We start from the raw sequence: 72,089 nt of genomic DNA on the forward strand, positions 1-72,089 counted from the left end.
ATTGACCCACTACTACTGTTTACTTGGTGCGTCTACGTCATCTCAATGAGTCTACATTTAAACATAACGTAACCTATAACCTGACGCATCACATTAATCATTACTGCCCCACAGTGGCAAGAAGTGACATCAACACATATGGCTTCTAGCCTCCCACACACACACTAAAACTTAAACAAAATAATATAAAAATGAAATAGAAATGTTTTTATAAAACAAACTAAATAAAAATGAGTGAATCTGATCTGAAAATGAATTACCAAACTGAATTTCAAATAAAAATCTTTATTTTTCAAATAAAAATCTTAAAACAAATATAAATAAAATATAAATATAAAAACACAACTACAATAACCTTGGTAGTGACACTTCTTAAAAATACATGAAGATTTACCAACTTGATCAATAATTTTCTCCAAAATATTTGCAAACATGTTGTAGAGGGTACAATCCCATGACCTGGTGATATTTGTAGGGGTGTGGGTTAAGACACATTCATTATTTTAATGTGTGTCTTTCGGTAGTGACATCAAAAGGTGGGACAGCATTTTTTGGAGATAGATGTTTAAAAATAAACAACATGACTAGTTAACTATGTTTCAGCCTAATAATAACAACTGAAGATAACAACTGAAGAATATTGTTAAAACAATCACAAAATCATGAATTGCTTTATATTCAAACATTAAGTTTATGAGTTAGGGTTTGGGACAGCCACAACTCAATAGAAATAGGTGTATAATTTAACAATATGTTTGTTATTGCCTTGGATTTAATTAGAACATATCTAATATAGAACATATCTAATATAAATAAATGGCCTATGTTTGGATACTTAATTATTATTTTTTATCGTTTTTTGGGGGTGGAACTGCAATTTATACCACTTCTGTAGAATCACCCATATACCTTCCCAGAAAGACAAAACAACGACAACTGCGTAGTTGAGATCACTTGTGTTTTTATTTAGAGCCTTACAAAGTTAATTCTACACACATGGCTCTCTTTCTCAAGCAGATTATAAAAGCTCTATGATCACTGCTTGTCGAAGCGTGCGGTGGCAAATAACTCCATCTCCGTGACTCCAAACACTCAAGCAGCCAAATCCAGGGTAGTCTGTGTGTATCTTTGCATTTGTTGCAGCTAAAGAGAGAGGATTTATCCAGCACGGGAGAGTCAGAACCATCCAGTATGATATCTGAGGTCTTTTAAGTACAGCTTTTAAAGCCTCTCAAAAATAAAATCACTTGAGCTCAGTACAGATGTCTAGGGTAGACAGGTGGCTACGGCTTCCATTTGTCCTTCTGGACCTTCTGATCTCAGACAGAGATTGAAACTAAAATGAAAACAAGTATGTGGTGAGTGAACTACGCAATATTGTCGAAGAGAGAAAGACAGCAATGGAGAGAAAAAAATTACTTTGGATTGGATATTTTACTGCATCATCTATTAAGTCTATGATGAGTGAGCCTGCTGAGGCCTCCCTGTCCCCAGTGTGTGGGCCCCGGGCCAGGTGAGGCCTGTTTGACTGTCTAAAAGGCTCCTGCTGGCAGCCTGGGGCTGTGGCTACGCTGGTTAGCCTCAACACCATTCTCCAGCAAGGACAGGGACTCCAGAGAACGAGTGCTCTCAGTGTCTGGACACATGTGGCGCAGCCCTGGGGGCGGGAAGTCCTCGCTCCCCTCCTGGCCCTCCCCGCTGGCTGCCGCTAAGGCCGCTGCCGCCGCACACTCCTCCTTAAACAGGCGGTCATGCTCCCGCTTGAGATCCTGGTAGCTCTTAGAGAACATGTGGAAGATAGAGGTGGCAGGGAAGGCCATGATTAGGATGCCACTCAGAATGCTGCTCAGCGCCACCACCTGGCCCGGGATGCTACGTGGCACCATGTCTCCGTAGCCCACCGTCGTCATGGAGATGATGGCCCACCAATAGGAGGCAGGGATACTGCTGAAGTCCTCGACTCCGGTCAGCTCACTCTCAGCCAGGTGGACCAGCGGGGAGAAGAGGGTGACGGCCACACACAGAAAGAGCAGCAGCAGGCCAAACTCTCTGGTGCTCCTCCTCACCGTTAGGCCCAGAGTCTGCAGGCCCAGAGAGTGACGGGCCAGCCTCATCACATACAGGATCCTTAGGGCCCTCAGGATCCGCAGCACCAGGCCTAGCTTGTCCAGGTAGCTTGTCCCTCCGGCCTTCTCATGGTCCATGGCCGGGTCATCCTCATCCACCACCAGGGACACATAGTAGGGCAGGATGGCCATGGCGTCAATGACGTTGAGGGGCCCACGTATGAATTCCAGCTTGCTGCGAGCCTGGATGAAGCGCAGGATCCACTCAAGGGAGAACCAGGCCACACACACTGTCTCCACAATGAACATATTGCGACACTTCTGAGAACACTCACCCTGTGACACAGAGAGAGAGAGAGAGAAAGAGAGAGTTTGGGGGGAAGGGGGGGAAGGGGGGGATGAGAGAGAGAGGAGAGGGGACGGAGAGGGAGAATTAGAAAAACAGAGAGAGGAGTAGGTAGAAAGTGGTCAAGAGGAAGAAAGAGAGAAGGACACACAAGGGGAGGGACAGATATCAGTGGGTTAGATAACCATCTAGTAATTAATATATCAGCTTACACCTACTCTACATGCTACACTGATAGATAAGTGGGAAGCAATCAATTCATTAGGCAAGGTCAAAGATTAATTCGACACACTCTGAACACAAACACAAAAGACAAACAGGCCAGAATTCCCTTTAACTGCCTTGAGAGGGGCAGGTAATTAAACACTCATAGTCCAGTAAAAATACTATCCCCAGCCAGCGACACCGATCTCTCGCAGATCACAGACACAGACACACAGACACAGACACACTCCTCTGTTCCTCTCTCCTATCAGCCCCTGATCTCATCCCTTACTCCCTCCCTAGCTGTCTTCCATTCCTCTTCCTCTTTCCCTCTCTCTCCCACCGTCCCACACTCACACACACACACACACACTTTCCTTGTCTCATCCCTCACACAAACACCTTCTCTGTCTCATTTATCACCCCCCTCCCCAACATTCTCCTTCTCACACCTCTTGCCCTAATTTCTCTCTCTCTCTCAATTCAATTTCAATTTAAGGGGGCTTTATTGGTATGGAAAACATATGTTAACATTGCCAAAGCAAGTGAAATAGATAATAAACCAAAATAAAATAAACAAAAAAAATAACAGTAAACATTACACACACAAAAGTTCAAAAAGAATAAAGACATTTCAAATGTTATATTATGTGCAAATAGTTAAAGTACAAAAGGGAAAATAAATAAACATAAATATGGGTTGTATTTACAATGGTGTTTGTTCTTCACTGGTTGCGATTTTCTTGTGGCAACAGGTCACAAATCTTGCTGCTGTGATGGCACACTGTGGTATTTCATCCAATAGATATGGGAGTTTATCAAAATTGGGTTTGTTTTCGAATTCTTTGTGGGTCTGTGTAATCTTAGGGAAATATGTGTATCTAATTAAGTATTCTGCCTCTGTGCACTCTCTGTTTAGGGCCAAATAGCATTCTAGTTTGCTCTGTTTTTTTGTTAATTCTTTACAATGTGTCAAGTAATTATGCTTTTGTTTTCTCATGATTTGGTTGTGTCTAATTGTGTTGCTGTCCTGGGGCTCTGTGGGGTCTGTTTGTGTTTGTGAACAGAGCCCCAGGACCAGCGTGCTTAGGGGGCTCTTCTCCAGGTTCATCTCTCTGTAGGTGATGGCTTTGTTAAGGAAGGTTTCGGAATCGCTTCCTTTTAGGTTGTTGTAGAATTTAAGGGCTCTTTTCTGGATTTGATAATTAGCCGGTATCGGCCTAATTCTGCTCTGCATGCATTATTTGGTGTTTTACGTTGTACACACATTTTGCTGAATTCTTCCTGCAGAGTATCAATTTGGTGTTTGTCCCATTTTGTAAATTCTTGGTTGGTGAGCGGACCCCAGACCTCACAACAATAAAGGGAAATGGGTTCTATAACTGATTCAAGTATTCTTTGCCAGATCCTAATTGGTATGTTGAATTTTATGTTAGTTTTGATGGCATAGGCCTTTCTTGCCTTGTCTCTCAGATCGTTCACAGCTTTGTGGAAGTTACCTGTGGCGCTGATGTTTAGGGCGAAGTATATATATAGTTTCTCTCTCTCTCTCTGTCTCAGAGCGGAGGTCTAGGGGCTCTACTCAATGTATTTATTTATTTTTCATTTAACCTCTATTTAACTAGGCAAGTCAGTTAAGAACAAATTCTTATTTACAATGACGGCCTAGGAACAGTGGGTTAACTGCCTTGTTCAGGGGCAGAATGACAGATTTTTACCTTGTCAGCTCGGGGATTCAATCTAGCAACCTTTCGGTTACTGGCCCAACTCTCTAACCACTAGGCTACCTGCCGCCCACGCTGAAGCGTTACAGATTGTGCAATATCAATTTAAAGGTAATTTCCGATTGAGCTGACATATGCAGCGTTTGCCGTAAATGCAGTCTCCGCTAACATGGGAACATTGCCTTTAAATTTCAATCACGTTGTGATACGGCGCTAAAAAGGTCATATTGTATATTTGCATGTTTCCAATTTATGATGCATTTCTGTTGTATGTGTGTTTGCCATTAAAACCCTTTCAGGCCTGTGTACCCCCTCTACGGGCCAATGGAGAATACAATTAAAAGGCATGCATGCTCCAAGGCCTACTGGGAGGGACTGGAATGGTGTAAAGTCAAGTGTAAAGTCAGTGTTATCTTCCTGTGTGTCTCCTGCCTTCCTTAGTCAGGGCAGTGGTGGTAGAGTCAGGGCTGCTCTAACCCATGGCCTGCTGTAGGGTTATTGGCCTCTGTGTAGAGATGTTAGTCACTGTCCCTCCAGCTGTCACAGGCTATCATGCATTTGGCCACTGGAGGGGAGATTTGTCCTTCTCTCTGTAGGACTTTACCTTTCCTCCACGACAGGGATCTGGGAATATTTCATACACTATAGGGACCTGGGAATCTTTCCTCCGCTACAGGGATCTGGGAATCTTTCCTCCACTACAGCGATCTGGGAATCTTTCCTCCGCTACAGGGATCTGGGAATATTTCCTCCACTACAGGGATCTGGGAATAATACCTACACGATAGGGACCTGGGAATCTTTTCCCACACTACTTGGATCTGGGGAATCTTTCCTCTAGTACAGGGATCTGGGAATATTTCCTACACTACAGGGATCTGGGAATATTTTCTACACTACAGAGATCTGGGAATATTTCCTCTAGTATGGGGATCTGGGAATATTTCCTACACTACAGGGATCTGGCAATATTTTCTACACTACAGAGATCTGGGAATATTTCCTCTAGTACAGGGATCTGGGAATCTTTCTTCACTAATGGAACTTTAACCTTTACTCTTCCTTTCCCTTATTCAGTCCATCTCTTGCCCATTTCTTAACCCTCTCGGACTTGTCTACCTTATAATGTCAAATCAAATCACATTTTATTTGTCACGTTTTGCTAACAACAGGTGAAGACTAACAGTGAAATGCTGACTTATGGTCTCTTCCATAAGTAAGCATAAGTAAGAATAAATACACAATGAGTAACGATAACTTGGCTATATACAGTACACAGGGTACCAGTAGCAAGTTGATTTGCAGGGGTATGAGGTAAATGAGGTAGATATGTACATATAGGTAGGGGTAAAGGGGTAGGGGTAAAGGTACAGTAGGGGTAAAGTGATAAGGTATAGGTAGGGGTAGAGTGGTAGGGGTAAAGGTACAGTAGGGGTAAAGTGATAAAGTATAGGTAGGGGTAAAGTGATAAGTGATAGGTTGAGGTAAAGTGATAAGGCGACAGGATAGATAATAAGCAGTAGCAACAGCGTTTGTGATGAGTCAAAAGAGTTAGTGCAAAGGGGGGTCAATGCAGATAGTCTTGGTAGCTATTTGGTGAACTATTTAGCAGTCTTATGGCTTGGGGATACTTTTGGTACCAGAAATGGTGCATCGGTACCACTTGCCATGCGGTAGAAAAGAGAACAGTCCATGACCTGGGTGGCTGGAGTCTTTGACAATTTCTAGGGCCTTCCTCTGACCCCCTGGTATAGAAGTCCTGGGTGGCAGGTACAGTAGCTCGGCCCCAGTGATGTACCGGGCCGTATACATTACCCTCTGTAGCACCTTGCGGTCGGATGCCAAGCAGTTGCCATACCAAGCAGGGATGCAGCCAGTCAAGATGCTCTCAATGGTGCAGCTGTAGAACTTTTTGAGGATCTGATGACCTCTACCTCTATCCATTTAGAGAGCTGACCTGAGCTGAGAGGTAAATCTGCCTTGCACTCTGGGACATTGAGCACATTAAGGCAGAGTGCCACTCTCCCACTCATCTGTATAATGGTTCATTTCTCACAGCTAATGCACTCCCTCTGACCTTATCTTACTGACTTGTTCTGTACCAAATGTCAATGACGTTTCATTTCAACAGCAGCAGTCAATTCAACGCGGCTGCTGCCAAAGTGCCTCTGACTGGAAAACACATCATCATGATCACTATTGAAAAATTCCAAAGTCGGAATGTGACAAGTAGAGTGACGGAATAGAATAATAGAAAATAGTAAATGAGAGTAACATACTGTACAACCAACAGCTGCAACTGAATAATATTGCCTGCCATGTACGACACCTTACTTATCTACCCTCAGAAAGGGTTAGCAACATTCTCAGAGATGCTTCTAACAGAATAGCAGTGGAGTTATCACTCAATGGCACCCCAATTACTAGAGTGAAATTTGTCTACACATTTGCAAGGCTTTGGTTCAAAACCTAAACAATTATTAAGCTGAATAATTAAAATCAGCTGCCATTCACTTTTGAAACATCTGACGGTAAGAGAGAGGGAGAGAATTCTGACCATGTTCAATGCATGTTTTTAAGCCATTAATGAAGGGATACTTCGGGATATTGGTAATGAAGCCCTTCATCTACTTCCCCAAAGTCAGATGAACTCATGGATACAATTTAGCATGCTAGCAGTTACCATAGACATCCAGTCATTGCGCTAAAGCTAGCTAGCAATTGCGCTAAAGCTAGTTAGCAACTTCCTTCAAACTGCACGCAGAGACATTAAAATGGTATCCACGAGTTAACTCTCAGGAAGTAGATACAGGTCTTCATTGCCACAATCCTGAGGTATCCTGTTAAGCAAAAGAGAGATGATGAATTAGATCCTTTGTTTACATGGCTATAGAGAATACGGTATAGAGTGAGGAGAATAAAATAGGATAATAAACTGAGATGTTCTCTCCTCTGCTTGGTGGACTCTTCCTTAAACATAGCATGTAGCCCAAGCATAAACAGACACTGTTCTGCTCAGACACCACCTCTCCTATCATGCCTTCACAGCATATATCTACAGTGCCTTCAGAAAGTATTCACACGACTTGACCTTTTCCAAAATGTTGTTGTATAACAGAATTTATTTTAAATTGATTAAATTGAGATTGTATCACTGATCTACACACAATACCCCATAATGTCAAAGTGGAATTATATTTTTAGAAATGTTTAAAAATTAATAAAAAATTACAAGATGAAATGTCTTGGGTCAATAAGTATTCAACCGTTTTGTTATGGCGAGCCTAAATAAGTTCAGGAGTAAAAATGTGCTTAACCAGTCACAAAATAAGTTACATGGACTGTGTGGTTTGCAAAGAATGGTTTGCAAAGAAGGCAAGAGGTTCGCAAAAGCAGACATTAAATATCCCTTTGAGCATGTTGCAGTTATTAGTGTTATTAATTACACTTTGGATCATGTAGGCTGTCATTGTAAATAATAATATGTTCTCAACTGACCTAAATAAAAGTTAAATAAAATAAAATAAATGTATCAATACACCCAGTCACTACAAAGATACAGGCACCCTTTCTGACTCAGTTGCCAGAGAGAAAGGAAACCGCTCAGGGATTTCACCATGAACCCAATGGTTATTTTAATACAGTTACAGAGTTTCATGTCTGTGATAGGAGATAACGGACGATGGATCAACAACATTGTAGTTACTCCACAATACTAATAAAATATTCCAAAATATGCATCCTGCTTGCAATAAGGCACTAAAGTAATACTGCAAAAAATGTGGCAAAAAAACCCAAACTTTTTGTCCTGAATACAAAGCGTTATGTTTGGGGCATCACTGAGTACACATCACTGAGTACCACATATTTTCAAGCATTTTCCTTGCCCTAGTCAGGATAAAAAGAAACGGAATAGCCAAGCACTGGGAGACAAATTCACCTTTCAGCAGGAAAATAACCTAAAACACAAGGACAAATATACACTGGAGTTGCTTACTAAGATGACATTGATTGTAACTGGGTGGCCTAGTTACAGCTTGAAAATCTATGGCAAGACTTGAAAATGGCTGTCTAGCGATGATCAACAACCAACTTGACAGAGATGGAATAATGTTTTAAAGAATAATGTGCAAATATTGTACAATCCAGGTGTGCACAGCTTTTAGAGACTTACTCAGAAAGACTCACAGCTGTAATCACTGCCAAAGGTGATTCTAAAATTTACAGTATTGACTCAATACTTATCTTATTAAGATATATTAGTGTTTTATTTTCCATTCGTTTTTTTATTTATTTGTAGACTTGAACTTCCACTTTGACATTTTGTGTAGATCGTTGACATTTAAAAAAAAAATTAAATCAATTTGAATTGACTTTGTAACACAACAATGTGGAAAAAGTCAAGGGGTGAGAATACTTTCTGAAGGCACTGCTTTAGGGCTCTATTCAATCTGTATCGCTGAAGTTCAGATTGAATAAAGCCCCTAGTGTTTATAGTCTCTGGTACGTGCCTTAGCTGATTCAGTTCTAGGTGCTGAGATTAGTGTTTATAGCGTTGTGTGAAACTATGCACATTTCGCTGTGAAGGACCAACTCTTCACACAGAGGCAATAACAATAGAGCTCTAAAAACAGTCAAGTGTCCTTTTCACAGTCAAGACTCCCACAGACTCATTAGCCTGGGAAAGAGAAGCTTAAGTACTGTAATAGTGAAAACTCCTTTTGTGGTATTGATCTTGTGATTGCCCATGTAGTAGATTTACTGTATGATTTTGTCCTTCTCTCTCGCTCTGTCACTTGTCTTCAGGTACTTCAGACGTGCTGCAGCTCTAACAAGGATATGGATCCGGATGAACTCCATTACTATCAAATCAAATGAAATTGAATTGGTCACACACATATTTAGCAGATGTTATTCCGGGTGTAGTGAAATGCTTGTGTTCCTAGCTCCAACAGTGTAGTAATATCTAGCAGTTCACAACAATACACACTAATCTAAAAGTAAAATAATGGAATTAAGAAATATATAAATATTAGATTGAGCAATGTCGGAGTGGCATTAACTAAAATACAGTAGAATAGAATACAGTATATACATATTAGATGAGTAAACCAGTATGTACACATTATATAAACATTATTAAAGTGGCTATTGTTCCATTATTCAAGTGGCCAGTGATTCCAAGTCTATGTACAGTATATAGGGCAGGAGCAAAATGTTGTTTTGTCTGCTATTATAACTGTATGTGTCTATGGCTGCGTACATACAGTATGTGAATGTGAGTTCATTATGTGGATAGATTGTCAAAGAGCTGTGTGTGTGTGTGTGTGTTTGCGCGAGCGCACATGCGAGTGTGTGTGTGCGGATGCGTTCGTGCATTTATTTCTGTGTGCATTTCTGTGTGCGTTTCTATGCAGAGAGACACTGAGGAACAAGAGGTAGCTCCTCTTATTGAAGTTAGACTGCAATATAAATAAGTGAAGCCAGTAAAAAGGGCCAGCAGCACAGAGGATAGATCACAAACCAGGAGCTGCTGCTCTGTCTTAGAAGGTCTATAATTTGGCTTTTCCCTCTACTGTCTTTCACTAGCCTCCATCTTCCTGCCTCTGCGACTTTACCTCTTCCTTTCCCGCATTACTATATCTCTCTCTCATTCTTTCTCCCTGTCTCTCTTTACATTCCTTCTCATATCAGCAGTGAGCTGCCAGGCTGCCAGGCCTGGATCATCTCTATAACTACCCCACTGGATCATCATGCTGGATCATCTCTATAACTACCCCACTCTCCAGCTGCCTCTGGGCCTCCGGCACAGCAAAGGACACATTTTTGAGAGGAGCGGGAGAAAACCAGAAAGATTCAGTTCAAAACTATATTCAGTTCATCCATCATGTTTACCTTCAACAGGACTTTCATCATACTGTGCACCAATGGACACATATTTCACTGTGACCTTGTGCTCACTTTTCAAGCTCTGAAGCACAAAGGGGAGCGGGGGTTTGGATGCCCTAATGTCTCATCATGTCCCCACTCGTCTGTTCACTTCCTGGGGTAGCATAACACACAGGGAAAACTACAGCCAGATGCCAAACTGTTACATGACCACTAACTCACTTGTGACCACTAACTCACTCAGATTCAAACATAACTCACATACTGAGAGATAGGCACACACACACACACACACACACACACACACACACACACACAAATAGTCCCAAATCTTTAATCTTTATAATCCAGTCTTGACGCAGGGTACACTAGATGAGGCAGACAAACACACTAATGCCTCTACTTTCCTGATACTGTAGTGTAGACTTTGAGGTGCCAGCTACATATGGGTGGTGTTAACCTGGAGCGGAGCTTATAGTAACCCAGCCTAACAGGCATTTATCTCAATATCTCTGGTTGGGCAGGCTGGCTCCCACAGGAGAGAACAGCTTTCACACTAACAGCCCTTTGTGTCTTAATGGAGGAGAAAAATGGTGCGCTCAGGGTGAGAAGAAGGATGAGTGAATGGATAAAGATGAGGTGACATGGAAAGCATGTGGTCCCGTCACACATCATAACTCTCTATTTCTGCCATGGCATGCAGCAGTAGTAACAGCAGTAGCAACAGCAGTAGCAGGCGCCTTATCTGACTGAACCATCTGTTCTCTTTTTTATGTACCTTAAATAGAAACACACTTCTAGAACGGAGTTATGTCTTTTAACACAAAAAACAAACACTCATAGGCTCAACAGGCACATAGATTTTTTTCTTCAACACACGCACACAGACACACACTTACACATACTCGCGCATACTCTCTGTCCCCACTGGGGCATTGGGGTGCCCTGCTCGCAGAGAGATGAGGCACTTGGTTGCGGTCTAGCTCCCGGCATAATGGGATTCTGATGTGCTGCTCTGGTTCGCTGGGGACAGCAGCACTGCAGGGGGCTTCCTGAGTGCTGTTGACTATGGTCCGGGGGAGAGATGGAGACACATGGGGAACAACTCTCTCACAGTCTCCCCTACAGGTCTCACTGAACACAGAGGAACAACATCTGTCTGGGCCGGGCTTGGGCGTCCACATGACCAGGGAAGCCTTCAAACCACAGTACATCCACTATTAATTCTACTGTAGTGTCCATCTGTGTATGACAGCTTGTCTGCAAAAATATGTGATGTGCTGTATATTAACAGATTAAAGTAAACTCATACTACTTTTATGCTCTATCTAAACGCAACTTGACAACCATACAGCACATTAACACACTGAATGTATGACCAGATAGGCAGTAATATCCATAATAGTCCTTCCTTATAGAAATAAGTCATCCCACAACTTCAGCTCTGTCTATCTCCACGGTACCTCATTCCTCCATACCTCTATGACACTTCACAGCTCTATAGAGAGCTAAATCCCCTGTTCCAGCTCCATCTCAGCTCTGAAGCCCAGACATGCAGACACTGACCAGGCCTGAGTGCCTCGGTGTGTGTGTGTGTGTGTGTGTGTGTGTGTGTGTGTGTGTGTGTGTGTGTGTGTGTGTGTGTGTGTGTGTGTGTGTGACTCATAAGAGAGACTCATAAACACCTCTGTAGAAGAGAGGTATATTGGGTCAGCCACAGATATGTTTACTTTATCCTGTCTCAACAGTCCCATCCACCAGTCTAGTCTGCTTGACTCCCACATCCCAGCCCGGCACATAGCTCCAAACGCTTAATAAATGGGTTATAACACCACCCTGTCTGATCATGAAAATAGCTCCTAACGCTTAATAAATGGGTTATAACACCACCCTGTCTGATCATGAAAACAGCTACAAACACTTTATAAATTGGTTGTAACACCACCCTGTCTGATCATGAAAATAGCTCCTAACACTTAATACATGGGTTGTAACACCACCCTGTCTGATCATGAAAATAGCTCCTAACACTTAATACATGGGTTGTAACACCACCCTGTCTGATCATGAAAATAGCTCCTAACATTTAATACATGGGTTGTAACACCATCCTGTCTGATCATGAAAATAGCTCCTAACATTTAATACATGGGTTGTAACACCATCCTGTCTGATCATGAAAATAGCTCCTAACACTTAATAAATGGGTTATAACACCATCCCTGTCTCTCACACTCAAGTCTATAACTTAATCAGAGGGTGACTGTGAGAGTGCTCTAATGCAGGTGATAGTAGGCTGTTTCTGACTAGAGACAGTCTTTAACATTTCATCAGCTCTGCAGGAAGGGAGAGATGCAGGGCTGGTTTACACTGGCCTCCTGATTAATGCCCTGGGAGTGATGCTGCCCTGAGACGGAGGCTATTAAACAGCACATAGAATCCACTCAAATATACTGCAAAAAATCTAATAAGAACATAAAACCACCATTCAATTACTCCCCCAGTCTGAGTCTCTGAATTAAAAGAGGAGCATATTTGAAAAACTTTTCTTGGCGCCACAGGGCAGCACAGTTAGAAGACATGAATCAGAGAGAAATATTGTACTGTACACACGCTGTGTTGCAAAAGTAAATGTTTTCCTCTGCAATGTCTGAAAACCCCATCTTCTGACAGAATAAACAACGTGTTTCAGAAAAAGCCAATAGCTGTCTGACATATGAAAGAAGCTTTTTACATAGCTTGTTATGATAATTCAAAACATTCCAACATAATCTGACAGTGTGGGAGTGAATCAACATTTGCGTTGAGGGGGTCAGAGTATGGTAAAGCATTCTTGCCCTGTGGGTGTTGTTGGGGTTTAGCTTTTTTTATTTATCTGCTGTGGCCTCCCTCAGAGTTTACACAGCCACACCCTTACTCTCTTTACATTTATTATTTAGTCATTTAGCAGACGCTCTTATCCAGAGCGACTTACAGTAGTGAATGCATACATTCCATACATATATATATATTTTTTTCCTGTGCTGGCCCCCCGTGGGAATCGAACCCACAACCCTGGTGTTGCAAACACCATGCTCTACCAACTGAGCTACAGGGAAGGCTACAGGGAAGGCTACAGGGAAGGCTTTACTCTCGATACATTTATACACTACGCATTTGTATTTCATAACTACATCAGGAATTGCTCGCCTTATCCTTAGTCTTACTATATTGCCTGAGGTACCAACAGATCAAAATGAAATGATATGTTGGAACATACTCTCTAAGAGAAACTGTAAGGATTTACTAACAGCAAAAAGCTATTCTGCAATGTATGCCTCCAAACCATTTACTGTGCATGTAATTACTGTATATATAGTTACTGCACATTTAGTTACTGTACATATAGTTACTGTATATATACTTACTGCACATCGTTAATGTACATATAGTTACTGTACATGTAGTTACTGTGCATTTAGTTACTGTACATATAGTTAATGTACATGTGGTTACTGTACATATAGTTACTGTACAAATAGTTACTGCACATATAGTTACTGTACATGTAGTTACTGTACAAATAGTTACTGCACATGTAGTTACTGCGCATATCGTTACTGTACAAATATTTAATGTACATGTAGTTACTGTACATAGTGTTACTGTACATATAGTTACTGGACATATAGTTAATGTACATATAGTTCCTGTACATATACAGTGCCTTCAGAAAGTACTCACACCCCTTTACTTTTTTCACATTTTGTTGTGTTACAGCCTGAATTAAACATTTATTAAATTGAGATTGTGTCTCACTGATCTACACACAATACCCCATAATTGTCACGCCCTGGCCATAGAGAGGTTTTTGTTCTCTATTTTGGTTAGGCCAGGGTGTGACTAGAGTGGGCATTCTATGTTCCGTTTTCTATGTTTTGTGTATTTCTTTGTTTTGGCCGGGTATAGCTCTCAATCGGGGACAGCTGTCTATCGTTGTCTCTGATTGGGAGCCATACTTAGGCAGCCTGTTTTCCTTTGGGTTTTGTGGGTGGTTACTTTCTGTTTAGTTGATGGTCCTGACAGAACTGTTTGGCTGTCGTTCGTTTTCTCGTTTTGTTTAAACTGTTCTATTAAAATTATATGATGAGCACTCAACACGCTGCGCCTTGGTCTACTCCTTGCAACAGCCGTTACAATAATGTCAAAGTGGAATTTTGTTTTTAGAATTTTAAAAGCTGAAATGTCTTGAGTCAATAAGTATTCAACCCCTTTGACATGGCAAGCCTAAACAAGTTCAGGAGTAAAAATGTGCAGTTAGAGGTCGTTTTGAGCGGCAATGATAAATTGCGTTAGCGCAATGACTGGAAGTAATTTGGTAACACAACGTGCCATTGGAACACAGGAGTAGTGGTTGCTGATAATGGGCCTCTGTACACCTATGTAGATATCCCATACAAAATCTTCCATTTACAGCTACAATTGTAATTGGCAACATTCTGTAATTGGCAACTGTATTTCTGATCAATTTGATGTTATTTTAATGGACAAAAAATGTGCTTTTCTTTAAAAAACAAGGACATTTCTAAGTGACCCCAAACTCTTGAACGGTAGTGTATATAAAATCACAGTGGTTTTTTATTCATCGTGAAAGTTGTCATCAAGTTCGATTAATTAAATACTGGAAGGTGGAAAAAAGTGTACAATAGGGGTTGAACAATATTCCTGTAAATCTACCCTAATTGTCACTAACCATGGAACTGTATGACAACAACAGTTCAGTTGTCATGAACCACGCGCCAGGCTCCAGGTTTAACCTGCTAAGTGTGGTCTGAGTTCCATAACGATTCAAATAGGGTACGTGTCCCCAATTATTGCACAATTTTAGCCTAATAAGATCCACTAATGCTAACGACCCTCAGGAACAACTTACATGGCGTGACAGAGGAAAGAAAGGTAAATGGAATGGAATGATGCAAAATGTAAGCTACAAATTTAAGAACACTAACACTAAAGTGACAGTTATAAATGTATGTGGGTATTACTCACGAAGGCTCGCGATAGTGACTAATATTTAACATGATAGAAATTGTAAAACAAAACAGAGAAAAGCCCGGGCATTGGCTATAATTAAAACATTCTAAAGCGCATACATCAATTCGGCAGGTTCAGTCCTACAGAAGCCTATAACTATGGTGTCCAAATTTCATCCACGCAAATGATGAGGGCACACAATTAAAATCCGGAATAATGGCACAGCTATATGTATCCTATTTCCCTATGGAAAAGTGCTGCAATACATGTCATGTTGATATGATATTTTCAGTTTGCTTCCATATGGCTCGTTTCACATTCTTCTCCAGGGATCATAAGGAAAAAATAATCTAAAACAATTGCTATGTGTATTTACAATCCCAATCTCCAAAAGGATTACTCATTTACCTAGCTCTTATCAATAGCTCTCATCCATTTATTAATTACACTGCATGGAGAATGCTGTTATTTCTATCGGAAAAAAGAAAAATGATTTTTCCACTTGGAACCGGCAGGCTTGCTTAACCTTATTCATGGTTTTCTTGCACGTAAAGTTGGGGGAATTATGAGGGAATTAAGTCAAGGTCAGAATACAGCTTATCTGTAGACACACCTCCGCCACACATTCAACTCTTAGATCTCCACCTCGAAAGAATAGCGGGTGAATAGCATGCTATTCTCAAGCTTAAATTCAAGGTCAGGTCAAGGTCAGAGAAAAGAGAAAGGTGTATAAAAATGGAATTACATTCCTTTTACGCTCTATTAACTCGGGTCGGAATCAGGGCCTTAAGCAATACTGCAAATGGTGACTTTAAAACAGTTACAGAGAATAATGGCTGTGATAAGAGAAAACTGAGGATGGATCAACAACATTGTAGTTACTCCACATTACTAACCTAAATTACAGAGTGAAAAGAAGGAAGCCTGTACAGAATAAAAATGTTTATTTACACATATCCTGTTTGCAATAAGTCAGTAAAGTAAAACTGCAAAAATGTGGCAAAGAAATTAACTTTATGTCCTGAATAGAAAGCTTTATGTTTGGGGCAAACACAACACATCACTTAGTACCAGTCTTCATATTTTCCAGCATGGTGGTGGCTGCATCATGTTATGGGTATGCTTGCCATTGGCAGGGACTAGGGGGTGTTTTAGGATAAAAAGAAATGGAATACAGCTATAAGCACAGGCAAAACCCTAGAGGAAAACCTGGTTCAGTCTGCTTTCCAACAGACAATAACCTAAAACACAAGGCCAAATATACCTTGGAGTTGCTTACCAAGGTGACATTGAATGCTCTTGAGTGGCTTAGTTACAGTTTTGACTTAAATCTGCTTGAAAATATATGGCGAGTCTTGAAAATAGCTGTTTAGCAATGATCAAAAATCAAGTTGACAGAGCTTAAAGGATTTTTTAAAAGAATAAGGGGCAACTACTATACTGGAAAAATCCAAGACGGCGTAGCAGTGGGATGTCTGTTTTGATTGTCTTGTCCTGTCCGTGTATATATCGCTTTTTCTTCAAATATATTTTTAATCTCAATTTCCATCTACGGACTGAACATACTCTCCTGCAACCCGTGGTACGGATCTGCTATTTTTTATACTTTAGAACCGGAACCCCCATCAGCAGCTAGTCAGCTAACTAGCTAGTCAGCTAACTAGCTACTAGTCAGTTAGCCACTGCTAGCGGTCATCATCGTTAACTCGGACATCTGACAGGCTCAGCCCGGTCAATTCCTGCCAGTCTGCACAGCGCGATATCAACCTAGAGCATATCGGACTGCTTTTCTCTACCACATCTCAGGATTCCTACCGCAAGCTCTGAACCTTTACTCCGGATCATTGCAGCTAGCTAGCTGCTATCTGAGTGGCTACTACTGGCTAACGTCTCTGTCCCGAAGCAAGAACCAGTCAGCCTGGAGCTAGACTCGAGCTAAGCCCATCTCCCGGCTAGCTGAAGAGATCCATCAGACAATTCCTGGGCTTCAATTACCTCTTTGGCCAATTGGCCTGGACCCTTTGCTGCCGACACGGAGCCCCACCGATCCAGCCCGACTGGTCTGCCAACGTAACCGTCTGAGGGGGTTTCTGTCCCGAAGCTAGCACCAGTTAGCTATGAGCTAGCCTTGAGCTAGGCCCATCTGCCGGCTAGCCGAAGAGATCCATCAGACAATTCCTGGGCTTCAAAACCTCTTTTGACAATTGGCCTGGACCCTTTGCTGCCGACATGGATCCCTGCTGATCCATCACGACTGCTCTGCTGACGTAACCGTCCGAGGGGGTTTCAACACGCTCTCCCATTGCGACATCCCCCTGAGACCCATCTGCTAGCCTGCTAGCCCCGGCCTGCTAGCTGTCTGAATCGGCGTGCCTCCAGCTCGCCTAGCTACACACTGGACCCTATGATCACATGGCTACACATGCCTCTCCATAATGTAAATTTGCCCTGTCTATTGTTATTTTGGTTAGTGATTTTTGTCTAATTTCACTGTAGAGCCTCCAACCCTTCTCAATATGCCTTAGCCAGTGGTGACCTCACCTGGCTTAAATTGTGCCTCTAGAGACAAAACCTCTCTCATCGTCACTCAATGCCTAGGCTTACCTCCACTGTACTCACATCCTACAATACCCTTGTCTGTACATTATGCCTTGAATTTATTCTTCCACGCCCAGAAATATGCTCCTATTACTCTCTGTTCCAAGCGCACTAGACAACCAGATCTTTTAGCCTTTAGCTGTACTCTTATCCTACTCCTCCTCTGTTCCTCTGGTGATTTAGAGGTTAACCCAGGCCCTGCAGACCCCAGCATCACTCCCATTCCCCAGGCACTCTCATTTGTTGACTTCTGTAACCGTAAAAACACTGGTTTCATGCATGTTAACATTAGAAGCCTCCTCCCTAAGTCTGTTTTATACACTGCTTTAGCACACTCGGCCAACCCGGATGTCCTAGCCGTTTCTGAATCCTGGCTTAGGAAGGCCACCAAAAATCCTGAAATTTCCATCCCTAACTATAACATTTTCCAACAAGATAGAACTGCCAAAGGAAGCGGAGTTGCAATCTACTGCAGAGATAGCCTGCAGAGTTCTGTCATACTATCCAGGTCTGTGCCCAAACAATTCAAGCTTCTACTTTTAAAAATCTTCTCCACTTCTCCAGAAACAAGTCTCTCACCGTTGCTGCTTGTTATAGACCCCCTTCAGCCCCCAGCTGTGCCCTGGACACCATTTGTGAATTGATCGTCCCCCATCTATCTTCAGAGTTCGTACTGTTAGGTGACCTAAACTGGGACATGCTTAACACCCCGGGCTGTCCTACAATCTAAGATAGATGCCCTCAATCTCACACAAATTATCAAGGAACCTAGCAGGTACAACCCTAAATCCGAAACCATGGGCACACTCCAACTTGCCCTCTAAATACACCTCTGAAATTATAACCAGGATCTCAGCAATCACTGCCTTATTGCCTGCATGCGTATAGGGTCCGCGGTCAAACGACCACCCCTCATCACTGTCAAACTTCAGCAAGCCGGCCTTTCTAATCGACCTGGCCCGGGTATCCTGGAAGGATATTGACCTCATCCTGTCAGTAGAGGATGCCTGGTTGCTCTTCAAAAGTGCTATCCTCTCCATCTTAAATAAGCATGCCTCATTCTCAAAAATGTAGAACTAAGAACAGATATAGCCCTTGGTTCACCGCAGACTTGACTGCCCTTGACCAGCACAAAAACATCCTGTGGCATTCTGCATTAGCATCGAATAGCCCCTGCGATATGCAACTTTTCAGCGAAGTCAGGAACCAATATACTCCGTCAGTTAAGAAAGCTAAGGCTAGCTTTTGAGACAGAAATTTGTTTCCTGTAGCACTAATTCTAAAAACTTTGGGACACTGTAAAGTCCATGGAGAATAAGAGCACCTCCTCCCAGCTGACCACTGCACTGAGGATAGGAAATACTGTCACCACTGATAAATCTACAATAATCGATAATTTCAATAAGCATTTCTGCCATGCTTTCCACCTGGCTACCCCTACCCCGGCCAACATCTTTCCACCCAACATCTTTCCACCCTGCAGCAAGTTGCCCAACCTACCCCCCCCCCCCGCTTCTCCTTCACCCACATCCAGGCAGCTAATGTTTTGAAAGTAGCTGCAAAATCTGGATCCCTACAAATCACCTGGGCTAGACAATCTGGACCTTCTCTCTTTCTAAAATTATCCGCCGAAATTGTTGCAACCCCTATTATTAGCCTATTCAAACTCTCTTTCGTATCGTCTGAGATCCCCAATGATTGGAAAGCTGCCGTGGTCATCCCCCTCTTCAAAGGGGGAGACACTCTATACCCAAACTGTTATTGACCTATATCCATCCTGCCCTGCCTTTCTAAAATCTTTGAAAGCCAAATTAATAAACAGATCACCAACCATTTTGAATCCCACTGTACCTTCTCCACTATGCAATCTGGTTTCCACGCTGGTCATGGGTGCACCTCAGCCACGCTCAAGGTCGTAAACGATATCATTCCTGGCATCGATAAAAGACAGTACTGTGCAGCCGTCTTCATCGACCTTGCCAAGGCTTTCGATTCTGTCAATCACCACATTCTTATCGGCAGACTCAATAGCCTTGGCTTCGCAAATGACTGCCTCGCCTGGTTCACCAACTACTTCTCAGATAGAGTTCAGTGTGTCAAATCGGAGGGCCTGTTGCCCGGACCTCTGGCAGTCTCTATCAGGGTGCCACAGGGTTCAATTCTCGGCCCGACTCTTTTCTCTGTATCAATGATGTCGCTCTTGCTGCTAGTGATTTTATGATCCTCCTCTACGCAGATGACACCATTCTGTATACATCTGGCCCTTCTTTGGACACTGTGCTAACAAACCTCCAAACGAGCTTCAATGCCATATAACCCTCCTTCCGTGGCCTCTAACTGCTTTTAAATGCTAGTAAAACTAATTGCATGCTCTTCAACTGATTGCTGTCCGCACCATCCCGCCAGACTAGCATCACTAGTCTGGACGGTTCTGACTTAGAAAATGTGGACAACTACAAATACCTAGGTGTCTAGTTAGACTGTAAACTCTCCTTCCAGACTCACATTAAGCATCTCCAGTCCAAAATTAAATCTAGAATTGGCTACCTATTTCGCAACAAAGCCTCCTTCACTCATGCTGCCAAACATACCCTCATAAAACTGACTATCCAACCAATCCTTGACTTCGGCGATGTCATTTACAAAATAGCCTCCAACACTGTACTCAGAAAACTGGATGCAGTCCATCACAGTGCCATCCGTTTTGTCACCGAAGCTCCATATACTACATACCACTGTGACCTGTATGCTCTCGTTGGCTGGCCCTCACTACATATCCGTCGCCAAACCCACTGGCTCCAGGTCATCTATAAGTCTATGCTAGGTAAAGCCCCGCCTATTCACCAGCTCACTGGTCACCATAGTAACACCCACCCATAGCATGCGCTCCAGCAGGTATATTGCACTGGTCATCCACAAAGCCAACACTTTCTTTGGCCACCTTTCCTCCCAGTTCTCTGCTTCCAATGACTGGAACGAATTGCAAAAATCACTGAAGCTGGAGTCTTATATCTCCCTGTCTAACTTTAAGCATCAGCTGTAAGAGCAGCTTACCGATCACTGTACCTGTACACAGCCAATCTGTAAATAGCACACCCAACTACCTCATCCCCATATTATTACCTGCCCTCTTGCTCTTTTGCACCCCAGTATCTCTACTTGCACATCATCATCTGCACATCTATCACTCCAGCATTAATGCTAAATTGTAATTATTTCTCCTCTATGGCCTATTTATTGCCTACCTCCCTACTCTTCTACATTTGCACACACTGTACCTCGATTTTTCTATTTTTCTTTTCTATTGTGTTATTGACTGTACTTTTGTTTATGTGTAACTCGGTGTTGTTATTTTTGTCGCACTGCTTTGCGTTATCTTGTCCAGGACGCAGTTGTAAATGAGAACTTGTTCTCAACTGGCCTACCTGGTTAAAAAAAGGTGAAAATTAAAACAATTAAAAATACAATCCAGTTGTGCAAAGTTCTTAGAGACTTACCCAAAAAGACTCACTGCCAAAGGTGCTTCTACAAAGTATTCAGTCAGAGGTGTCATTATGGGGTATTGTATGTAGATGCGTGGGTGAAAAAAACATTTCTTCCATTCTGAATTCACGCTGTAACACAACAAAATGTGGAATAAAAAAAGGGGTATGAATACTTTCTGAAAGCACTATAGTTACTGTACATATAGCTTCTGTACTTATATCTCCTGCACATACAGTATACTGCAGTTCCTATACATATAATTACTGTACATATATTCCTGTACATATACAGTGCCTTCAGAAAGTATTCATACCCCTTGACTTACAGTATTCCACAGCTTGTTGTTACAGACTGAATTCAAAATTGATTAAATATTTGTTTCTCACCCATCTACACACTACACCATAATGACAAAGTGAAAACATGTTTTTAGAAATTTTAGCAAATGTATTGAAAATGAAATACAGAAAAACCTAATTTACATAAGTATTCACACTCCTGAGTCAATACATGTCAGAATCACCGCTTACAGCTGTGAGTCTTTATCTTTATGTCTCTAAGAGCTTTGTACACCTGGACTGTACAATATTTGCACATTATTCTTTAAAAAATCTTCAAACTCCATCAAGTTGGTTGTTGATCATTTTCAAGACTTGCCATAGATTTTCAAGCCGATTTAATTGTAAACTGTAACTACCACAGGCCACTCAGGAACATTCAGTGTCGTCTTGGAAAGCAACTCCAGTGTATATTTGTGTATATTTGGCCTTGTGTTTAAGGTTATTGTCCTGCTGAAAGGTGAATCTCTCTCTTTCTCTCCTTTAATCTACCTCTCTCTCGCTCTCTGATTAATACTACCCTCACTAGCATGCTCACATACACACAGAGCAGAGATGAATGAGCAGATAGGGGAGTTTGACCCATGCCACCATGCCAGCTAGAAACAGTGAGTAACAGCCTTACTGTGTGAATGAAATATGACAGGCCTGCAGCTCCTGCAAGACCCAGCTTGCTGCACCTTCTCTAGCTACTGTCCATTTTAAATATAACTGAGACTGTGGATCTTTTACCAGATAGACAAACAAACAAAACAACCACACTCACACATAAGGTACGTCAGGCATGAACGGACACACACACCACACACGCACGCACACAAGTTAACACACACACGCAAAAAAAAAACCACACACAAAGTTGACACACTCTCCCTCTCTCTTTCCAATACCGGGGCCCCTGTCAGAAAATACTATGATATGATTGTGAGCGTAATTCCTGCCGTGAGAATGTGATCGTTTTTCCCATAGAGCTCCAGTGTCTATAGAAATGGACCCCTGTGCACCCACTGCAACACTGGTTGCGGTGCTGTTAGCTGTGTGTGTTTTCTGACATTGTGGAGGTCTGGCTGGGCCCAGTTCATTATCTCCCAGTGTTTACTGACATTAGGGAGGTCTGGCTGGGCCCAGTTCATTACCTCCCAGTGTTTACTGACATTGGAGAAGTCTGGCTGGGCCCAGTTCATTATTCCCCAATGTGTACTGACATTAGGGAGGTCTGGCTGGGCTCTGTTCATTATCCCCCAGTGTTTACTGACATTAGGGAGGTCTGGCTGGGCTCTGTTCATTATCCCCCAGTGTTTACTGACATTAGGGAGGTCTGGCTGGGCTCTGTTCATTATCCCCCAGTGTTTACTGACATTAGGGAGGTCTGGCTGGGCTCTGTTCATTATCCCCCAGTGTTTACTGACATTAGGGAGGTCTGGCTGGGCTCTGTTCATTATCCCCCAGTGTTTACTGACATTAGGGAGGTCTGGCTGGGCTCTGTTCATTATCCCCCAGTGTTTACTGACATTGGAGAAGTCTGGCTGGGCCCAGTTCATTATCTCCTAGTGTTTACTGACATTAGGGAGGTCTGGCTGGGCTCTGTTCATTATCCCCCAGTGTTTACTGACATTGGAGAAGTCTGGCTGGGCCCAGTTCATTATCTCCTAGTGTTTACTGACATTAGGGAGGTCTGGCTGGGCTCTGTTCATTATCCCCCAGTGTTTACTGACATTAGGGAGGTCTGGCTGGGCTCTGTTCATTATCCCCCAGTGTTTACTGACATTAGGGAGGTCTGGCTGGGCTCTGTTCATTATCCCCCAGTGTTTACTGATATTGGAGAAGTCTGGCTGGGCCCAGTTCATTATGCCCTAGTGTTTACTTACATTGGAAAGGTCTGGTTGGGCCCTGTTCATTATCCCCTAGTGTTTACTTACATTGGAAAGGTCTGGTTGGGCCCTGTTCATTATCTCCTAGTGTTTACTGACATTGGGGAGGTCTGGCTGGGCTGCCTTCAATATTCCCTGCTGCTATGAGCAGACACAGATGGGAGAGCAAACACGCACACAAACACACACAAAGTTGGCGCACTCTCCCTCTCTCCCCTAGTGTTTACTGACATCGGGGAGGTCTGGCTGGGCTGCCTTCAATATTCCCTGCTGCTATGAGCAGACACAGATGGGAGAGCACACTAAGTTAGGGAACCCCTCCACAGGCACAGACAATATACCTGAGGCAACAGAGCGTATGTTAATGTGTGTGTGTGAAAGAGAGCGTGTCATGCATTCAACTTTTGGTGGTCAGTGTCTGAAAGACCAATTTAGCTGTATTATACTATATGCACCCAACTGAGAAGTACAGAAAGTTAATCAGTTAGAACGCACACAAACACAACAACAAGTATACAAATACTGCACACACGCATGCACACAAGTACACCTACACATACACACACACACGTGTGCATGCACGCTGACATTGGGTGCAGGATAATAAATTGAGAAGGAATTTCTGAGCTTGTTTATGCCCTGTTTGTGCTGTGGCCAGCATATTGATCATCGTGGTTCATGATCACTCACTCAGTCGCTAAGAATAAATCTGCTGTGAGGATAAATCACTGTGGCTTTAAGCATCCTTAATCACCAAACATTAGGAAAATGGCACACACACGCAGGCATGCACACACACACACACACACACACACACACACACACACACACACACACACACACACACACACACACACTCCAGGAAGGGTGACAAATGTGAGTTATCTTGGTGGATATTTATAAAGCTACAGCCTTGATGGCACTGCAGTGGTCATTGTTTATGTGTTGGGGGAAATTATGTATATAAACCCTGATGCTATGTACCCATTGCTGATGCTATGTATTGGCCAATGAGAGGCTTTGAAGCCACCGGTTGGCCATATTGGCACTCCCCAGGAGAAGCAGTCCTCCACAGGAATTAATGTAATTCTACAGTATTTCAATTTAATGTTTCAAGGACAAAATTAAATGTATATAAGTATTTTTGTTGTTGTAGTGGGGACAGTAATATTAGAACTTTAAAAAAAATTCTACCTCAGGGGAATTTATATTTTTTCATAATACATTTTAAAAGTATGCATTTTTTACAATGGTGAAGGACTGCCAAGATGGAGGTGCGGTGGCTTCAAATCAGTGCTTCCTGTCAGAAATCTAGTGTATATATATCATTGGCTGGGGGTAGCAGGGGTTGGCCTCACTCACCCTGTCTTCCTCCTCCCTGAGGTCCGGCATGGTGCTGATGCACAGGCTTATTACGGTCACAGCCACCATCACCACCGACAGGCAGGCAAAGATCTTCCCTGGCAATCCAGACTGGGGGTTCTCCACCATATCCCTCAGCTGGTTCATGAACTTGCGGTAGCGAGTCTCCTCAACTGGGGGGCGCAGCAGGGCGTGCCTCTGCCTCTGCTCCTCCTCCTGCCTCTCGTGCTCATTCATTTCCTCGATGCGTGTGTACATCTTCCTCTTACAGCAGCGCTCCATGTAGGTCATCTCCACGCCCCAGTAGAGCAGCTCGTCTTGGAGCGACAGCACGCACATCTCCCTCAGCATGCGCAGCTTTCCTGCCGCCAGGAAGTTGAGGATGACGCGGAAGGCCGAGGGGCTGCGGTCAAAGAAGAACTCCCGCCGCGTCTCATCATAGTCGTCACACACGCCGGCAATCTCCTCTGGGCTGCTGAGACCACAGAGCCGTCCCAGCCGGGTAAGGGGGAACTGCTCCAGCGTGCTCCAGGGGAAGGTGTATCGGTTGCCCCCCACGTTGATGACCGCTAGCAGGCCGTGGTCAACTGACAGCAGGTCCTCTGGTCGTCTAATGAACTGGGCCCTCTGATAGTAGACCCCCTTGACCGACTCCGTCTCTGGGATCTGGGTGAAGATGGCGTCGAGGCTGCTGTCATCGCTGGCCGAGAGGTTGCTGAAGTCGTGGTTTGCATTGCTGATGATGGGCATGGCGGCATCCGGGTGGGTGGCCGGCTGGGCTGGTCACATTGGGCGCTCAGTGGCTGGTCTGGGAGTTGGGCATCGGGGGGCTGGGGACAGGTGTGTCCCTTTAGGCTCTGCAGCAGGATCAAGGGGGTCCCAGGCTGGTGGCGTCATGCAGACACTGATAGGAGAGGGGAAGAAGAACATCAAACCTCAGTTAGACTGCAGTGGTATAGGCTTCTCCTTCTCTGCCGTACATTTCTAGTCCAGAGACTGACAGACACATCAGACAACAGACTCTGCAAGGCAGATGTGAGGATCATTGAAGCTGAGGATTAAGCTTGAGATATTTGTGGCGCTCTCTGGTCATGTCTGTTTCAACCAGGGGCTGGAACAAAAATGATTTTCCAATCGTTTTTCGTTCTGAACATAACCATTCTTTTTTTTGTTCCATTCCACTGTTCTGACCAGCAAAATAAAGTTCTGAACCGGTTCGAACCAAAAAAAAGTACTGGTTTATATTGTTCCTTTCTGTTCCTTTCTAAACCTTTCTAGCTAACAAGCTTGTACAGCAGCACTAGAATTAAAAACACGTCTTACCATTTTGTAGTTAGTTAATCCAATGTGAAACGTGATAACCATGGTATCCTTATTTAGTATTGAAAAAGACAATCCATTCTTCTCTAATTAAACATATCTCCATAATTTCTGAATTACGCTTGTAACGTTGTCAGTAGGCTACAGTAACCTATGCTTCGGAGGGGAGGGGCAAGTGTCCTACACACACACACACCCACTGGCAACATTTCCAGCTGGCAGGCAGATGCTGGAATAAGTTTATTAGTGACAGAGTGAGGGCTTTGCACAGGCGCTTTGTTGAGATTTTTTTGGGGACTGGAAAAAAATGTGTGGAATGTAAAATAACATTATTAACAGGTTCTCATGCTTTAAAATAACGGTTCTGTTCCGGAACTGTCACGGATCCCTCCGGAACTGTCATTACACACAACTGGTCCCTATTCCCATTTGATTAGTAATTGTATAAGCGTGTCCTTTGTTACCATTGTCCTGTCGATTATTGTTCCAATGTCCGTTGGTCGTGCGAATACCTGTCCTGTGTTGTTTTGGCTTTTGTGCCACATGTATTGTGCAGATGATTACGGGTCTCGTCCTGTGTGATAATCATTGTGCGATTGTGTATTTATTCGAGGTACTCCTCGCTTTTTTGTTTGGGTCTCAACTCTGTTCGGTATACGTATTTGTTTGGTCTTCATCCCGGTGCCTTTACACAGCACGCTGTAATTTGGGAAATTAAAACCCCTATTACGCATTCCTGCGCCTGTCTCCCGATTCCTTTATACCAACGTGACAGGAACAGTATAGATTACTTTAATTTTCGGTTTGGGTTCTGTTCTTCAAATAATTTCTTTACTTTCTGGTTTTAGGTTCTGTTCTCTGAACCAGTTCCAACCCTGGACAGGGATTCTCTTTTCTCAAGATATTTATGAAACTGATCTGACTACTTTTTATATTTCCTGCACAGTGGGGTGCTTTCACGCCGCAACCACTGCAAATATTAATTGGGGTATAAAATGACACAATCAATTTAACCACAACAGGATCAGTGGATCCCCCATGGGACAGTTTAGCTTACGTAGGCTAATGTTATTAGCAGGAGGTTGTAAGTAACAAGAACATTTCCCAGGACATAGACATATCTGACATTGGCAGAAATCTTAAATTCTTGTTACTCTAACTGTACTGTCCAATTTACAATAGCTATTACAGTGAAATAATATCATGCTATTGCTTGAGGAGAGTGCACAGTTATGAACTTGAAAATGTATTAATAAACCAATTAGGCACATTTGGGCAGTCTTGATACAACATTTTGAACAGAAACGTGATGGTTCATTGGATCAGTCTAAAACTTTGCACATACACTGCTGCCATCTCGTGGCCAAAACATAAAATGTGCTGGGCTGGAATAATACATTATGACCTTTCTCTTGTATTTCAAAGATACATTTATTTTCCTTTGTTTTTTCTTTTACCAAATCTAATGTGTTATATTCTCCTACATTCATTTCACATTTCCACAAACTTCAAAGTGTTTCCTTTCAAATGGTATGAAGAATCTGAATTTCCTTGCTTCAGGTCCTGAGCTACAGGCAATTAGATTTGGGTATGTCATTTTAGGCAAAAATTGAAAAAAAGGGGCCGATCCTTACCATGTGGGGTAAGGCTATTAGCCAATTCCTTAGAGAACGTTAGGGACGTGAATAATAGTCTGTGGATAATAGTCCAAATCAGGGGTGGGCTACATAATGTACATCCTCTAGTTTTACATAGGGATTCAGTGCTCGATTCAATCCACATCGCAAAAAGGTAAGTTCCGATTGAGCTGATATATGTAGCGTTTACCATGAATGCAGTCTCCACTAACGCTAGAACAAAAATGAATCGTGCTATAGCACTGAACTTCTGCGTTACGGATTGAATCGAGCCCTTAATAAATCACTGCTGTCAATGTGTTTCATTTTGATCGTGGTGGGGGAAGAGAGAATTATAAACTGTTTATTAATAGAATCACTGGTAATACAGTATTCCTGTCGGAGTGTTGGTTGCTTTACCTAGTGGAAAGTTAATTGAAGGAAGTGTTTTAGCCGCGCAGTGACATCAGCAGGAACATTCCCTCCACTGCTCTCGCTAGTGACAGACAGGAGATACAGATATAGGATCTTAATTTGAGCCTGTTTGCTACAGCAGGAAAATAATCCTGCAGCAGGGTGACCAAATTAGGATCCTACATCTGTAAGTGCAATGAAGTTGCCATCCGCTGTTGGTCCACTACAAACCCTTCGCCTGCCATTTAATGAAACAGCTTCATGTAGAAGAATCATGTAGTCTTCGTGACACTCATTCACTCACACACACACACACACACACACACACACACACACACACACACACACACACACACACACACACACACACACACACACACACACACACACACACACACACTATGGGTCATTTTGTATAAAAGTATTCTTTAAAAAGGAAAGGAGTTTATGTCAAAACTAATCACAGGAAGGCAATACTAGGCTATTATAGACTACCATTATGAGTATTTTATGGAACACATAATAACCTTTAATGTTTTATTATAAAGCATACCAGTAGGCTATGTGATTAATCATTCCTTGTCTTGTTGTCTTCAACTTCCCACTAATGCATTGGCCATCACTGTACAATATGGTACACAATTTTAAACAGTATTCATTCAGATATATGGTTGCTGCTAGGAACAGCTCTAATAGCTGTTTTGGTTCTTCCAATTGATCAAATCTAGGCTTTATATCAAATCTAGGCTTTATATCAAATCTAGGCTACTTGCTATTCTATCACAATAATATCAATATATTCTAAATATTATGATCAGATTGGTAGTCGACATTAAACTTCAATAGAAGCGCAAGGATCATGACGAATATAGGCCTACATTATTCGATAGTGAACGTTGAATAATAAGAATGAAGACTACAGAAACTTGTCACGTACCATATTAGTGAAGAGAGCAGCTGATCACCTCTCTAGTTGTCAGTCCGTCTGATCATTCAATATCAGTCACACAAGTCTCACCGAAATATATCAGCTGCCACATTTTGTACAGTGTCCCAACCTGTAAACTCGATTAAAAACTCTTCAAAATACGAAGAGAGAAAATTATTCGAGCTGAGTGTCCCGTTACAGATCCGTACTGCAGAGGCTGTGCGATGCGCGCGCGCTGCACAGATGTGTTACGGGTAGGGTAGGGTACCTCAAGTTTGCGAAGAGTAGGCTAGGTGAGCATCGTGAGTAACGTAAGTGACTTTCCCTTACCAAGTCACCTAACAAAGCCTAACTTTGAGTAACAAATATTGCCTTTCCCTTTACTGCGAATTGCTACGTTAATACCACGGGAAAGATTCGATGCCCTCTTGTGCCACACAGCCCCAGCAAAAAAGAAAGTATGTAAGCTATCCCAACGTATTGTTGCGTTATCAGATACATTAGTTCGACTGACAAACTATGGAGCCGAGTTAACCTTTAACATCCCGTAACCAGCAAGCTGCTCTGCTGCTTTTATACTCTTCAAACCTCCCAGCGGGGAGCGCGGATCATTTCGATCCCAATTATGTTTTTATGCCGCGGTGGATTACGGTCACAGTGGGGAATCAGCTACACAGTCTGATACTACTAGGCATGAGTCTAATATACACCTATAGGTATGCTCTTGTAAAATATAAGATAAGTGTTATTATGATATTTTTAAACCATTCTAAAGGCTAAGGTCAATGTGATGAATTCTGCTAAAGGGTTTCATCATGTCTTACCGCCAATATTTTAAGTCTTCCTGAAACATTGGTGGTACTGAACATGGTCAATGTTGTGAATTTGGTAAAGGATTTGATCATGTCTGACCACTGATGTTTTAAGACATGTCTTTATTACAAACATCATGTAGTCACTAGTCAGTGTATCAGCACTGCTCCCGTACAGGGCCAACCTGAAAACGATTACCTATTGTACAGGAAACACTACACTAGTCAGTGTATCAGCACTGCTCCCGTACAGGGCCAACCTGAAAACTATTACCTATTGTACAGGAAACACTGCATGATCATTACCAAACAGCAACAAGTCAATAGTCTACCAATGATTTATTCACAGAAACATACACTGAGTGTACAAAACATTAGGAACACCTGCTCTTTCGTGATATAGACTGACCAGATGAATCCAGGTGAAAGCTATAATCCCTTATTAATGTCACCTGTTAAATTCACTTCAATCAGTGTAGATGAAGGGTAGGTATTTGTATTGTTGTATTTGTATTTATTATGGATCCCCATTAGCTGCTGCCATGGCCGCTGCTGCCTGCTCTTCCTGGGGTCCCGCAAAATTAAGGCAGCTATACAATTTTAAAACATTACAATACATTCATTAAAGAATTCACAACACACTAAGTGCCTCAGGCCCCTACTCCACTACCACATATCTACAACACAAAATCCATGTGTACGTGTGTATAGTGCGTTTGTATGCATGTGTCTGTGCCTATGTTTGTGCTGCTTCACAGTCCGTTGCTGTTCAATAAGGTGTATTTTTATCTGTTTTTTAAATCTGATTCTACTGCTTGAAACAGTTACCTGATGTGGAATAGAGTACCATGTAGTTATGGCTCTATGTAGTACTGTTCGCCTCCCATAGTCTGTTCTGAATTTGGGGACTGTAAAGAGACTTCTGGTGGCATGTCTTGTGAGGTATGCATGAATGTCTGAGCTGTGTGAGAGTCATTTAAACAGACAGCTTGGTGTTTTCAACATGTCAATACCTCTCACAAATACAAGTAGAGAAAGGGGGATACCTAGTAAGTTGTACAACTGGATACATTCAACTAAAATGTGTCTTCTGCATTTAACCCAACCCTTCCGAATCAGAGAGGTGCGTGGGGCTGCCATAATCAACATCCACGTCTTCGTCACACGGGGAAGGGTGCGTTAACTGCTTTGCTCGGTGGCAGAGCAACAGATTTTTACCTTGTCAGTTCTGGGATTCTTTCCAGCAACCTTTCGGTTACTGGCCCAATGCTCTAACCACTAGCCTACCTAGTGATGAAGTCAATCTATCCTCTACTTTGAGCCAGGAGAGATTGACATGCATACAGTATTATTAATGTTTGCTCTTTGCGTACATCCAAGGGCCAGCCGTGCTGCCCTGTTCTGAGCAAATTGGAATTTTCCTCTTTGTGGCACCTGCCCACACGACTGAATAGTAGTCCAGGTGCGACAAAACTAGAGCCTGTAGGACCTGCTTTGTTGATAGTGTTGCTAAGAAGGTAGAGCAATGCTTTATTATGCACAGACTTCTCCCCATCTTAGCTACTGTTGTATCAATATGTTTGACCATGACAGGTTACAATCCAGGGTTACTCCAAGCTGATCTGACCAATCGGAATCCGCCCTTCAAGATTGTTTTGATCACGCGGACTGGGACATGTTCCGGGTAGCCTCAGAGAATAATAGTGATTTATATGCTTATTCGGTGAGCAAGTTTATAAGGAAGTGCATAGGAGATGTTTTACCCACTGTGACTATTAAAACCTACCCATACCAGAAACTGTCGATAGATGGCGGCATTCGCGCAAAACTGAAAGCGCGAACCACCGCATTTGACTGGGAATATGGCCGAATACAAACAGTGTAGTTTTTCCCTCCGCAAGGCAATCAAACAAGCAAAATGTCAGTATAGAGACAAAGTGGAGTCGCAATTCAGCGGCTTAGACACGAGACGTATGTGACAGGGTCTACAGACAATCACGCACTACAAAAAGAAAACCAGCCACGTCACGGACACCAACGTTTTACTTCCAGACAAACGAAACACCTTCTTTGCCCGCTTTGAGAATAATGCAGTGTCACCGACGCGGCCCACTAGCAAGGATGGTGGGCTCTCCTTCTCCGTGGCCGACGTGAGTAAGACAATTAAACGTGTTAACCCAGCAATGCTGCCGGCCCAGACGGCATTCCTAGCCGTGTCGTCAGAGCATGCGCAGACCAGCTGGCTGGTGTGTTTACGGACATATTCAATCTCTCCCTATCCCAGTCTGCTGTCCCCACATGCTTCAAGATGGCCACCATTGTTCCTGTTTCCAAGAAGGCAAAGGTGACTGAACTAAATGACTATCGCCCCGTAGCACTCACTTCTGTCATCATGAAGTGCTTTGAGAGACTAGTCAAGGATCATATCACCTCCACTCTAGACCCACTTCAATTTGCGTACTGCCCCAATAGGTCCACAGACGACGCAATCGCCATCACACTGCACAACAGTAGTAGGCTTGATTACCAACAACGACAAGACAGCCTACAGGGAGGAGGTGTGGGCAATCGGTGTGTGGTGTCAGGAAAACAACCTCTCACTCAACAAAACAAAACAAAGGAGATGATGGTGGACTTCAGGAAACAGCAGAGGGAGCACCCCCCTATCCACATTGATGGAACAGCAGTGGAGAAGGTGGAAAGTTTTAAGTTCCTCGGCATACACACCACAGACAACCCACACAGAGTTCTTTTTTATTTTACCTTTATTTAACTAGGCAAGTCAGTTAAGAACAAATTCTTATTTTCAATGACAGCCTAAGAACAGTGGGTGAACTGCCTTGTTCAGGGGCAGAACGACAGATTTGTACTTTGTCAGCTCAGGGATTCGATCTTGCAACCTTTCGGTTACTAGTCTAACACTCTAACCACTAGGCTACTAGGCTAACTGCTGCCCAGTGTGGCGAAGAAGGTGCAACAGCGCCTCTTCAATCTCAGGAGGCTGAAGAAATTTGGCTTGTCACCTAAAACCCTCACAGATGCAGAATTGAGAGCACCCTGTCGAGCTGACACACCACCATGGAATGGAAACTGCACTGCCCATATCCGCAGGGCTTTCTAGAGGGTGGTGCAGTCTGCACAACGCATCACCCGGGGCAAACTACCTGCCCTCCAGGACACCTACAGCACCCAATGTCACAGGAAGGCCAAAAAGATAATCAAGGACAACAACCATCCGAGCCACTGTCACAACGTCCACAGAAGGTGGCGCCTCTCCTCGGTCGGGCGGTGCTCGGCGGTCGTCGTCGCCGGCCTACTAGCTGCCACCGATCTGTGTTTCAGTGTCTGTTAGTTATGTCTGTTTTTTGATTGCAGCTGTTTCGTGTTTGTCATTAGTGGGGGGGTATTTAGTCTGTCTGTGTTTAGTTAGGATTCGTGCGGGATTGTTCTTTGTTACGTGTGGTAGAGGTGGTGTTGGTTTTATGTCGTTGGTTTACTACTTATTGTCTAGGCATTAGGGTTACCGGGCTGCGCCCCGTCTGCCTTTTTGAGCGGAGCTTCGTTTAGTCTTTTGACTGTTGTACTCCCAGCCTTATATGGATTTTGCCCTTGGATTTATTAAATCACGTTTGTTCCAACGGACCTCAAGTCTCCTGCGCTTGACTCACCCTTAAACTGTTCTATCCGCCCGTGACAGCCACTGCCTGTTCACCCCGCTACCATCCAGGAGGCGAGGTCAGTACAGGTGCATCAAAGCTGGGACCGAGAGACTGAAAAATATAATCTCTTGGCCATCAGACTGTTAAACAGCCATCACTAAAACAGTGAGGATGCTGCCTATATACAGACTTGAACTCATTGGCCACTTTAATAAATGGATCACTAGTCACTTTAATAATGACACTTTAATAATGTTTACATGTCTTGCATTACTCATCTCATATGTACAGTATATACTGTATTTTATACCATCTATTGCAACTTGCCTATGCCGCTCGGTCATTGTTCATCTACATATTCATGTGTATATATTCTTATTCCATTCCTTTACTTAGATTTGTTTGTATTAGGTAGTTGTTGTGGAATTGCTAGATTACTTGTTTGATATCGCTACACTGTCAGAACTAGAAGCACAAGCATTTTGCTACGCTCACAATAATATCTGCTAACCATGTATATGTGACTAATACAATTTTATTCGATTTGAATGTCTGTTGTCAATTTGTTTACAGTAAAATAGCATTGTATCTGGTTAAGCACATTCTTTTCCAAAACTTTACTAAGGGTTGATAACAGGCTGCTTTGTCGGCTATTTGAGCCAGTAAAGGGTCTTTACTATTTTTAGGTATCGTAATATCTTTTGCTTCCCTCTAGTCCTGAGGGCACACACTTTCTAGTAGGCTTAAATTGAAGATATGGCAAATAGGAATGGCAATATCGCCCGCTATTATTCTCAGTAATTTTCCATCCAAGTTTTCAGACCCCGGTGGCTTGTCATTGTTGATTTACGTAATTCTTTCAAAATTTGGTCACATATACTTGGATGTGTAGTGTCAGCATTTGTTGCTGGCATGTCATGCCTAAGTTTGCTAATCTTGCCAATTAAAAAAATCATTAAAGTAGTTGGCAATATCCGTCGGTTTTGTAATGAATGAGCCGTCTGATTCAATGAATGATGGAGCTGAGTTTACCTATTTCCCAAAAATGTCATTTAAGGTGCTCCAAAGCTTTTTACTATCATTCTTTATGTAATTTATCTTTGTTTCATAGTGTAGTTTCTTCTTCTTTTTATTCAGTTTAGTCACATGATTTCTCAATTTGCAGTAGCTAGACTTATTTGCCATTCCTTTTGCCTCATCCTTCTCAAACATACACTTTTTAAATTCAACATCAATCCATGAGTTTTGAAATTTTTTTACAGTCATTTTCTTAACCTCTCTGGGCCTGTGGGACCTACTCAACAGCCAGTGGAATCCCGTGGCGCGATATTCAAATACCTTAGAAATGCTATTACTTCAATTTCTCAAACATATGACTATTTTACACCATTTTAAAGACAAGACTCTCGTTAATCTAACCACACTGTCCGATTTCAAAAAGGCTTTACAACAAAAGCGAAACATTAGATTGTCAGCAGAGTACCCAGCCAGAAATAATCAGACACCCATTTTTCAAGTTAGCATATAATGTCACATAAAACAAAACCACAGCTAAATGCAGCACTAACCTTTGATGATCTTCATCAGATGACACTCCTAGGACATTATGTTATACAATACATGCATGTTTTGTTCAATCAAGTTCATATTTATATCAAAAACCAGCTTTTTACATTAGCATGTGACTAGCATTCCCACCGAACACTTCCGGTGAATTTACTAAATTACTCACGATAAACGTTCACAAAAAACATAACAATTATTTTAAGAATTATAGATACAGAACTCCTTTATGCAATCGCGGTGTCCGATTTTAAAATAGCTTTTCGGTGAAAGCACATTTTGCAATATTCTGAGTAGATAGCCCGGCCATCACGGGCTAGCTATTTTGACACCCACCAAGTGTGGTACTCACCAAACTCAGATTTCCTATTAGAAAAATTGGATTACCTTTGCTGTTCTTTGTCAGAATGCACTCCCAGGACTTCTACTTCAATAACAAATGTTGGTTTGGTTCCAAATAATCCATAGTTATATCCAAATAGTGGCGTTTTGTTTGTGCGTTCAAGACACTATCCGAAGGGTAAAGAAGGGTGACGCGCCCGGCACGTTTTGTGACAAAAAAAATAAAAATATTCCATTACCGTACTTCGAAGCATGTCAAACGCTGTTTAAAATCAATTTTTATGCGATTTTTCTCGTAAAAAAGCGATAATATTCCGACCGGGAAACCCTGTTTTGTTCAAAGACGAAAAAATAAAAAATGGTGTCGGCTCGTGCACGCGCCCCAGTCTCATTGTTCTCAGATTGACCACTATCCAAATGCGCTACTGTTTTTCAGCCATGGCCTGCAAAGTCACCATTCAACATTCTGGCGCCTTCTGAGAGCCTATGGCAGCGTTAGAAAATGTCACGTTATGCCAGAGATCCCCTGTTTTGGATAGAGATGATCAAGAAGGCCAAGAAATAGTCAGAGAGAGCGCTTCCTGTTTGGAATCTTCTCAGGTTTTGGCCTGCCAAATGAGTTCTGTTATACTCACAGACACCATTCAAACAGTTTTAGAAACTTTAGGGTGTTTTCTATCCAAATCAAACAATTATATGCATATTCTAGTTACTGGGCAGGAGTAGTAACCAGATTAAATCGGGTACGTTTTTTATCCGGCCGTGCAAATACTGCCCCCTATCCCCAACAGGTTAATCGGTGCATGCTTATTAGTAACTAGGATAAGCAATTTCATAAATGTGTCAAGTGCAACGTCTGTTTACTCCTTATTACACACCATTGTCCAACAAATATTCTTTACATCAACAACATAGGAATCACTATGAAACTTCTTGCATGACCTCTTATACACTATATTAGGCCCAGACTTTGGAACTTTGGTTTTCCTAGATATGGCTACTGTATTGTGATCACTACATCCGATGGATCTGGATACTGCTTTCAAGCACATTTCTGCAGCATTAGTAAAGATGTGATCAATACATGTTGATGATTTCATTCCTGTCCTGTTTGTAACTACCCTGGTAGGTTGACTGATAACCTGAACCAGTTTGCAGGCACTGGTTACAGTTTGAAGATTTTTCTTGAGTGGGCAGCTTGATGAAAGCCAGTCAATATTTAAATCACCCAGAAAATATAGGTATAACTATCTGTTCATATCACATACATTATCAAGCATTTAGCACATTATCCAGATACTGACTTTTAGCACTTGGTGGTCTATAGCAGCTTCCCACACGATTGGGCTTTAGGTGAAGCAGATGAACCTGTAGCCATATTACTTCATTACTATTTAATATGAGATCCTCTCTAATCGTTACAGGAATGTGGTTCTGAATCTAAACAGCAACACCTCCACCACTAACATTTCTGTCATTTCTGTTATAACCTTGTATTGCTACCATCGTATCATCAAAGGTATTGTCTTAATTAGTTTCAGAGTCAGAATATGAATGTTATCTGTTATTAGCAGTTTATTAATTTTATGAACCTTGTTTCTTAAGCTACACATGTTAACGTGAGCTATTTTGAGCACTTTGATGCTTTCTTGTTTTCATTGCTTTACTGGGAAGGTTAGCAGAATTAGATATTCTCATGTTATTTATGTTAGTGCAGAGTGAGCTGCACACAGTGGACTTCCTACTTGGGCACACTGCCTCAGTGCTAACAGCATACATTTGGTTCATAGACATATGATTGCTGCATACAATAGCTGTAGGATCAGCAGAGGCATTCAGGTCAGTTTGAGGGACATACATTAGGTTACATACATTGTGTCTACCAATGCCCCTGGTACAATGTACACTTGCTAAAGCATTATGATGACTCCAACACAATGGTAGGGATTAACTGAGCTGGGCTTGGGTCATTGATAAGTCATTGTCTCAACAGAGCTTTAAAATGCTGTGAAAGGATCCAGGAACCCAAATTGTTTGGTTGGACCCCATCCTCCTTATAAAAAGTGTTTTGTTTCCAAAAGGTATCGAAATTGTCAACAAAAGTTACACCCATTGAGCTGCAATAATCACATAGCCAGTTGTGAAGAGAAAGAATCCTGCTAAAGCGTTCAATGCCACGATTCAGAGAGGACACAATGCCAGATATGATGGGTCTTTTATTAGTGTCTAGCAGAGAGTCAATCAGCTCTTTGAAATCCAGTTTCAACTGATTAGAGCTGCCCTTCATAATGTCATTAAAACCCACGTGGACTACGATAAAATCGATGTCCATGTCATGGCGTACTACATTCAGGAGCAGCTTAGTAATGTAATTTACTCAAGCTCCGGGATATGACGTTGTTTTTGCACCAGGAACAGTCACATTTCTTACCATGGAGTCACATTTCTTCCACCCCCCTAAAAAAAGACGAGGAAATCTGCCCACTCCCACGCTTCCCAGGATGGTGCAGGCCTCCGACTGATGAAGAAGCCCCGCTCGATCCAGAGCAGGGACGGATGGTTGCCGATTTCGACTTTGAAATCGTAGGGGAAGGAGTAGGCACAGCGACCGCAGACACAGGTACCCCCAGCGACGAAGGTGCAGGAAGATCAGGCTCCAGGGCGGAAAAACTATTAATTGTTTGTATCTGCTCCATGCCTCTCGTTGGGAGGGTAGGCTGCTTTGCGGCAGGCCGCTGTCTTTCGGCTTCCACGGCTGGTGACATGCGACCATCGTTGATTGCCATGATCCTCTTGCTGTGCTCCTTCGACTCCGCTATCAGATGGGGGAGGAGAGGCAAGAGATAGCTCCCCTGGCGAATGAACTCCGGGCAACAACGGCCAGTCGAATAATGACAAATGACAAGACAGAGAAGCATCAAACATGCGCGAACGCCGTCCAGCCACTGGCGTAGAAAAGGTAAACATTCCACTCTGCTTTTTATTAAATTTTTTATTGAACCTTTATTTATTTTATTTAACCTTTGTTTTACCCAGTTTCTTACGTAGACTGACTACCTGCGTCATCAAGGAAGCCACCTCAAGCCTATAATCCTCGGCAAGCAAACAATTGCCGCATTTGAACTCTGTGTGATCTAGTTTGTCCCGAAACAAAGCGTAGTGGATACAGCTTCTACATCGCTGGAACCATTCATTTACCTCTACAGACAAAGAGGGCTGCATTGGAAATCTCATCTGGGACTAACTCCGTTAGCTTGATGGCTAACGTTAGCAGCTTAGCTAAATAATTCTTTTTAAGCCTTGAAACATTTAAGACATTGATTGTGTATGTGTGGCATTCAGAGAGTGAATGGGCAAGACTAGATATTTAAGGGACTTTGAACGCAGTATGGTAGTAGGTGCCAGCCACACTGGTTTGAGTGTTTCAAGAACTGCAACGCTGCTGGGTTTCCCGAATGGTCCACCACCCAAAGGACATCCAGCCAACTTGACATAGTGAGAAGCATTGGAGTCAACATGGGCCAGCATCCTTGTGGAACACCTTTAACACCTACGTAGTCCATGCCCCAACTGAGGCTGTTCTGAGGAAAAAAAGGGTGAAACTCAATAATAGGAAGGTCTTGTACACTCAGTGTATATTATGGATTGCTTAGCCTACTTACATTTAATACAGTGATCTCGCCAACCAAACACACCTCATCATGTTGCTATCATACACCTCAGAGTAATAACATCCAGACGCTCATTGTGATGTACAGTACACATCTTCAGATCAGATCACCTAATCAACAGTACATCGGCATCATGCAAACACTCGCATTATCCTCAACCACCAGACTCATGTAATATTCTATGCATGCACTAAGTGCAGTTTTACAAACAAAGTGTGGCAGAAAATATACCCACACCCACTTCATCCTTGCGAAAGTTTATTATCATCATTCTAAAACAAGCAAGCACTTATGTATCAATCCTTATGGTTGACAGGCTGAGTTGAGGAGTGGATACATTAGTGGGAGAGATGAGAAGTAAGAGTGGGCAAGACAGACAGTGACCCAGGCACAGCTTATTGTATCCTCCGTTACTGTTTGCCTAGGGTTGTTCGTATAGGAAACATGAGATTAATCACACATACACAGTACATTTCATGTCAGCATTTTGTGACAAAGGGAAAGAGCGATGCAAACAACACAATTGAATAGATTATATGCATCACAATACCTCTCATTTTCATTCTGTCTGACCATTATGCAATCTCCACCACTCTACCCATCCACCAAACATAAACAAACAGACTCATACGTGCTCAGCCACTCCTCTGGGTATGGCTCATAGAACTGGATGGTAGCTCCATACACCTGCAGAGAAAGAGATGTGGGCAAACACACACAAACATTTGTTTTACTAGATTTGTGGGGACCAAACAATTTATTCCCATTCAAAATCCTATTTTCCCTAACTCCTAAACCTAACCTTAACACTAACCTAAACACCTAACCCTAAACATAACCTTAACTTTAACCTAAACCCCTAAACCTAACCCTAACCCCAACACTAATTCTAACCCTAATTGTAACCCTTACCCTAAACCTAACCCCTAAGCCTTAAAAAGGTATTTTCCCTTGTGGGGACCAGAGAAATGTACCTACTTGTCCGAATTTTCCTTTATTTACTATCCTAATGAGGACTTCTGGTCCCAACAAGGATAGTAAAACCAAACACACACACACACCTAAATGATTATGTTCCACTGTGGCCCCCTGCTCTCTCAGCCGTGCACTGTGGGTGTCCTCATTAGAGGGACTGTAGCCGGTGACGCCGGCAGAACAGCGATCCTAGTTTTGATATAAAAAAAATCATCCCAGGGATTAGGCCCTAATCCCCAGCATCGGGGAGATGAGATCTGAACAGCGAGCATGCTGGGACAGCAGGGGTCGGATGAGCCATGAGGCGCTGTGTACGAGTGCAGTCATCTCTGAAAAGCCCTTGGCAGCCCAAAGACCCAAACTCTGACTGACATACGTTTGATCCATCTCCAGATTATATCAGACTAATTGCCCTCAAAGCAGATGTGTGAATAGACAGATTAAGAGGATGGAGTCAGGCGGGCTACTGCAGGAGCCCTGCTAGCTGGAGGCCCTGTAATTGCCTTCTTCTATTAGCTCAGCCTGACTCAGAGAATAGATGATACAGTTCAAAGGGTCTCAGACAAATGTTACACAACATTGCGTGATAATCTGACAAATGGGACATGGCACTTGATCTAACTAATGCTATAGAAACAATGCTACTTAACAAAGGGTAATTATGAGTTAACTACAGTATTATGTTATTACCATATGGACATTTAATTAGCTCCCAGGTAAATAGCAGACCACGCCACCCATTATTTGAAAATCACGTGTATTATTCATAAAGACTCATTCAGATCAGTGCTCCCAGGGGATATACAGTTGAAGTCGGAAGTTTACATACACCTTAGCCAACAACATTTAAACTCAGTTTTCTCAATTCCTGACAATTAATCCTAGTAAAAATACCCTGTTTTAGGTCAGTTAGGATCACCACTTTATTTTAAGAATGTGAAGTGTCAGAATAATAGTAGAGAGAATGATTTATTTCAGCTTTTATTTCTTTCATCACATTCCCAGTGGGTCAGAAGTTTACATACACTCAATTAGTATTTGGTAGCATTGCCTTTAAATGGTTTAACTTGGGTCAAACGTTTCAGGTAGCCTTCCACAAGCTTCCCACAATAAGTTGGGTGAATTTTGGCCCATTCCTCCTGACAGAGCTGGTGTAACTGAGTCAGGTTTGTAGGCCTCCTTGCTCGCACACGCTTTTTCAGTTCTGCACTCAAATGTTCTATAGGATGTCGTCAGGGCTTTGTGATGGCCACTCCAATACCTTGACTTTGTTGTCCTTAAGCCATTTTGCCACAACTTCGGAAGTATGCTTAGGGTCATTGTCCATTTGGAAGACCCATTTGCGACCAAGCTTTAACTTCCTGACTGATGTCTTGAGATGTTGCTTCAATATATCCACATAATTTCCCCTCCTCATGATGCCATCTATTTTGTGAAGTACACCAGTCCCTCCTGAAGCAAAGCCCCCCATAACATGATGCTGCCACCCCTGTGCTTCACGGTTGGGATGGTGTTCTTCAGCTTGCATGCCTCCCCCTTTTTCCTCCAAACATAACGATGGTTATTATGGCCAAACAGTTCTATTTTTCTTTCATCAGACCAGAGGACATTTCCACAAAAAGTACAATCTTTGTCCCCATGTGCAGTTGCAAACCGTAGTCTGGCTTTTTTATGGTGGTTTTGGAGCAGTGGCTTCTTCCTTGCTGAGCAGCCTTTCAGGTTATGTCGATATAGGACTCGTTTTACTGTGGATATAGGTACTTTTGTACCTGTTTCCTCCAGCATATTCACAAGGTCCTTTGCTGTTGTTCTGGGATTGATTTTCACTTTTCGTACCAAAGTACGTTAAACTCTAGGAGACAGAACGCGTCTCCTTCCTGAGCGGTATGACGGCTGCGTGGTCCCATGGTGTTTATACTTGCGTACTATTGTTTGTACAGATGAACGTGGTACCATCAGGCATTTGGAAATTTCTCCCAAGGATGAACCAGACTTGTGGAGGTCTACAATTTATTTTCTGAGGTCTTGGCTGATTTCTTTTGATTTTCCCATGATGTCAAGATAAGAGGCACTGAGTTTGAAGGTAGGCCTTGAAATACATCCATAGATACACCTCCAATTGAGTCAAATGATGTCAATCAGAAGCTTCTAAACCATGACATCATTTTCTGGAATTTTCCAAGCTGTTAAAAGGCACAGTCAACTTAGTGTATGTAAACTTCTGACCCACTGGAATTGTGATACAGTGAATTATAATCTGTCTGTAAACAATTGTTGGAAAAATGACTTGTGTCATGCACAAAGTAGATATCCTAACCGACTTGCCAAAACTTCGTTTGTTAACAAGAAATTTGTGGTGGTTGAAAAACGAGTTTTAATGACTCCAACCTAAGTGTATGTAAACTTCCAACTTCAACTGTAGTTGCCAGTCACCAGAGACCTGAACCTGTAGTCAAAACCTGTCATCAAAATGTAAATCAGAAAAGCTTTTTGTTGGGGTGAAACAGGTAAACAGAAAAAGTCTGACACACTGCTCAGTGTGAAATATTGATATTGGAGGCTGAAGAGGCGCTATCAACAAGGCTCCCTGCCGACATCAAAATCTCTTTGAGTGTGAAAGGGAATACGATACGGGCCATGGCCTCGCTTGCTACACTGCAGCCTTAGCCTCAGTCTTAGCCCAGACCAGTCCTTCCTGCCTCCCCACTTTCCTCTCCCTGTGTGCCTCTCAAGCGACTGGACCGGAAAGCCCTCCAACAGGATGGCTACAAATACCACCCATTTCTGATGCTAAATATACAGTCAGGCATCTGAGTCAGTTCCTCACAAATAGACTATCTTACACTCATCACATAGTATTCAAGGAGCACATCCTCATCATACTCACTAATCCTTCAATTACAGTGCCTTCAGAAATTATTCATACACCTTGACTTATTCCACATGATGTTATAGCTTGAATTCAAAATTGATTAAATATCTTTTTCTCACCATCTACAGACACTACACTATTATGACAAAGTGAAACATGTTTTCCGAAATTTTTGCAAATGTATTGAAAATGGAATACAGAAATATCTAATTTACATAACTTTTCACAGCCCTGAGTTAGAATCAACTTTGGCAGTGATTACAGCTGTGAGTCTTTATGGGTAAGTCTCTAAGAGCTTTGCACACTTGGATTCTAGAATATTTGCACGTTATCATGTTTTAAGTGGCTCAGCTGTCTAAGGCACTGCATCTCAGTACTTGAGGTGTCACTACAGACACCCTGGTTCGAATCCAGGCTGTATCACAACCGGACGTTTTTTTGTGCCCATAGGGCGGTGCACAATTGGCCCAGCGTTGTCAGGGTTTGGCCTGTGTAGGGCGTCATTGTAAATAAGAATTTGTTCTTAAACCTCTACAGGATCAATGTTCCGTCCTCGGGATGGTTGAGCTAACATAGGCTAATGCGATTAGCATGAGGTTGTAAGAAACAAAAAAGATTCCCAGGACATAGGCATATCTGATATGGACAAAAAGCTTCAATTCCTGTTAATCTAACTGTACTGTCCAAATACAGTAGCTATTACACTAAAAGAGTACCATGCTATTGTTTGAGGAAAGTGCACAGTTATGAACTTGAAAATGTATGAATAAACCAATTAGGCACATTTGGGCAGTCTTGATACAACATTTTGAATAGATATGCAATAGTTCATTGGATCAGTCTAAAACTTTGCATATACACTGCTGCCATCTAGTGTACAAAATATAAATTGCGCCTGGGCTAGAATAATTCATTATGGCCTTTCTCTTGCATTTCAAAAATGATGGTACAAAAAAAACATGTTTTTTTTTCTTTGTATTATCTTTTACCAGATCTAATGTGTTATATTCTCCTACATTAATTTCACATTTCTCCACAAACTTCAAAGTGTTTCCTTTGAAATGGTATCAAGAATATGTATTTCATTGCTTCAGGTCCTGAGCTACAGGCAGTCAGATTTGGGTATGTCATTTTAGGCGAAAATTGAAAAAAAAAGGTGCGGATCCTTAGCATAGTACCCAGTTTATAGCAAAATGTGATTTCCCAGTAAAGTTATTTTGAGATCTGGCCATTCGGTAGCAATTACGAGATGATAATATATTATTCTTTGAATGACAATATTATAATTTACCAATGTTTTCGAATAGTAATTCCGTGATTTGTAATGCTGGATTCACTGGGAGCATTCGAGCCGAAAAAAATTATGAATTTCACCGTGACTGTAAATGCTGTTTTTGGATATAAATATGAACTTGATGGAACTAAAAATGCATGTATTGTCTAACATAATGTCCTATGAGTGTCATCTGATGCAGATTGTCAAAGGTAAGTGCATAATTCTAGCTAGTTTTCTGTCTGTTGATGCCCTTCTTTGAATTGACTAAACATTACACGCAGCTATTGTCAATGTACTCTCCTCACATAACCTAACTTTATGCATTCTCCGTAAAGCCTCTGAAAATCGGACAGCGTGGTTAGATTTAGGAGATATATCTTTCAAATGGAGGAAAATAGTTGATTATTTGATTATTTGAAATGATTACTCTTGCAGTTTTGAATTCCCCGCCATGGTCACATGACAATGAATCCCAATACCGGGATAAGATCCTTCCCCCTGGCCTCAACAGGAGCAACATAAGCTAAGCTATAAGCTAAGCTAAGCTATACCGTTAGCATTAGCATCACCTAATATCGATAATAACATTCTAAATATCCCCTTACCTTTGATTATCTCCATCAGAAGGCGCTGCCAGCGATCCCAGGTCCAGAACAAATGTGGTTTCTTTTGATAAAGTTCATAATTTATGTCCAAATAGTTAGCGTTCAGTAGGCTCCCACAAAATGAGGTGGGCAGTGTAAAGTCACGCCGAAAAGCTAAAAAAAACCTAGTAAATAATCTATTTATGTTTGTTCAAACATGTCAAACGTTGTTTAGCATTAATCTTTTGGTCCATTTTTAACGTGAAACATCAGTAAACATCAGTAATATTTTCACACAACCTATCAAGTGTCTAGAATAAACGATTATGACAAAGACACTCTTCTCAGATTCATGCGCAGGCGCAAAAAATGAAGTGATGACGTGTCAACTTGTAAGCATTCTAATTCGGTCTGTATTCATGACAGATGCTTCAAACAACTTTATAAAGATCGTTGACATCTAGTGGAAGCAGTAGGAGTTGCGAACTGAATCCTTTCTCACTGTGGTATCTTTAAAACAATGACACTAAATAGTACAGTCACAAAATTCTCATTTTTTTAAATCTATTTTTCACAGGTTTTTGCCTGCAATATGAGTTTTGTTATACTTACAGACACCATTCAAACTGTTTTAGAAAATTCAGAGTGTTTTCTATCCGAATGTGTTAATAATATGCATATCCTAGCTTCTGAGTTGGTGTAGGAGGCAGTTAAAAATGGGCACATATTTTTTTCAAAATTCTCAATACTGCCCCCGTGGCCCGTAGAGGTTAACTGACATGCCAAGATAATGAAAGGTTAAATAAAACATAAATAATGTAAATTCATTCTTCAAGCTCTGTCAACTTGGTTGTTGATCATTGCTAGATAGCCATTTTCAAGTCTTGCCTTAGATTTTCAAGCCGACTTAAGTCAAAACTGTAAGGTTATTGTACTGCTGAAAGGTGAATTTATCTCCCAGTGTCTGTTGGGGAAGCAGACTGAAACAAGTTTTCCTCAAGGATTTAGCCTGTGCTTAGCTCTATTCCTTTTCCTTGTCGATGACAAGCATACCCATAACATTATGCAGCCACCACCATGCTTGGAAATATGTAGAGTGGTACTCAGTGATGTATTGTGTTGGATTTGCCCCAAACATAACGCTTTGTATTCAAAACATAAAGATCATTTCTTTCCCATATTTTTCACAGTTTTACTTTAGTTCCATATTACAAACAGGATGCATATTTTGGAATATTTGTTTTCTGTGCAGGCTTCTTTCTTTTCACTCTGCCATTTAGGTTTGTATTGTGGAGTAAGTACAATTTTGTTGATTCATCCTCGGTTTTCTCCTATCACGGCCATTAAACTCTGTAACTGTTTTAAAATCCCCATTGGCCTCATGGTGAAATCAAAGAGCCGTTTCCTTCCTTTCCGGCAAATGAGTTAGGAAGGATGCCTGTATTTTGTAGTGACTGGGTGTTTTGATAGATCATCAAATTGTAATTCATAACTTCATGCTCAAAGCAATATTCAAGGTCAGATTTTTTTGGTTTTGTTATGGCAAGCCTCCCTGGCTTGCCATAACAAAGGGGTTGAATACTTATTGACTAATATGTATTAATTTGGGAAAATTTCTAAAAACATAACTCCACTTTGACATTATGGGGTATTGTGTGTAGGCCGGTGACACATAATGTAAATTTTATACATTTTAAATTCAGGCTGTAACACAACACAATTTGAAAAAAGTTGAGGTGTGTGAATACTTTCTGAAGGCACTGCATATATATAGGATTTATACTGATCATTTTACTGATCATATGCTTGAATCAGAAGGCAATAGAGGATCCTCTCCACAGGTTTAGATCTACAAGTCAATTAACGTAAATTAATGAGGAACATTCTCATGTGCTTGCTGTATAAGGTTAATGTACTCAGTGCTTTGTCTGTATCAAGACACTATTTTCATCCCCTAGCCTACTCCTGTGTCTAATGTTGCCTGTAATGAGATAGACACGCCTGAGTGAGAACCTGAGAGCGAAACATGAACTCTGTGGCTGATGGCTCATCTTCCAGTCGGCCAGCTAGTGTTTCCTGCCTCTCGTCTCCTCAGGATCATATCAGGGCAGTATATAAACAGTGCTAGAAATGATGATACTGTAATCAACCTAAAGGGGTTACTGAGTTTGATTCCACCACTCCACAATCTGCTTGCAGAAACTCATAACACGGATTTATTTAACCAGGTAGACCAATTGAGAACAAGTTCTCATTTACAACTGCGACCTGGCCGAGATAAAGCAAGCAGTGCGACAAAAACAACAACACAGAGTTACACATAAACAAACATACAGTCAATAACAATATAGAAAAATGTACAGTGTGTGAAAATGTAGAAGAGTATGGAGATAATGTAATAAATAGGCAATAAAGGAGAAATAATTACAATTTAGCATTTACACGGGAGTGATAGATGTGCAGATGGTGATGTGCAAGTAGAGATACTGGGGTGCAAAATAGCAAGAGGATAAGTAATAATATGGGGATGAGGTGGTTGGGTGTGCTATTTACAGATTGGCTGTGGACAGGTACAGTGATCGGTAAGCTGCTCTGACAGCTGATGCTTAAAGTTAGAGGGAGATATAAGACTCCAGCTTCAGTGATTGTTGCAATTCGTTCCAGTCTTTGGCAGCAGAGAACTGGAAGGAAAGGTGGCCAAAGTAAGTGTTGGCTTTGGGGATGACCACCATACCTGCTGGAGCGCGTGCTATGGGTGGGTGTTACTATGGTGACCAGTGAGCTGAGATAAGGCGACGCTTTACCTAGAAAAGACTTATAGATGACCTGGAGCCAGTGGGTTTGGCGACAAATATGTAGTGAGGGCCAGCCAACGAGAGCATACAGGTCACAGTGGTGGGTAGTATATGGGGCTTTGATGACAAAACGGATGGCACTGTGATAGACTACATCCAGTTTGCTGAGTAGAGTGTTGGAGGTTATTTTGTAAATGACATCGCTGATGTCAAGGATCAGTAGGATAGTCAGTTTTACGAGGGTATGTTTGGCAGCATGAGTGAAGGAGGCTTTGTTGCGAAATAGGTAGCTGATTCTAGATTTAATTTTGGATTGGAGATGCTTAATGTGAGTCTGGAAGGAGAGTTTACAGTCTAACCAGACACCTAGGTATTTGTAGTTGTCCAGAACTGTCTAGAGTAGTGATGATAGTCGGGTGGGAGGGTGTGGGCAACAATCGGTTGAAGAGCATGCACTTAAGTTTTACTAGCATTTAAAAGCAGTTGGAGGCCACGGAAGGAGTGTTGTATGGCATTGAAGCTTGTTTGGAGGTTTGTTAGCACAGAATCCAAAGAAGGGCCAGATGTATACAGAATGGTGTCGTCTGCGTAGAGGTGGATCAGTGAATCACCAGAAGCAAGAGCGACATCATTGATGTATACAGAGAAAAGAGTCGGCCCGAGAATTGAACCCTGTGGCACCCCCATGGAGACAGCCAGAGGTCCGGACAACAAGCCCTCCGATTTGACACACTGAACTCTATCTGAGAAGTAGTTGGTGAACCAGGCGAGGCAGTCATTTGTGAAGCCAAGGCTAATGAGTCTGCCGATAAGAATGCGGTGATTGACAAAGTCGAAAGCCTTGGCCAGGTCGATGAAGACGGCTGCACAGTGCTGTCTTTTATCAATGGCGGCTATGATATCGTTTAGGACCTTGAGCGTGGCTGAGGAGCACCCATGACCAGCTCGGAAACCAGATTGCATAGTGGAGAAGGTACGGTGGGATTCGAAATTGTCAGTGATCTGTTTGTTAACTTGCCTTTCGAAGATTTTAGAAAGGCAGGGCAGGATGGATATAGGTCAATAACAGTTTGGGTCTAGAGTGTATGACCACGGCAGCTTTCCAATCGTTGGGGATCTCAGACGATACGAAAAAGAGGTTGAATAGGCTAGTAGTAGGGGTTGCAACAATTTCGGTGGATCATTTTAGAAAGAGAGGGTCCAGATTGTCTAGCCGAGCTGATTTCTAGGGATCCAGATTTTGCAGCTCTTTCAGAACATCAGCTGTCTGGATTTGGGTGAAGGAGAAGCGGGGGGGGGGGGGGGGGGGGGCTTGGTTTAAGTTGCTGCAGGGGGTGCTGAGATGTTGGCCGGGGTAAAGGTAGCCAGGTGGAAAGCATGGCCAGCCATAGAGAGATGCTTATTGAAATGATCGATTATCGTAGATTTATCGGTGGTGACAGTGTTTCCTATCCTCAGTGCAGTGGGCAACTGGGAGGAGGTGCTCTTATTCTCCATTGACTTTACAGTGTCCCAAAACCTTTTGGAATTAGTGCTAGAGGATGCACATTTCTGTTTGAAAAAGCTAGCCTTAGCTTTCCTAACTGACTGAGTATATTGGTTCCTGACTTCCCTGAAAAGTTGCATATCGCGGGGGCTATTCGATGCTAATGTAGAACGCCACAGGATGTTTTTGTTCTGGTCAAGGGCAGTCAAGTCTGGGGTGTTCTTAATTCTATTTTATCTAAATGGGGCATGCTTATTTAAGATGGAGAGGAAAGCACTTTTGAAGAGCAACCATGAATCCTCTACTGACGGTATGAGGTCAATATCCTTCCAGGATACACGGGCCAGGTCAATTAGAAAGGCCTGTCCGCTGAAGTGTTGTAGGGAGTGTTTGACAGTGATTGTCCCGGGATGGTATGTTGGTGGTTGGAGATATCCCTCCAGTGGTGTGGAGGCTGTGCTTTGGCAAAGTGGGTGGGGTTATATCCTACCTGTTTGGCCCTGTCCGGGGGTTTCATCGGATGGGGCCACAGTGTCTCCTGACCCCTCACGTCTCAGCCTTCAGTATTTATGCTGCAGTAGTTTATGTGTCGGGGGGCTAGGGTCAGTCTGTCACATCTGGAGTATTTCTCTTGTCTTTTCCGGTGTCCTGTGTGAATTTAAATATGTTCTCTCTAATTCTCTCTTTCTCTCTTTCTTTCTTTCTTTCTTTCTTTCTCTCTCTCTCTCGGAGGACCTGAGCCCTAGGACCATGCCTCAGGACTACCTGGCTTGATGACTCATTGCTGTTCCCAGTTCACCTGGCCATGCTGCTGCTCCAGTTCCAACTGTTCTGCCTGCAGCTATGGAACCCTGACCTGTTCACTGGACGTGTTACTTGTCCCAGACCTGCTGTCCCAGACTTGCTGGAACCCTGACCTGTTCACCGGACGTGCTACCTGTCCCAGACCTGCTGTTTTCAACTCTCTAGAGACAGCAGGAGCGCTAGAGATACTCTCAAAGATCGGCTATGAAAAAGCCAACTGACACTTACTCTTGTGTTACTGACTTGTTGCACCCTCGACAACTACTATGATTATTATTATTTGACCATGCTGGTCATTTATGAACATTTGAACATCTAGGCCATGTGCTGTTATAATCTCCACCCGGCACAGCCAGAAGAGGACTGGCCACCCCTCATAGCCTGGTTCCTCTCTAGGTTTCTTCCTAGGTTTTGGCCTTTCTAGGGAGTCTTTCCTAGCCACCGTGCTTCTACACCTGCATTGATTGCTGTTTGGGGTTTTAGGCTAGGTTTCTGTACAGCACTTTGAGATATCAGCTGATGTAAGAAGGGCTATATAAATACATTTGATTTGATTTGATGAGGGGTGGTCGTTTGACCGCGGACCCATTACGCACGCAGGCAATGATGCAGTGATCGCTGAGATCCTGGTTGAAAACAGCAGAGGTGTATTTAGAGGGCAAGTTGGTCAGGATGATATCTAAGAGGGTGCCCATGGTTACGGATTTAGGGTTGTACCTGGTAGGATCCTTGATGAGTTTGAGGGCATCTAGCTTATATTGTAGGACGGCCAGGGTGTTAATCACAGTTTAGGTCACCTAACAGCACGAACTCTGAAGATAGATGGGGGGCAATCAATTCACATATGGTGTCCAGGGCACAGCTGGGGGCTGAAGGGGGTCTATAACAAGCGGCAACGGTGAGAGACTTGTTTCTGGAAAGTAGGATTTTAAAAGTAGAAGCTCGAATTGTTTGGGAACAGACCTTGATAATATGACAGAACTCTGCAGGCTATCTCTGCAGTAGATTGCAACTCCGCCCCCTTTGGCATTTCTATCTTGTTGAAAAATGTTATAGTTAGGGAATGAAATTTCAGGATTTTTGGTGGCCTTCCTAAGCCAGGATTCAGACACGGCTAGGACTTCCGGGGTGGCGGAGTGTGCTAAAGCAGTGAATAAAACAAATTTAGGGAGGAGGCTTCTAATGTTAACATGAATGAAACCAAGGCTTTTACGGTTAATGGAGTCAACAAATGAGAGCGCCTGGGGAATGGGAGTGATGCTGGGGGCTACAGGGCCTGGGTTAACCTCTATGGGCTAGTCCCACCTGCAGGACACACTATTCAACTGCCAGTGAAATAGCATGGCGCGAAATACAAAACAGCAAAAATCTCATAATTTTCTCAAACAATCAATTATTTTACACCATTTTAAAGATAAGACTCTCGTTAATCTAACCACATTGTCCGATTTCAAAAAGGCTTTACGACGAAAGCATAAAATTAGATTATGTTAGGACATAAACTTCACAAGAAAAACTACACAGCCATTTTCCAAGCAAGGACATGCATCACAAAAACCAAAAGTACAGGTAAAATATTCACTAACCTTTGATGTTCTTCATCAGATGGCACTCATAGGACTTCGTGTTATACAATACATGTATGTTTTGCTCGATAAAATTAATATTTATATCCAAAAACAGCATTTTACATTGGCGCGGGATGTTCAGAAAATGTATTCCCACCAAAAAATCCGGTGAATGTGCACATCAATTTACAAAAATACTCATCATAAACGTTGATAAAATTTACATCAGTTATTGAAAGAATTATAGATATACTTCTCCTTAATGCAACCGCTGTGTCAGATTTTAAAATAGCTTTACAGAGGAAGCACATTTTTAATATTCTGAGTACAGACCTCAGCCATCAAAGCAAGCTGTAGAGATACCCACCAAGTTCTGGGGTCAACTAAACTCAGAAATAATATTATAAATATTCTCTTACCTTTGCTGATCTTCGTCAGAATGCACTCCGAGGACTCCTACTTCCACGAGAAATGTTTGTTTTGTTCGGAATACTCCGTATTTATGTCCAAATACCTCCGTTTTGTTTGTGCGTTCAGATCACTATCCAAATGCATAACGCGTGAGCGTAAATCAGGACACGAAAAGTCAAAATGTTCCATTACCGGTCGTAGAAACATGTCAAACGTTGTTTACAATCAATCTTTAGGGTATTTTTAACGTAAAAATGCGATAATATTCCAACAGTAGCGTATTCATTCAAGAAGAAAAAGAAGGAACGGCACGCTCGCGGGTTCGCGCATAACCAAGCCATTTGTCCATAGGCAGTCCACTCATTGACTGAGCTACTATTCTCTGCCCAGTAACAGGAAAAGGAGGAAGCAAGTTTCTAAAGGCTGCCAATGGAAGCCAATGGAAGCCTTAGGAAGTGCAACGTGACCCCACAGACCCTGTAGTATCGATAGGGATTCAAAAGAAGAACTACAATTCTCAGATTTCCCACTTCCTGGTTGGATTTTTCTCAGGTTTTTGCCTGCCATATGAGTTCTGTTATACTCACAGACATCATTCAAACAGTTTTAGAAACTACTAATAATATGAAAATATTTGACTCTGGGCCCGAGTATTAGGCAGTTTACTCTGGGCACGCTTTTCATCCGAAATCAAAAATACTGCCCCCTATACCCTAAAAAGTTAACCTCTACATCACCAGAGGAACAGAGGAGGAGTAGGATAAGAGTACGGCTAAAGGCTATAAGAACTGGTCGTCTAGTGCGTTCGGAACAGAGAGTAAAAGGAGCTTATTTCTGGGTGCGGAAGAATAGATTCAAGGCATAATGTACAGACAAGGGTATGGTAGGATGTGAATACAGTGGAGGTAAACCTAGGCATTGAGTGACAATGAGAGAGGTTTTGTCTCTAGAGGCACAATTTAAGCCAGGTGAAGTCACCGCATGTGTGGGGGGTGGAACAAAAGGGCTAGCTAAGGCATATTGAGCAGGGCTGGAGGCTCTACAGTGAAATAAGACAATAATCACTAACCAAAACAGCAATGGACAAGGCATATTGACATTAGGGAGAGGCATGTGTAGCCGAGTAATCATAGAGTCCAGTGAGTAGCTAGGCGAGCTGGAGACACGGTGATTCAGACAGCTAGCGGGCCGGGGCTAGCAGGTTAGCAGATGGGCCTCTGGGGGACGTCAAAATGGAAGACCCTGTTGAACCCCCTCGGATGGTTACGTCGGCAGACCAGTCGTGATGGATTGGCGGGGCTCCGTGTCGGCAGTAAAAGGGTCCAGGCCAATTGGCAAAAGAGGTATTGTAGCTGGGAGATGGACTTAGCTCGAGGCTAGCCGAGAGATGGGCCTATTTTGAGGCTAGCACCAGGCTAACTGGTGCTTGCTTCGGGACAGAGGCGTTAGCCAGGAGTAGCCACTCAGATAGCAGCTAGCTAGCTGCGATGATCCGGTGTAAAGGTTCAGAGCTTGCGGTACTAATCTGGAGATGTGGTAGAGAAAAAGCAGTTCAATATGCTCTGGGTTGATATACTGGCAGGAATCGACCGGGCTGAGGCTGGCTGATGTCCGAGTTAACGGTGATGACCACTAGCAGTGGCTAACTGACTACTAGCTAGTAGCTAGTTAGCTGGCTAGCTGCTGATATGGGTTCCGGTTCTAAAGTATAAAAAATAGCAGATCCGTACCACATTGGGTGAGGCGGGTTGCAGGAGAGTATGTTCAGTCCGTAGATGGAAATTGAGATAAAAATATATACGAAATATATATGAAGAAAACGATATATACATGGGACGGGATCTGACAAGTCAAAGCAGACGTCCGACTGCTACGACATCTTGGGGAAAAAAACGTATGTTATAATACTTTAAGGTGGTGGCGGACGTCTAGATATACCAGGTGTATTTGATTACCATTCATCTCTAAATAGGAGTCAAGGGCATGGGGTATCTATCTGCATGTGTGTGTAAGAGAGAGAGAAAGAGAGAGAGAGAGAGTGTATATATGTGTGTGCGGGTGTGGATGCTTGTGTGTGTATATGTTTGAGTGTGTGTGTGTTCACGTCTTTGCATGTTTTTACTGTATGCGCAGAGTCTGAGTCAGCCCAGATGTACCTGTTATTAATCAGAGCGTCCCTTTAAATCATGTTACTATGTTATACCACAAGCAGCATGATCGTTTTCTTACCCCACTAGCCTGAGGAAAAGGACTGGAGCTGAGCAGGCAATCAGCCCCACAGTAGCATACCATGGCCTCAGCTCTACTCAGAGAGAGAGAGGGAGATATTCCTATATTCCTATATAGCAGCATGGTACATCATTCATTATCCCTTACTCAAACTGTAACTGTAACACTATATTACTCCCCATTGGATCATCATTACCATAACTACCAGCACTCATCAAAAAGACATCACTACCTTCCCGTCACTCCTCAAGAGTCATCTATATGTCAAGGTTGTCGTAAGGAGGAGCGGACCAAAGTGCAGAGTGTGTGTTGTTCCACATTTTATTTACACTGTGAAACTATGCAATACATATAAATAAACTGAATGACAAAAACAACAAACCGTGACGCAGAGTAAACATACACGTACTCAAAAATAATCTCCCACAAACCTAGGTGGAAAAAACCCCCGACTTAAGTATGATCTCCAATTAGAGACAACAAGGACCAGCTGCCTCTAATTGGAGATCATCCCAAACAAAACCCCAACATAGAAATACAAAACTAGACCCTAACAACATAGAAATAGAAAACATAGAAAAAAAACCTGTCAGGCCCATAGAAAATAACATCTTTCTATGGTCAGGACGTGACAGTACCCCCCCCCCAAAGGTGCGGACTCTGACCGCACCTAAACAACAACAAAAACAACAACCCCCCCACCAAAAAAAAGAAAATTAAAAAAAGGGAGGGTAGGGTGGGTAACTACTGTCTATGGCGGCTCTCAATGAGCTGGCATAATACCAACTCATACTACTACCAATACAAATATTGTCATAGCTGTAGTATAAATCTGCAGGTAGCTAAAGCTAACAAACAAGGTTCAATGTTAGCTTGCTAACATTAGGCTATCACTAGCAATGCAAATGGATTTCTGATTCGAATAATATTACTACACAGATCATACACGTATCGTTAGCTAGCAAGCAAGGAAGATAGCGTTTGCTAGCTAACTAACAGTACGCTTTAACTTGCAATAAAAATGACTTTCTGAAAAATTAGAAACTTATATCTGAAAAGGTAGCTAGACTCTTACCCGTACATATGGATGAATGCTTCACGGCAGACTGAAACCTTTTACCTTTTAACTCTGTTTTGTTTGTAGCTACATCTTGTTTGGCCAGCATTGTGTCAAGTCACTCCGGTTCACACTGACCGTGGCGTGTGCAGAAAGTAACCCATCCCTTTTTCCAACTGATCTGTCGATAATGCCTGCGAAATTCAGGGCATCAATGTTGTTGAGAAAAGTGGCAAAATTTTCGTAGTTTTCGATGGCTAACGTTATATCTTTCAAAAATGATGCAGTAAAAAGGACTGTCAACAGATACTGAAAAGCTCACGTTATAGACAGAAGCATGCTACTGTACATAGCAGACCAATCCAAACTCCAGCCCATCCATTATCTCAGCCAATCATGGCTAACAGGAAGGTTCCTGATTTTTTTCTTGGCTAAACCAACTGGGCTCGTAATTTAACAATTGTATTTGTATTTCTGGATGCAATACAAGTGTGTTATTAATGCACATGAAAGTTCAAATGTTCCAGAAGGCATTTCTGCCAAAAAAGCATTTTGATAAAAAAATGATGTTGACGTTCAAAGGCCGCTCCTGTGAAGTAGTGACGTGCGACATACGCCTAGTTTCCTGAAACGAGTCACATATGTTCCCGGGTTGCCTCTGAGAATAACATTGACGTATACACTGAGACTGTGACTGAGTTCATCAAGAAGTGTATAGGGATGTTTTTCCCACTATGACTATTTAAACCTACCCAAACCAAAAACCGTGTATAGATGGCAGCATTTGTTCAAAACTGAAAGCGTGAACCACCACATTTAACCACAGCAAGGTGACTAGGGATATGATCAATTACAAACAGTGCAGTTACTGTATGTCCTCCATAAGGCAATCAAACAGGCAAAATGTCAGTACAGAGACAAAGTGGAGTTGCAATTCAAAAACTCAGACACAAGATGTATTGTGGCAGGGACTCCAGACAATCACTGATTACAAAGGGTAAACCAGCCACGTCGCAGATACCGACGCCTTGCTCCCGGACAAACACCTTCTTTGCCCACTTTGAAGATAACACAGTGCCACCGACGCGGGCCAGTTCCGAGGACTGTGAGCTCTCGTTCTCAGTAGCCAACTTGAGTAAGACATTTAGGCGTGTTAACCCTCGCAAGGCTGCCAGCCCAGACAGCATCCCTAGCAGCATTTTCAGAACATGCGCAGACCAGCTGGCTGGAATGTTTACGGATATATTCAATCTCTCCCAATCCCAGTCTATTGTCCCCACTTGCTTCAAGATGTGAACAATTGTCCCTGTATCCAAGAAAGCAAAGGTAACTGAACTAAATGACTATCACCCTGTAGCACTCAGTTCTGTCATCATGTAGTGCTTTGAGTGGCTAGTTAAGGATCATATCCCCTCCACCTTACCTGACACCCTAGACCCACTGCAATTTGCATACAGCCCCAAAAGATCCACAGACGATGCAATTGCCATCGCACTGAACATTGCCCTATCCCATCTGGACAAGATGAATACCTATGTAAGAATGCTGTTCATTGACTTCAGCTCAGTCTTCAGCTCATCACCTCGCCCTGTGCAACCAGGTCTTGGACTTCCTGACGGGCCGCCCCGCAGGTAGTAAAGGTAGGAAACAACACCTCCACTACACTGATCCTCAAAACAGGGACCTCCATAAGGGTGCATGCTCAGCCCCCTCCTGTACTCCCTGTTCCCCCATGACTGCATTGCCACACACGCCTCCAACTTAATCATCAGGTTTGTAGACTACACAACAGTAGCAGGCCTGATTACCAACAATGATGAGACAGCCTACAGGGCGGAGGTGAGGGCCTTGGCAGAGTGGTGCCAGGAAAATAAACTCCCTCAAAGTCAACAAAATGAAGGAGCTGATTGTGGACATCAGGAGACAGCAGAGGGAGCACGCCCCATCCATATCGATGGGGCCACAGTGGAGAAGGTGAAAAGCTTCAAGTTCCGCGGCATACACATCACTGACAATCTGTAATGGTCCAACCACACAGATAGCATGGTGAAGTAGGCACAACAGCGCCTGTTCAACCTCAGGAGGCTGAAGAAATTCAGCTTGGCCCCTAAGACAACATTTTACAGATGCACCATTCTGAGCATCCTGTTGGGCTGTATCACCGCCTGGTATGGCAACTCCACCGCCCATAAGAGCAGGGCTCTCCAGAGGGCGGTGTGGTCTGCCCAACTGTCACACCCTGACTTGTTTCACCTGTCCTTGTTATTGTCTCCACCCCCTCCAGGTGTCGCTTGTTTTCCCCAGTGTATTTATCCCTGTGTTTCCTGTCTCTCTGTGCCAGTTCGTCTTGTATGTTTCCAAGTCAACCAGCGTTTTTCCCGTTCTCCTGCCTTTGCTATTCTCCTTTTTCTAGTCCTCCCAGTTTTGACGTTTGCCTGTTTATGGACTCTTTACCCGCCTGCCTGACCATTCTGTCTGTCTTGACCTCAAGCTTGTCTGCCACTCTTTACCTCCTGGACTCTGAACTGGTTTTCACCTTTTGCCTGTCCACGACCATTCTCTTGCCTACTCCTTTTGGATTATTAAACATCTTAAACTCCAACCATCTGCCTCCTGTGTCTGCATCTGGGTCTCGCCTTGTGTCATGATACCAATGCATCTCTGGGGGTACACTGCCTGCTCTCTAGGACATCTACAGCACCTGATGTAACAGGAAGGCCAAAAATATCATCAAGGACCTTATCCAGAAGGCGAGGTCAGTAAAGGTGCATCACAACTGGGACCGAGAGACTGAAAGATTGCTTCTATCTCAAGACCATCAGACTGTTAAATAGCCATCACTAGCAGGCCTCCTCCCAGTACCCTGCCCTGAATTTAGTCACTGTCACTAGCCAGCTACCACCTGGCTACCACCTTAGAGGCTACTGCCCAATGTACATAGACATGGAATCACTGGTCACTTTAATAATGGAACACTGGTCACTTTAATAAAGCCTGGCTACTTTGAAGAATCTCAAATATAAAATATATTTTGATTTGTTAACCTGTTGTGGTATAGGGGGCAATATTTTCACGGCCGGATAAAAAACGTACCCGATTTAATCTTGTTACTACTCCTGCCCAGAAACCAGAATATGCATATAATTAGTAGATTTGTATAGAAAACACTCTAAAGTTTCTAAAACTGTTTGAATGGTGTCTGTGAGTATAACAGAACTCTTTTTCATTCTTTCTTTCTTTCTCTCGGAGGACCTGAGCCCTAGGACCATGCCTCAGGACTACCTGGCCTGATGACTTCTTGCTGTCCCCAGTCCACCTGGTCGTGCTGCTGCTTCAGTTTCAACTGTTCTGCCTGCGGCTATGGAACCTTGACCTGTTCACCGGACGTGCTACCTGTCCCAGACCTGCTGTTTTCAACTCTCTAGAGACAGCAAGAGCGGTAGAGATACTCTGAATGATCGGCTATGAAAAGCCAACTGACATTTACTGCTGAGGTGCTGACCTGTTGCACCGTCTACAACAACTGTGATTATTATTATTTGACCCTGCTGGTCATCTATGAACATTTGAACATCTTGGCCATGTTCTGTTATAATCTCTACCCGGTACAGCCAGAAGAGGACTGGCCACCCCTCATAGCCTGGTTCCTTTATAGATTTCTTCCTAGGTTCTGGCCTTTCTAGGAAGTTTTTCCTAGCCACAGTGCTTCTACACCTGCATTGCTTGCTGTTTGGGGTTTTAGGCTGGGTTTCTGTACAGCACTTTGTGACATCAGCTGATGTAAGAAGAGCTCTATAAATACATTTGATTGACTGTTCACAGGTAATCTAATTGAGAGGTGGCTCTGCCAAGACATGTAGCTTAACATCTCGTGTGTTATCTAGTTATGCTAGATCACAGATCATACATCATACACATATCTACACATATCTAGTTATGCTAGTCCCATGCTTGTTCAATGAACCATAAACAATTAATGAACATGCACCTGTAGAACGGTCGTTAAGACACTAAAAGCTTACAGACGGTAGGCAATTAAGGTCACAGTTATGAAAACTTAGGACACTAAAGAGGCCTTTCTACTGTCTCTGAAAAACACCAAAAGAAAGATGCCCAGGGTCCCTGCTCATCTGCTTAAACGTGCCTTAGGCATGCTGCAAGGAGGCATGAGGACTGCAGATGTGGCCAGGGCAATAAATTGCAATGTCCGTACTGTGAGACGCCTAAGACAGCGCTACAGGGAGATAGGACAGACAGCTGATCGTCCTCGCAGCGGCAGACCACATGTAATGACACCTGCACAGGATCGGTACATCCGAACATCACACCTGCTGGACAGGTACAGGACGGCAACAACAACTGCCCGAGTTACACCAGGAACACACAATCCCTCCATCAGTGCTCAGACTGTCCGCAATAGGCTGAGAGAGGCTGGACTGAGGGCTTGTAGGCCTGCTGTAAGGCAGGTCCTCACCAGACATCACCGGCAACAACGTTGCCTATGGGCACAAACCCAACGTCGCTGGACCAGACAGGACTGGCAAAAAGTGTTCTTCACTGATGAGCAATGGTTTTGTCTCACCAGGGGTGATGGTCGGATTTGCGTTTATCGTCGAGGGAATTAGCGTTACACCTTACCCTGTACTCTGGAGCGGGATCGATTTGGAGGTGGAGGGTCCGTCATGGTCTAGGGCGGTGTGTCACAGCATCATCGACTGAGCTTGTTGTCATTGCAGGCAATGTTGTTCATTACAGGGAAGACATCCTCCTCCCTCATGTGGTACCCTTTCTGCAGACTCATCCTGACATGACCCTCCAGCAAGACAATGCAGCCAGCCATACTGCTCATTCTGTGCGTGATTTCCTGCAAGACAGAAATGTCAGTGTTCTGCCATGGCCAGCGAAGAGCCCGGATCTCAATCCCATTGAGCATGTCTGGGACCTGTTGGATTGGAGGGTGAGGGCTAGGGCCATTCCCCCCAGAAATGTCCGGGAACTTGCAGGTGCCTTGGTGGAAGAGTGGGGTAACATCTCACAGCAAAAACTGGCAAATCTGGTGCACTTCATGAGGAGATGCACTGCAGTACTTAATGGAGCTGGTGGCCACACCAGATACTGACTGTTACTTTTGATTTTGACCTCCCCTTTGTTCAGGGACACATTATTCCATTTCTGTTAGTCACATGTCTGTGGAACTTGTTCAGTTTATGTATCAGTTGTTGAATCTTGTTATGTTCATATAAATATTTACACATGTTAAGTTTGCTGAAAATAAACGCAGTTGACAGTGAGAGGACATTTATTTTTTTGCTGAGTTAACTTAGCAGATTTTATTGCGGGTGTAAAATGCTTATTTTCCTATCTCCAACTGTCACGTCCTGACCAATATTTAGGTATTATTTGTATTATATTTGGTCAGGACGTGGCAGAGGTATATTTGTTTTGTATTATGGGGTTTTGTGTGTGGTGTAGTGGGGTGTGTTAGTTTTGGTATAGGTTCTAGGTTTGTTTTTCTATGTGTAGTGTTGGGTGCTGGACTCTCAATTGGAGGCAGGTGTTTCTAGTTGCCTCTGATTGGGAGTCCTATAAGTAGGTGTGTGTTTGTTTGGTTTTCGTGGGTAGTTGTATTTGCACTGCGTTATGTTAGCCTGCAAATCTGTTAGCTGTTGTTCCTGTTTCTTGGTTTTTCCGTTACTCACTATCTATAATTTATTAAAGTATGAGTATTCCGGTACCCGCTGCGCCTTGGTCTCATCTCTTCAATGACACTTGTGACACCAACAGTGCAGTAGTATCTAACAATTCACAACAGTACACACACATCTAAAAGTAAAATAATGTAATTAAGAAACATATACATTTTAGATTGAGCAATGTCGGAGTGGCATTGACTAAAATACAGTAGAATAGAATACAGTATATCCATATGAGATGAGTAAAGCAATATGTAAACACTATTAAAGTAACTAGTGTTCCATTATTAAAGTGGCCAGTGATTCACACAGTATATGTGTATAGGGCAGCAGCCTCGAAGGTGCAGGGTTGCGTAACTGGGTGGAAGCCGACTAGTGATGGCTATTTATCAGTCTAATTGCCTTGAGATAAACGCTGTTTTTCAGTCTCTTGGTCCCAGCTTTGATGCATCTGTACTGACCTCGCCTTCTGAATGATAGTGGGGTGAACAGGACGTGGCGCAGGTGGTTGATGTCCTTGATAATCTTTTTGGCCTTCCTGTGACATCAGGTGCTGTATGTGTCCTGGAGGGCAGGTAGTTTGCCGCCTGTGATGTGTTGGGCCCTCTGGAGAGCCCTGCGGTTGCGGGCGGTGCAGTTGCCGTACCAGGTGGTGATATAGCCCGACAGGATGCTCTCAATTGTAAACATTTGTTAGGGTTTTAGGGGCAAAGCCAAATTTATTCAGCCTCCTGAGGTTGAAGAGGCACTGTTGCGCCTTCTTCACCACGTTATCTGTGTGGGTGGACCATTTCAGATCGTGATGTGTATGCCGAGGAGCTTGAAGCTTTCCACCTTCTCCACTGCGGTCCTGTCGATGTAGATAGGCGCATGCTCCCTTTGCTGTTTCCTGAAGTCCGCGATCAGCTCCTTTGTTATGTTGATGTTGAGTGAGAGGTTATTTTCCTGGCACCACTCTCCCAAGGCCCTCACCTTGGGTAATCGGGCCTACTACTGTTGGGTCATCTGCAACTTGATGATTGAATTGGAGGCGTGCATGGCCACGCAGTCATGGGTGAACAGGTAGTACAGGAGGGGATGACAACACACCCTTGTGGGGCCCCTGGGTTGAGGATCAGTGAAGTGGGGGTGTTGCTTCCTATTTTCACCACCTGGGGGTGGCCCATCAGGAAGTCCAGGACCCAGTTGCACACGGCGGGGTTCAGACCCAGGGACTCAAGCTTAATGATGAGATTGGAGGATACTATGGTGTGGAAGGTGGACCTATAGTCAATGAACAGCATTCCTACATAGGTATTCCTCTTGTCCAGATGGGATAGAGCAGTGTGCAGTGTGATGACGATTGCATTGTCTGTGGACCTTTTGAGGTGGTAAGCAAATTGAAGTGTGTCTAGGGTGTCAGGTAAAGGTGATATGGTGATATTCTTAATTAGCCTCTCAAAGTACTTCATGATGACAGAAGTGAGTGCTACGGGGCGATAGTCATTTAGTTCAGTTACCTTTGATTTCTTGGGTACAAGAACAATGGTGGACATCTTGAAGCAAGTGGGGACAGCATACTGGGATAGGGAGAGTCCATAAACATTCCAGCCAGCTGGTCTCTGAAGACACAGCTAGGGATGCCATCTGGGCTGGCAGCCTTGCGAGGGTTAACACGCTTAAATGTCTTACTCAAGTTGGTCATGGAGAAGGAGAGCCCACCGCCCTTAGGCCGCGTCGGTGGCACTGTGTTATCCTCAAAGCAGGCGAAGAAGGTGTTAAGCTTGTCTGGAAGCAAGATGTCGGTATCTACGACATGGCTGGATTTCCCTTTGTAGTCCGTGATTGTCTGTAGACCCTGCCACATCTGTTGAATTGTGACTCTGTACTGACATTTTGCCTGTTTGATTGCCTTACGGAGGGAATAACTACACTGTTTGTATTCTGCCGTATTCCCAGTCACCTTGCCATGGTTAAATGCGGTGGTTCGCGCTTTCAGTTTTGTGCGAATGCTGCCATCTATTCACGGTTTCTGGTTTGGGTAGGTTTTAATAGACACATTGTGTACAACATCGCCTATACAATTCCTGGTGAACTCAGTCACCGTATCCGTGTATTCGTGGATGTTATTCTCAGAGGCTACCCGGAACATATCCCAGTCCGAGTGATCAAAACAATCTTGTTGCATGCATTCCGATTGGTCAGACCAGCGTTGAATAGACCTTAGCACGGGTACTTCCTGTTTGAGTTTTTGCCTATAGGACATGAGGAGCAAAATGGAATCGTGATCAGATTTGCCAAAGAGGGCGGGGGAGGGACTTGTAGGCATTTTGAAAAGTTGAGTGGCAGTGGTCCAATGTTTTTCCAGAGTGAGTACTACAGTCATTGTGTTGGTAGAACTTCGGTAGCTTTTTCCTCAAATTTGCTTTGTTAAAATCCCCAGCTACAATAAATGTGGCCTCGGGATATGTGGTTTTCAGTTTGCATAAAGTCCAGTGTAGTTTTTTGAGGGCCGTCGTGGTATAGGCTTGATGGGGAATATACACGGCTGTGACTATAACCCAAGAGAATTCACTTGGGAGGCAATACGCTCAGCATTTGATTGTGAGGTGTTCTAGGTTAGGTGAACAAAAGGACTTGAGTTTCTGTATGTTATCACAATCACACCATGAGTAGTTAATCATGAAACATACACCCACGCCTTTCTTCTTCCCGGAGAGTTCTTAATTCCTGTCTGCGCGATGTACTGAGAACCCAGCTGGCTGTATGGACGGCGACAGTATATCCCGAGAGAGCCATGTTTTCGTGAAACAGAGTATGTTACAATCCCTGATGTCTCTCTGGAAGGAGATCCTCGCCCTGAGCTCGTCTATTTTATTATCCAGAGACTAAACATTAGCGAGTAATATACTCGAAAGCGGTGGATGGTGTGCACGCCTCATGAGTTGGACTAAAAGTCCACTCCGAATACCTCTTCTCCACCTGCTGTGTTTTGGAGCAGCCACTGGAATAAGTTAAATTGCCCTGGTGGTACAAACAAAGGATCCAATTCATAGAAGTCGTATTCTTTGTCGTAATGCTGGTAAGTTACCTCCGCTCTGATATATAAAAGTTATTTCTGTCTGTATGTAAAAACACCCCAAAATTCTGGGCTAATATTGTAAGAAATGACACACAAAAAAACGAAATACTGCAAAGTTGCTTAGAGCTAGAAGCAGAGCTTCTATATCTGTCAGCGCCACCTTACATGCAATTTAGGGACTGTAGTACCGACCTTGGTAATAGTGTTGTTAAGAAGGCAGAGCAGTGGTTTGTTATTGACAGACTTCTCCCCATCTTAGCTACTGTTGTATCAATATGTTTTGACTATGATTGTTTACAACCCAGGGTTACTCCAAGCAGTTTAGTCACCTCAATTTGATTAATTTACACATCATTTATTACAATATTTAGTTTAGGTTTAAGGTATGGTGAATAATTTGTCCCAAATCCATTGCTTTTAGTTTTGGAAATATTTAGGACTAAATTATTCCTTACCACCCATTCTGAAACTAACTGCTTCACTTTGTTAAGTGTTACTGTCATTTCAGTCGCTGTAGTAGCTGACGTGTACAGTGTTGAGTCATCCGCATACATAGACTGGATTTACTCAAATCCAGTGGCCTGTCATTAGTAAAGATTGAAAAAGTAAGGGGCCTAGTCAGCTGCCCTGAACATGAACCCAGTTTGTCTCGTGCTGCATTGAGTGTTAAATGAGGACATAAGGGCATCAGAGAATGAGTAGCAGCTTGCTCCCTGTTTGGCCTGGCTGTATCATGGCAACACCATATGAATACTAATCAGCTTCACCAAAATACACAGTCTACCAAGCTATTATTGACATGTCCAAAGCGTGAACTTGAACTGATCATTTGGGTGGTTTTGTGTTGTTTTGGGTACCTGTTTGTGGTTGTTTTGTTTACTTTGTGTACGTTTTTGTTGTTTGGGGTGATTATTAGGACCCATAATGATTGCTACCTTTCCTTAGCCAGAGGCCAAATTAAATCAGACACCACTCACCAATTAAATTCCTACCACCATTATCGATTTTAATATGGGGTGCAACAAATTCCTCTTGACAGGTGAACATGTGCAGGGTATTAGATTGGCTTGTTCAATAATTATTAAATTGGTATCTAATCTAATATTCTATTCAGAATATATTTTCTCTCTGCTAAATTGATCGAAACCTGTTTAATTTCTTTCTCTACCTAACCATCATACTGCTGTTCACAATGAGGGAGCTGAGAGAGGAAACCAATAGGCATCTGTAGACCACCACACAACAGAAGACCACAGAAACATAGCGACATGAGGCCCCTGACTGAAGCTACCTGGGGCAAGGAGTCAGTCAGTGAGCCAGGGCCTTGCAGCAGAGTCATGACCTCAAGTACTACAGAATGAGCCTCAGACAGAGTGCCAGAACTAAAAATAGGCTTTTACTACTGAAGGTAACCTGCCTAAACAATAGTTGACAATTGCTTGGGAATTGACAATTGCTGTCTGTGCTGACCCTGGTTTTGTTACCTGAGATTATCCAAGTTCAAGAATTCCTTTGCCTTGAGTTTTCTGATGGAATACCTGTGGGTAAAAGGAGTGCAGGTTTTTAACTGAGGTTATTCAGAGAGTGGATGATGGCGCACGGGGCACAAAACTTTTGCTTGGTCCTTTGCCCAGGACTTAAGCTGATCCCAGAGGATCAGATTAGTTATCCATCTCCACCTTGCTCCGATAGACCAGTGGAATATAAACTGCTTCTGCACATGAAAACTCACCACAGGCCATTGATGCTGTAGAGTTTTAGCCTACTTTTTTAGGACTATATCCAAGTTTTAGGACTACCTCAGAATTTGCAACCAATCCTGCATTTTACCATTTTAGTATTTACTTAGTACTCAGGAGGACTCACTCAAAAATATGATGTTACTATGAACAAAAATGAAGTGGATAATGACTCAGAACACATCTCTAAAAGGGAGCATAATGATTGCTAATTTGTGCTTTGGTAAATGTCCAACCCCCTCTTGGTTCTTAATTGGCGGCTTCAAGATGTCCACTGTCATTCCCGTGCCCAAAAAAGGAAAGTAACTGAACTGAATGACTACCGACCCGTAGCACTCACTTCCGTCATCACGAATTGCTTCGAGAAGCTAGTCAAAGACCACATCACCTCCTCCCTCCCCGACACACTCGACCTTCTCCAATTCACCTACCACCCTGCCAGATTCATGGACGATGCAATTGCCTTTGCACAGCACACTGTCCTCACAAACCTGGACAAAAGGAATGCATATGTGAGGAAACTGTGTATCTACTACAGCTCGGCCTTCAATACCATAGTGCCCTCTAAGCTCACCACAAAACTCACGACCCTAGGACTGAACTCCTCCCTATGCATCTGGGTCCTGGACTTCCTGATGGGCTGGCCCCAGGTGGTGAAGTAGGCAACATTACCTCCTCACACTGATCCTCAACAGGAGGGCCCCACAAGGGTGCATCCTCAGTCCCCTCCTGTACTCTCTGTATACCCACGACTGCATGGCCTCACAAAGTTCCAACTCCATCATCAGGTTCGCTGACGACACGACAGTAGTAGGCCTGATTTCCAACAACGACGAGACGGCCTACAGAGGAGAGTTAGGCACTCTGACTGCGAGGTGCCAGGTAAACAACCTCTCTCTCAACGTCAGCACAACAAAGGAGTTGATTGTGGACTTCAGGAAAAATCAGGTTGGGCACGCCCCCATCCTTATCAGCGGGGCCATCATGGAGAAGATAAAAAACGTCAAGTTCCTTGGTGTACACATCTCTGATGAGCTGAAATGGTCAAACCACATGGACACCTTGGTGAAGAAAGCACGGCAGCAACCCTTCAATCTTAGGAGGCTAAAGAAATGTGGCCTGTCCCCAAAGGCCCTCACAGGATTACCATCGAGAGCATACTGTCGAGCTGCATCATGGCCTAGTACGGCAATTCCACTGCCGCTGACCGTAAGGCTGTACAGAGGGTGGTACGCTCTGCCGAACGTACTATTTGGTACACACTGCCCACCCTCCAGGATACATACAACACCAGGTGTCGCAGCAAGGCCAAGAAGATCATCAAGGACCTCATCCACCCAAACCACAGCCTGTTCTCCTCGTTTCCATCACTCAGACGCAGGCAGTATAGGAGTATAATGGCATAAACTGTCAGACTGGCCAATAGTTTATACCTCCAGACCATCAGATTGGCTGCTGAATAGCCACTAGGAAACAACCTTCTCCCCACCTCTGCTGCTCCCCCTATGAACATTTACCCTGCCCCCATCCCCCACTGGACATTTATCATTGTTACAGTTGTATGTGTATAATATTATTATATTCTGTATTATTGTCTCATTTCTCTTTTTTTGACCTGCTCTTTTGGAGCTCAGAGCATAAGAATTCACTGTATCCTGCAATTACATCTGCGACCCTGTGCATGTGACCAATAGCACCCCCGCCCCAAAACTACATCGCATGGCTATGCTTGGCTCCTCTATGTGAATGTGATTAGTTGTCCCTCCCAATGTTAGAGTGACTGCCTGAGCAGTGGGAGAGTATGTGAGGTTGGGGGAGACTGTATGAGCAGTGGGAGGGGAGGTGAACAGTCAGATTAGAATGGGTAATGGGGATGTGGATGGTGAGGTGCCAGCGCTAAGTCTCCTCTGTATTGGCCTTAATCAGGGGCAGGTCAGTCTGCCTCTGGATTCTCCTTTAATCAGGGGGCCGGGCCAAGCCGGGCCTCCCTCTTTCCTCTCCTCCTCTCCCTCCCTCCCTGTCATCACCCACTCCTCTCCTCCCCCAGCTCTGATTCCCTCCCCAGCTCCAGCCAAGATGCTAATTAATTCCTATCCCAGAACACCGATCAGAGAATGGGAGGAGCGGGGAGCTGCACATGAAATAATAAGGGATCTGAGTCAAGGGGAGAAGAAAAGAGAAGAAAAGTGGAGGAAACACATGAAACACCGCAGACTCTCCCCCTACAGTGGGTTTCCATGTTTCCCTGGCCCCACAGTGGGTCTGGTACGCTATGCTACTGTAGCTAGTGAGTCACCATGCGAAGCTCTGATCTCCTATCATAACCACAGCAACACAGAACTATTAGCACCAAAAACATCTGTATCATAAACAATGGGTCAAATTAAAACTTGTTTCTATATAAACAAATATTTATAACGCAGACACTAAACCAAATATACAGTAGAGGTAGGAAACACTTAAACTTGAACAGTATACACTACCGTTAAAAAATTTGGGGTCACTTAGAAATATCCTTGTTTTTGAAAGAAAAGCACAACTCTTAAGGATATGCCCCTTTTTTAAATTTTCGCCTAAAATGACATACCCAAATCTAACTGCCTGTACCGCAGGCCCTGAAGCAAAGATGATTTATGAAGAGGTTAATGGAATATCTACATAGGCGTACAGAGGCCTATTATCAGCAACCGTCACTCCTGTGTTCCAATGGCACGTTGTGTTAGCTAATCCAAGTTTATCATTTTAATAGGCTAATTGATCATTAGAAAGAGGAGTGGAAGGCCCCGGTGCACAACTGAGCAAGAGGACAAGTACATTGAAGAGGCAACTTCGGGATGCTGGATTTCTAGGCAGAGTTCCTCTGTCCAGTCTCTGTGCTCTTTTGCCAATCGTAATCTTTTATTTTTATTGGCCAGTCTGAGATATGGCTTTTTCTTTGCAACTCTGCATAGAAGGCCAGCATCCCGGAGTCGCCTCTTCACTGTTGACATTGAGACTGGTGTTTTGTGTTTACTATTTAATGAAGCTGCCAGTTGAGGACTTGTGAGGCATCTGTTTCTCAAACTAGACACTCTAATGTACTTGTCCTCTTGCTCAGTTGTGCACCGGGGCCTCCCACTCCTCTTTCTATTCTGGTTAGAGCCAGTTTTACACAACGTTGTACGAGATCTTCAGTTTCTTGGCAATTTCTCGCATGGAATAACCTTCATTTCTCAGAACAAGAACAGACTGACGACTTTCAGAAGAAAATTCTTTGTAACTGGCCATTTTGAGTGTGTAATCGAACCCACAAATCAAATCAAATCAAATGTATTTATATAGCCCTACTTACATCAGCTGATATCTCAAAGTGCTGCACAAATGCTAATGCTCCAGATATTCAACTAGTCTAAAGAAGGCCAGTTTTATTACTTCTTTAATCTAACCACATTATCCGATTTCAAAAAGGCTTTACAGCGAAAGCAAAACATTAGATTATGTCAGGAGAGTACCCTGCCAAAAATAATCACACAGCCATTTTCAAAGCAAGCATATATGTCACAAAAAACAAAACCAGAGCTAAATGCAGCACTAACCTTTGATGATCTTCATCAGATGACAATCCTAGGTCATTATAAAACCCTTCACTTTTTCTATATGTTATTATGTTGCAGTGTCACGGATGTCATAGGAAGGAACGGACCAAACTGCAGCGTGTGTGTCGTTCCACATTTTATTTACACTGTGAAACTATGCAATACAAATAAATAAACTGAATAACAAAAACAACACACCGTGACGCAGAGGTGAAACATACACGTACTCCAAAAAATCTCCCACAAACCCAGGTGGAAGAAACCCCTACTTAAGTATGATCTCCAATTAGAGACAACGAGGACCAGCTGCCTCTAATTGGAGATCATCCCAAACAAAACCCAACATAGAAATACAAAACTAGAACCTGACAACAGAAAAACTACACTAGAAAACACCCGTCACAACCTGACCTACTCTACCATAGAAAATAACAGCTTTCTAAGGAAAGGACGTGACACCAGGATGCACCTGGGCTCAATTTCGAGTCTGAATAGTTACGTAAATAAGGTATTTCTGTTTTTCTTTTTTTTACAAATTTGCTAACATTTCTAAAAACCTGTTTTTGCTTTGTCATTATGGGGTATTGTGTGTAGATTGAGGACATTTTGTTTTATTAAATCCATCTTAGAACAAGGCTGTAACGTAACAAAATGTGGAAAAAGGGAGGGGGTCTGAGTACTTTCCGAATGCACTGGATGTAACTGTTTCCTCCGCATGAGTAAGTGTAACAGTATTGCTTCAGTTCCTCTCCTTGCCCTGACCTGGGCTCGAACCAGGGTCCCTCTGAACACATCGATGTTGCTTGTGAGTTAGTGGCTTTGTTCCAGGGCGTCAGTGTGCTACGCATATACCAGTTGGTGCACTAGTTTTGGTCCAGTGCATTATGTTAACCACTGTTGCTTGTACAGCTACCAAGTACACACTAGCTAGCTAGCACACACTTGCTAGCTAGCTTGTACACACTAGCCACTACACACTAGATAGCTAGTACACACTTGCTACCGAGCTAGTACACACTAGCTACTAGTACCTAGCATCTAATTCTAAATGTAATTTCACCACCCATGCGGTTGGTGGCGGTACTGCACCATCTTCTCTGGCACCATTAAACCAGTCTGAGCTCATATCTCTCACAGCATATGTGTTCTGAAAAGGTATCTGCTTGAGCCAGACCCTACAGAGTACCTCAGTATGAGTCATAATTCCCATAAAAGCCTAGCGGTCAAACAGGGAAATGGTTCCAATGGTTTTTCCACCATTAATTTTTCTCTTGGGGGATTTTAGAAACACTTAAAATAAGGGCTGTGTTTCGTGAAGGCTTACCCTGGAGTGAATTTCTGATAACCGTGTATCTCTCTAGGACATGGTGACTTTTATCAATATATTTGCCTGTATTTACCCCCCTTAAATGAAATGCTAATTAGCTGCTAATGTGGTTAACATAAAGAACTACAAATGTCATGATGATCTGGACGAGACTGCCGAATCCAGGCAAAGGTAAGGATTTCTGGATGAACCATCTAATGTTAGCTAAATGTAGTAATGAGTAATTTGTCAAAAGTGTATTTAAATTGACGATTCTAGGAACTGTCTTGTGCAAGTTTTAAATTGACACAATACCTGTTAGCAAAAGTGTCTGCTAGAGATGATGTGCAGAAGCTTGCAGGGATTTGTAGTTTTGCATGATGTCAACAATGATGCTAATTAGCATTTTTTAATTAGAAAGTAAATAGAGTCGAATATATTGGTAAGTCACCTTGTCCGAGAGATTTACATTGTTATCAAAACGTCACACCAGGGTAAGTCTACACGAAACACAGCCCTTATTTGAAGTGTTTATTAAAAAAACCTGGGGAAAAATGAATGGTGGGAAAATTATTGAAACCATTACCTTGTTTGACCGTTAGGTTTTATGGGTATTATGACACCTCCACTGTGGGGCTCTATAGAAACAACTACTTCAAGGTCTCAGAGCAAGTGACATCACCGATTTAAAGAGTTACTAGCATGCACCAACAAGCTAGCCATTTCATACTGGTTACATAAGCAGGCATCTCCGATGTAATCCAGAACTTTCTTATACAGTACTGTACAGGTACTTACATAATAGAACAACAAGTCAGTGGTGATTTTTGTGTTATTCAGACAATGCTTGGATCCAGTTGAATATTTCCAAGGACCTGTTTCACAATGGTAACTGTATAAATTCCCTTTTGTTATATGCATTATACTATGATTGTGTGTAATTACACATAGCACACAATCACTTAGTTAATAGAAGGGGACAATTGTCTTTTCTTTTTTAAGTGTATTCTTTTGACCCCAGGCATTTATAGCCACAGAGGAAATTATTTTCAAAGCGGAGCCCAGACCAATGTGAATAAATGAGGCATGACTGAAATTCAGTGCACAGGGACTCAGAGGGGAGGCTTGGAAGCAAGCCACACGTACCGCCATCTCTCTCTCTCTCTCTCTCTCTCTCTCTCTCTCTCTCTCTTTCTCTGTCTCTCTCTGTCTGTCTCTCTCTCTGTCTCTCACACTCACTTTATGCACATTCTATACACTCAGTCACTCAGTCACTCAGTCAGTCACTCACTCACTCACTCACTCACTCACTCACTCACTCACTCACTCACTCACGCACGCACGCACGCACGCACTCACTCACTCACTCACTCACTCACTCACTCACTCACTCACTCACTCACTCACTCACTCACTCACTCACTCACTCACTCACT

The 72,089-nt window shown here is 42.9% G+C and overlaps 1 protein-coding gene across 2 annotated transcripts; it reads right to left on the minus strand.

The window, feature by feature from the left end:
* Positions 1 to 941: 941 nt before the first annotated feature.
* LOC115151914 (potassium voltage-gated channel subfamily G member 4) lies at positions 942 to 29,731 on the minus strand. Of its 2 annotated transcripts, none has more exons than XM_029696256.1 (3): positions 29,185 to 29,731; positions 24,898 to 25,801; positions 942 to 2,402 (listed from the first exon to the last, which is right to left on the minus strand). In XM_029696256.1, exons 2-3 carry the CDS (start codon positions 25,645 to 25,647, stop codon positions 1,533 to 1,535), a joined length of 1,620 nt encoding a protein of 539 aa, XP_029552116.1. In that variant the 5' UTR covers positions 25,648 to 25,801; positions 29,185 to 29,731; the 3' UTR covers positions 942 to 1,532. The 2 variants fall into 2 exon arrangements, with proteins under 2 accessions (XP_029552116.1, XP_029552117.1); XM_029696257.1 differs by lacking the exon at positions 29,185 to 29,731 and adding an exon at positions 26,221 to 26,367.
* Between the last annotated feature and the right edge of the window lie 42,358 nt (positions 29,732 to 72,089).

The sequence above is a fragment of the Salmo trutta genome, chromosome 17, assembly GCF_901001165.1.
Source record: "Salmo trutta chromosome 17, fSalTru1.1, whole genome shotgun sequence".
Lineage (NCBI taxonomy): Eukaryota > Metazoa > Chordata > Actinopteri > Salmoniformes > Salmonidae > Salmo > Salmo trutta.

What these genes read in the sequence shown, in the direction of transcription:
- LOC115151914 (XM_029696256.1), bottom strand. Translation starts at nt 25,647, where the DNA reads ATGCCCATCATCAGCAATGCAAACCACGACTTCAGCAACCTCTCGGCC. An exon ending in TCAGGGAGGAGGAAGACAGG is followed by an intron (nt 2,403 to 24,897) that starts GTGAGTGAGGCC and finishes TCTGTGTCACAG; the next exon opens with GGTGAGTGTTCTCAGAAGTG.